Here is a 66,957-nt window from a genome sequence, read left to right as displayed (position 1 = left end):
CTATTTACTATTACGAGATATTTATCAAGCAAGGGGGGGGGAAAGCAGAATCAAGGAAGAAATAAGAAGAGGAAGGGTCACAGAAACAAACAAGCAGGAAACAAAAGCATAACAAAAGAGCTATTAAGAAGACAACACTACCAGCACTGATTACTGTACAGGAATAGCACCCCTCCCTCCCAGCACTGATGATGTTGCCTAGTTGGGTGCTGTAACCTCTGCAAGAAAACAACCAAACTCAAAGGGCTCCAAGGGGCACCACAGTCCAGCTACAAATACACGTAATCCTCAATTTACAACAGTTCGCTTACTGACCATTCAAAGTTAATTCCTCAATGTGCTCTGGCACCTTGCCTGATTTGTAACTCCGGGTTGCAGGCATTGCTGAGGAAAAGGAAGGTATTCAGACAGAACGGTCTAGGTTTCCATGACAGCTGTGATTCATTGATCTTCAGAGTGTACCTCCCCATTTCTAATCCAACAACTGGCACTTAGGGCAGATTTTTGCAAGCAAAGAAGCTTTTGGTATTTTTGTACAGGCGATCCTTGACTTACAACAGTTCATTTAGTGACAATTCAAAGTTAAAAGTGACTTGTGACTGTTTTTCACACTTAACGACCATTGCATCACGAGAGGCCGGGCAAGGCTAAGCGCCCCTCGACGTGAGTGACATTGAGTTGGCCACGCCCATGCGGTCACATGACCACCCAGCCACGCCTATCCACCTGGTCATTGGGACGGAGACCTGCTTGTTAAATTATTTGAATCCCACCACTGATTTATTTATTTAGTAAATTTATAGGCCGCCCAATCCCGAAGGACTCCGGGCGGCTTACAAAGCGAAAAGAAGAGAAATTAATAAAAAATAAAGGAAAACAATTTAAAAACATCACACATGCACCCAATCTGATTGGAGCTGGACCCCAGCAATGAGGTCAACAGCCCCAGGCCCGGCGGAACAGCCAGGTTTTAACAGCTTTCCGGAAGGCCATGAGAGTGGGCAAGGTCCGGATCTCTGGGGGTAGCTGATTCCAAAGGGTCGGAGCAGCCACAGAGAAGGCTCTCCTCCAGGGAGCCGCCAGCCGACATTGTCTGGCTGACGGCATCTGAAGCAATAATAGCAATAATAGCAATAACAGTAGACTTATATACCGCTTCATAGGGCTTTCAGCCCTCTCTAAGCGGTTTACAGAGTCAGCGTATCGCCCCCAACAACAATCCGGGTCCTCATTTTACCCACCTCGGAAGGATGGAAGGCTGAGTCAACCCTGAGCCGGTGGGATTTGAACCGCTGAACTGCTGATCTAGCAGTCAGCCTGCAGTGCTGCATTTAACCACTGCGCCACCTTGGCTCATTTGAAGGAGGCCCACCCTGTGGGATCTCACCGGCCGTTGGGAGGTATGTGGCAGTAGGCGGTCTCGCAGGTACCCTGGTCCATGTAGGGCTTTAAAGGTGATAACCAGCACCTTGAATTGCATCCGGATGATTTATTTATTTATTTATTTATTAGTCTTATATACCGCTTCATAGGGCTTTCAGCCCTCTCTAAGCGGTTTACAAATTTTTTAGCAAATTGAGTCAGCAACTTGCCCCCACAGTCCGGGTCCTCATTTTACCCACCTCGGAAGGATGGAAGGCTGAGTCGACCTTGAGCCGGTGAGATTTGAACCGCTGAACTGCAGATCACAGTCAGCTAAAGTAGCCTGCAGTACTGCACCCTAACCACTGCGCCACCTCGGCTCCTGATGAATAATTGTGCGGCTAACTTTAACTTTAGCAGAGGTTCCTTTAACAACGGTGGCAAGAAAGCACATAAAATGAGGCAGAATCCACTTAACTAATGTCTCGCTTTGCGACGAATATTTTGAGGCTGAGCTGTGGCTCTACGTAGAAACCTCCTCCTGCATTCCTTTGAAATCCAAATGCTAACCGTGCGTTCAAGTTCCATCCATGGCTAAAAAGCTTAGAAAACTAAAAGCTTTAAAAGCCCTTCCTAATTCAAGCTTTCATTCATTCCAGACATCTTTGATTGAAAAGGGTTTTTTCCCCAAGGTTTGTTCTTTTTTATTGCAAATTTTTACATATTTTATGAACAAAGTGATGTCTGGATCATTTCTTTTGCACCCTCTCATATACATAACCCATTTTACATCCTATCTCTGTTTCCAATTTCAGCCCTATTATTCTCTTTCCCTATTCTTTTAATCTTAAACTTATTTTCTTCATAGTACATAAACAATGTCACTAATCACCCTTAATTTCTAATCTCTTGCAATAACACTCGCTAAATTTGTTTCTCAAATTCCCCATCCCACCCATCTTGGTCTCTTAATTTAAATTAACTTCAAAGTTAAAACCAAATTGCCAGTTTCACATTTCATCTGTTGGTCTGTTTTGCTGTAAGCAACATACGTAGTCAAAATCAGGTTGTTGTTTTTTTACATTAAAAACATTAATTATCCACAATTAATAATATTGGCGTAATTCCCTTACGTCTTAATCAACTGTCCACCATTAATAATATTAATGTGATTCCCTTTAAACTACTAATATGTGCCTTATATCCCTTCCTCCTCCTCCCTAGCCTTTTTCTCTTCACCTACCAAAGATTCCACTTCTTATAAATTTTCTTCTTTGATCCCATTCTATTAACTTCTTCTTTTTCTTTTTTTTTTCTTTTTATAATTATTGTATCTTTTCTTCTGAATCCTTTTTTCTCACTTTTAATTTTATTGTTCCAGTAGTTTCCCCCAGGGCTTTTCCTAGTCTCTTCCCACTATTTCCCTCTTTGCTGTTTGATTGATTCTCTTTTTTTTGGGGGGGGGGGGTATTTCCTTCCCATTGAAAAGGCATGTTTGATGATGTCAAGGATGAGAGTTGTAGATCCAGGCACCTGGAGAGGTGCCAGCTTAAACCTTGCCTCTTTTTCTTCTGCACCTATCTGTAACGTTAACCATCCTCTGCTACCAAATGTGATGTTCCCGTGGTTCGTCCATGAGGCCAATGTGGAGAAAAGACAGGACACGATCTTTCTCGGGATGGAGCGACCCAGATTGGGGGTCTGGAAGCCCCTTTTATTGAGATAGGACAAAGGCAGGAGGAGCAATAGCATGTGATTAAAAACAGCCTGTAAAAGTACAATTTCTAATCTACTGCTCAGGGAAGTTCTGTCTATATATGGTCAAATCCTGGGCGTCATTGGTAGGGCACATCTCAGAATGTTATGTTATGCACTATCAGGATGTTATGGGGTTTTAGGAGTTTGTTTTCTCCTGTGTGGTTCAGCGTGGCTCTGCATGCCCCGTTATGAACTGGGCCATGGGTGACCCACACCTACACAAGGAACTATATTACAACACCTATCCAATGACTTGAGTGTGTCAGAAGAGCAGCTGGTGAGTTAAGTTGGCGTGAATGGCCCCTATAGCTGTATACTTATTTTTCCAGGCTGGTCTTTGTCTGATCATTGCTTATTTAATAGGGGCATCCGTGTTTCACCTGCCTGCTCAGGTAACACACTGCCAGAGTCCTTGCTGTTGCCATGTCTGCCTCTTTGTCCTGTTTTCCAGCGTAATTTAAAACCGAAATTGTGATCGAAAGGCATCCAGATCTCTTTGCAATACAGAATACAGGATAGAGTAACAGAAGAATAACAAGAGTTGGAAGAGACTAAAGAATAAAGAGGAATGGGTGTACTTCAAGACATGGGCCAAGGTGGCGCAGTGGTTAAATGCAGCACTGCAGGCTACTTCAGCTGACTGCAGTTCAGCAGTTCGGCTGTTCAAATCTCACCGGCTCAAGGTTGACTCAGCCTTCCATCCTTCCGAGGTGGGTGAAATGAGGACCCGGATTGTTGTTGGGGGCGATATGCTGACTCTGTAAACCGCTTAGAGAGGGCTGAAAGCCCTATGAAGCGGTATTTAAGTCTAACTGCTATACCTATTGCTATTGCTATCCTCAAGTTATAACAAGTCAAAATATGTAGTTGGTAAATGTCATTGTCCATTAATCACTAAAAGAAGATAAGCCTTATGTCATTAACTTAAATATGGAAAATTAGAATCCTGTGCAGCTGAGAATTAAAGCTTCCTGAGTGAAATATAAATGGGAGAATTCCCAAAAATGAATGGGGGATTAAATTTCTGGAAGAAAAAAAAAGGCATGAGGAAGATTTTATGGTTGGTTAGAGAAAGGAATCTAGAAAAGAAAGCAAGAGATACAGAACCCAGTTGAGACACTACACTTTCAAACTTTCAAACTTTAATGGTATTTGTATGCCGCCCACTCCCTGGGGACTCTGGGCGGCTCACAGCAAATAAAACAACAATAAAAACATTTAAAACATTTAAAATTACAAAATTAAAATCAACACAGCATCCATTACATCAAATGGGGCTGGAATACTCAACAGCCCCAGGCCTGCCGGAACAGCCAGGTCTTAATCGCTTTACAGAAGGCCGGGAGGGTGGTGAGGGTCCGGATCTCAGCAGGAAGCTCGTTCCACACGGCCGGTGCAGCTACAGAGAAGGCCCTCCCTCAGGGAGCTGCCAACCGGCATTGTCCGGTCGATGGTACCTGGAGGAGGCCCAACCTGTGTGATCTTATCGGTCGTTGGGAGGTAAATGGCAGGAGGCGGTCTCTCAGGTAGCCAGGTCCGATACCATGTAGGGCTTTAAAAGTAACGACTAGCACCTTGAAGCGAGTCCGGAGACCGATAGGAAGCAAAGTGGGGGAAGAAGGGGGAAAATAGAAAAGGAAGTATTAATCAGTGGTGGGTTTCAAAAAATGTTTGGAACCTCTTCTGTAGGTGTGGCCTGCTTTCCGGGTCCACTGGTGGAACCTCTTCTAACTGGATCGGTAGATTTGACGAACCGGTTCTATTGAACCGGTGCGAACCGGTAGGAACCCACCTCTGGTATTAATATATATGTATATGTTCAAGAATGAGATATAGCAATAGTTAGACTTATATACCGCTTCATAGGGCTTTCAGCCCTCTCTAAGCGGTTTACAGAGTCAGCATATTGCCCCCCAACAACAATCCGGGTCCTCATTTCACCCACCTCGGAAGGATGGAAGGCTGAGTCAACCCTGAGCCTGGTGGGATTTGAACAGCCGAACTGCTGAACTGCAGTCAGCTGAAGTAGCCTGCAGTGCTGCATTTAACCACTGCGCCACCTTGGCTCTTATAGAGAGGGAAAAATAGGATATGATAAATGAAGAAAAGGGAATAGGAAAGGATAAGTATAAAATTATAACAGGGTTGGCGGGAATACCATCCCGAAAATACACTAGTTCGGAGCTGAGAAGAGATAATCACAGCAACAGAAAAGGAAAGGAAGAGAGGAGGCGAGGAGGAGAGAGGAAAGGGGAGGGAAGGAAGAAAGAGGAAAGGAGAGAAAGGAGGGAAGGGATAGAAAGAGAAAGAGAGAGGGTAGGAGGGGAAGAGGAAGAGAGGAGTAGGGGAGAGGCAAAGGAAGAAGGAAAGGGCAAGGAGAGGAGGAAGGAAGGAAGTAGAGAAGGGACGGAGGGAGAAAAGAAAAGGAAAAAATAGGGTGGTGACAATATAAATTAGCTGTATGGGATGGTACGCAAAGCCACCCAGAATGTGTATTTTAACCTTTTATAAGGGAAAACAAATATGTAAAAGCAATAAAGATAAACGAGAATATTTTTTTTAAAAAAAAGGAGTGGGAAGGGACCTTGGAGGTCTTCTAGTCCAGTGGTCTCCAACGTTGGCAACTTTAAGACTTGTGGACTACAACCAGCTTTGCTGGCTGGGGAATTCTGGGAGTTGAAGTCCACAAGTCTTAAAGTTGCCAACGTTGGAGACCACTGTTCTAGTCCAACCCCTTCTCAGGCAGGAGACCCTTTGCCAGTGATGGTTGTTACCAAATGCCAAAAGCACGCACACATGCCTGACCCCCCCCAAATGCAATGCAAGCTCCCCACACACACATGCACCCCAGCCCCCCTGCATATGTGCCATGCCCCCCCCCCCCCCCGTGTCCCATTTTGGCTTCCAGGGTGGTACAGGAGGCTTTCCAGACCCAAAACAAGGCATGGGGAAGGGGCGCCTGTGCCTGAGCAGCCCTGTGCCATTTTCAAACAAATTGTTGTCCAATCTCTTCTTCAAAACCTCCAGTGATGGAGCACCTGCAACTTTTGGTGGCAAGCAGTTCCACTGGTTAATTGAACTCGCTGTTAGGAAGTTTGCTTCTCTCCTTGATTAGTTTCCATCCGTTGGTTCTTGTCCTGCCTTAAAGTACTTTGGAGAATTGATTGACAGCTCTCAAATATTGGCAAACTTCTATCATTTCGCCCTAGTCCTTTTTTTTTTAGCTAAATAGAATAACAGAGGTGGAAGGGACCTCAGAGGTCTTCTAGTCCCTCCCCCTGCTCAAGCAGATGGAAATATTGCATGCAGATGACAGAATAACAGAAGAGTTGGGAGAGACCTTGGAGGTCTTCTAGTCCAACCCCCCCAAATCTTATACCACAGGGGTCCCCAAACTTGGCAACTTCAAGACTTGTGGACTTCAACTCCCAGAATTCCCCAGCCAGCATAGCCTTAAGACTTCTGGACTTCAACTCCCAGAATTCCCCAGCCAGCATAGCTTCAAGACTTGTGGACTTCAACTCCCAGAATTCCCCAGCCACATAGCCTTAAGACTTCTGGACTTCAAATCCCAGAATTCTCCAGCATAGCTGGCTGGAGAATTCTGGGAGTTGAAGTCCACAAGTCTTAAAGTTGCCAAGTTTGAAGACCTCTGCTATACCATTTCAGTCAACATTTTAAAAGAATAAAAGCACTAAATGCTATGTCTCGTTTGTCTTTCTTTCTTTCTTTCTTTCTTTCTTTCTTTCTTTCTTTCTTTCTTTCTTTCTTTTCATTGTTGTAGTAGGTAAGCAATAAAAGCAATCAGTGAATCTTATCCTCCAAAAACATAATTAAAAAAAATAATGGACTGTGCAGTAGTGGTTAAATTAACTCCCAAACTGCAAGATAAAGAAGGAAAAGAATCCTATACAGTATGGGACAAATGGTATCAGTGGTTAGAGAATAGGAATAATAACGAATGAAAATAGAATATTGATATATGTAAATATTAGGTTACAGGAATTATAAATGTGAAGAGGAAATTGCAAATGAAAAACAAATGGAAAGTATGTAAGATGCTAAACGAAAGGGGATATACCGATGTCTTAGGAATGGGAAGAATGGATGTTGAATTTGATTCTTATGTTTCGTTTAGTAAAAAGCTTAATATTATGTATGTATAAAAATGTAATCAGTGAATCTGATTGAATTGCTCCAGAAAAATCCTATTCCTTTTTCATATCTTTTGAGGCTGCATGGAAGAAACTCATAAGTCTTTTTTTTTTTTTTTAATTGGGGGGAGAAATGAAATGAGGAATACCAGTTCTGACGCCTGGCTTAATACTGGGAATGATGGTTATCATTAAGTCAGAACTGAGTCATCTTTGAAGATGAGGTTGGGATCCACCTTGGAGGCTACTCCCTTGAGCCCCATATTCCTTGGTCCTTCCTTTATTACCTGGGCGGTCACCTAGCAACTCTGCCCTGTGGTTTCCAGGGTGACCCACACCTGCCTTCAAAATGTGGCCAGCCCCATAAGCTTCTGAGCCAGTTGGCTGGATTCAGCTGAAGAAGAGCGGATCTTTTTACTCCTAGCCAACAACAAGTAAGCGTTGCGGTCCTCCCATCTATCCATACTTAGACCCCCTTGGTCTTCTTTCGAAGAAGGAGGACTTGCTCGGCGAATTTCAGGTTTATTTGGAAGGAAGGGATGGGATTTGGAGTCTCGTGCAGACCTCAGCTGCATTAACAGGGGTAATACAGAATCCGCATCACGCAAAGCGTTAGCACCACTTCATGATGCCTTGGAAAAAAAAACACGCCTGGAATTGTTGGAAGAGAAGGACGTCCTTCTGGGTTCGGTTCCAAGTGGGGTGGGCGAAAAGACACTGGAAACACGGAGGTTGTCTTGGAAAGATGGTTTAATGGTGGGCAGGATCTCGTGGTTTGAGGTCGTGGGGGGAAAAGGGGGAATCATCAGATGCTTCCAGATGTTGGGTGGAGAAGAAAAAGAAAGAAAAACCCCAGAGTTCCTGGGTTTTTATACTCTCTGTTCGGCCCCACTTCTCTGTTTCCTGTTCCTGTGTAAGAAATGTATTCTGATTGGTGGCCAGACTCGGTGTGTGTGTGTGTGTGTGTATATCTTAGCTAACTTTGTAGGTTATGTATAAATTTATTAAACATCATAAACACATGTGACTTTTTTTTTAAAATATGTAAAAAGGTTTTTATTTTCCATTTTTTCATTTTCATACACTCCAGTGGTGGGTTTCAAAATTTTTTCAAACCTACTCTGTGGGTGTGGCCTCCTTTGTGGGAGTGGCTTGCCGGCCATGTGACCTGGTGGGAGTGGCTTGCTGGCCATGTGTTTTCTTTCTTTCTTTCTTTCTTTCTTTCTTTCTTTCTTTCTTTCTTTCTTTCTTTCTCTCTCTCTCTCTCTCTCTCTCTCTCTCTCTCTCTTCCTTTTGTCTCTCTGTCCCTTTTTCCTTTTTTTCTTTCATCTCTCTCTCACTTTTTCTTTCTTTTTTTCTTTTTTCTTTATTTATTTCTTCCTTTCTTTCTCTTTCTCTCTCTGTGTGAGTCTCTGTGTGTGGGTGGGTGGGTGTGTGTGTGTCAGTGGTGGGATTCAAAAATTTTTGGAAGCTCTTCTGTAGGTGTGGCCTGCTTTCCGGGTCCACTGGTGGAACCTCTTCTAACCGGTTCGGTAGATTTGACGAACCGGTTCTACCGAACTGGTGCGAACTGGTAGGAACCCACCTCTGATACACTCACATATATACTGTGCATAGCCGGAGCCATACAACAATTAAACAATAATCGCAGCAATTCCTCTTGTCAACAATACCCCAAAAAATAGAAACCCAATATACCTCTTCCACTCTCCGTACACCTCTTTCTTCCCCCCCTCCAACTTTCTATCTTCCCTCCATCATCCCCCTCTACCCTACTTCCCCTCCCCCTCTACCACTCCTCTCTCCCGATCCACTCCCTCCCTCCCTTCTCACCCTCCCATCCTCTCTCCCGCCCTCTCTACCCATCTTTCTTCTATCCCACTCCTGGGACTTTTTGAGTCCCAAGCTTGGTTGAATTCCCAGGTGCCATGTGGTGGGTTTCTGCAGAAGGCTAATCCTACCTTTGTTATGTAGACTAGCTCAGGCTTTTTTTAAAATGGCCCATTAACAAAGGTGGGGGGGGCTATACACACATATTCATATATTGCTTACCAACCCCACGCCCTGAAATTAGGAACCCTCCCCTTGATGGAGGCTGCCGTTCAATCAACCTCAGCCAGCAGCGTCCCCGACCCCACTTGGCTGTGGATGATGGGAGTTGCAACCCAGCCTGATCTGGGGAGAGAGAGCAGGTTAGAGGAGTCTGGATTGGCCTCTTGTGGCGGATCTCCAGAAGGTCCCTCAATCACCCCCCGGGTTCTTTTTGCCCCGCCGCAGAATGGATCTCTGCAACTTCCTTGACGATGACAATGATCTCCTGAAGGGGTTGGTCCCTTTCCGGTGGGAAGATTCGGACCTATCGCCCAACAGCCTGGAGCTGAGCCAGGAGGATTCGCAAGACGACATCCCGTCGGACAACGGGGGCCCTCTGCTCCGGTGCCTCAAGAGGATCTTCCGAAAAACCAAGAAGGAAAAAAACAGACGGCGGAAAAATCTGAGCTCTGGTAAATGGGGGGGGGGGGCAGAATGAAGGAGGGGGGCAGAGCAAGATTGGGGGGGGTTGCTGATCATCCCTCTCCTCCCTGCTGGAATTAGGAATCACAGGCAGCCCTCGACTTATGACACAACTGTTTTTCCAGTTTTGGGCAAAGACGGTTTCTTGCTGCCAGGATAATATGTATTATTAAGTAGATTAGCCCCTTGTTATATTTATCATTTATGATTCCCAAAAGAAATAGTTCTGGTTTGAATTCTATTTCCCCTTCGGTTAACTCTATCAGCCACCTTTGAATTTTCCGCCAATATTCTTTTGGTTTTTTGGCAGGGCCACCACACATGGTAGTACGTCCCTGATTCATAATCGCATTTCCAACAATTTGGCGCTAAATTTCTCAACATTTTGGCTATTCTTAGGGGTGGGAGATGGGGGGACATCACGTTCCTAATGGCAGGGCTGGCCCAAAACTTGGAAGGTCCCTTGTCCCGTTTCTTTAGCCTGTTGTGGATCTGAAGAACCTTGGAGAAGGGTTCCACCACAAATCCGCGGTAGACTAAAGCGTGCTCGACGAAAGCGCGTACGTGACGTCATCACAGTGTGACGAAAACGGCACGCTGTGAGCGGTAAATTTAAAATTAACGCGAAAACCTTACCCTAACCCCCCCAAACCTAACCCTAAACCTAACCCTAAGCCTAACCCTTAACCTAACCCTAAACCTAACCCTAAACCTAACCCTTAACCTAACACTAAACCTAACGCTAACCCTTAACCTAACCCTAAACCTAACCCTAACGCTTAACGTAACCCTAAACCTAACCCTAAACCTAACCCTTAACCTAACGCTAACCCTTAACCTAACCCTAAACCTAACCCTAACGCTTAACGTAACCCTAAACCTAACCCTAACCCTTAACCTAACCCTAACCCTTAACCTAACCTTAACCTAACCCTAACCCTAACCCTAACCCTAACCCTTAACCTAACCCTTACCTTTATGTGAATCGGCTTGCTTTAATTTTATTTTAATTTTAATTTAATTTATTTTTAATTTTATGTGTCGCGCTGTTGATGACGTCACGTACGCGCTTTGATCGGGCGCGCTTTAGTGGACAGCGGTTTTGACAGGTCACGTGGAGAAGACCTCCCCAAGTCTACAGCTCCCACTGCCGAACATCTGGAATTTTCCTTCCGGGACCCACCGTGGTTCTCCTGGTGGGGTGGGCCTTCCCTCCCATTGGTGGAAGGAATTAATTAATTGACTCTTTCTCTCCCCCCCCCCCACCTCCCCATGGTAGCGTTAGTCCCTGACCTCTCAGCCATGGCTACGATTTGGGAAGAAAATGATGACCCTCATTCTGGACAGGGACCGGAGCGCTTCCTGTCCTCCTGGAGAAGCAGCATGGACTATTTCAACAGCAAAAAAGAGGTATGGGCGTTATTCTCAGAACATAGAATAACAGAGTCGGAAGGGACCTCGGAGGTCTTCTACTCCACCCACCCCCCTGCTCGAGCAGAAGACGCTGTGTCATTTCAGACAAATGGTTGTCCATTCGAAGACTTCAGTTAGTCCAGAACGCAGCCGCGCGAGCGATAGTGGGCGTACCTAGGTACACCCACGTTACACCTATCCTCCGTGAGCTGCTCTGACTTCCCATTGATCTCCGGACACGCTTCAAGGTGCTAGTCATTACTTTTAAAGCCCTACATGGTTTAGGACCTGGCTACCTGAGAGACTGCCTCCTGCCACTTACCTCCCAACGACCAACAAGATCTCACAGATTGGGCCTCCTCCGGGTCCCATCAGCTGGTCAATGTCGGCTGGCGACTCCCCGGGGGAGGGCCTTCTCTGTAGCTGCTCCGGCCCTATGGAACTATCTCCCCGTGGAGATCCAGACCCTTACTACCCTTCCGGCCTTCCGCAAAGCGACCAAGATCTGGCTGTTTGTAACGTTCCCGTGGTTCGTCCATGAGGCCAATGTTGAGAAAAGACAGGACACGATCTTTCTCGGGATGGAGCGACCCAGATTGGGGGTCTGGAAGCCCCTTTTATTGAGATAGGACAAAGGCAGGAGGAGCAATCAGCATGTGGTTAAAAACAGCCTGTAAAAGTACAATTTCTAATGTACTGCTCAGGGAAGTTCTGTCTATATATGGTCAAATCCTGGGCGTCATTGGTAGGGCACATCTCAGGATGTTATGTTATGCACTATCAGGATGTTATGGAGTTTTAGGAGTTTGTTTTCTCCTGTGTGGTTCAGCGTGGCTCTGCATGCCCTGGTATGAACTGGGCCATGAGGGATACACACCAAGAGCCAAGGTGGCGCAGTGGTTAAATGCAGCACTGCAGGCTACTTCAGCTGACTGCAGTTCAGCAGTTCGGCTGTTCAAATCCCACCAGGCTCAAGGTTGACTCAGCCTTCCATCCTTCCGAGGTGGGTAAAATGAGGACCCGGATTGTTGTTGGGGGCGATATGCTGACTCTGTAAACCGCTTAGAGAGGGCTGAAAGCCCTATGAAGCGGTATATAAGTCTAACTATTGCTACACCTACACAAGGAACAACAGCTGTTCCAGCAGGCCTGGGGCTGTTGATTTATCCAGCCCCATCCTAAGTTATGAATGTTGTGGAATGTTGTTTTTTTATTTTTTTTGTATGTTCCCCCTTCCTTTTTATTTGTAAGCCACCCTGAGTCTCTTGAGAGTGGGCGGCATACAAACTCCATAAACAAAATAAATAAATAAAATAATAAATAAATTCTGAAGGCCTTCATTGATGGAGCACCCACAACTGGGGACACCAAAAGAAGAAAAACGGTTGCAGGAATTGGGTATGTCTAGTTTAAGTAAAAAGAAGGACCAGGGGGTGACATGATGGCAGCCTTCCAATATTTGAGGGGCTGTGACAGAGAGGAGGGGGGTGTCAAGCTATTCTCCAAAGCCCCTGAAGGCCAGATGAGGAATCATGGATGGAAACTCATCAAGGAGAGAAGCAATGTGGAACTAAGGAGGAATTTCCTGACGGTGGGAACAGTGGAAGAGAAGTTGCCTCCAGACGTTGTAGGTGCTCCAACCCTGGAGGTTTTTAAGAGGAGGCTGGACAGCCATTGGTCTGGAAGGGTGTAGATTCTTCTGCTCCAGCAGGGGGTTGGAATAGAAGACCTCTAAGGTCCCTTCCCACGCTTTTATTCTGCTCTCTTCTATCACTCTGTTCTATTTGTCATCGTCATCTTCATCACCACTATTATTATAATTCTTCTTGGGCCTGCATTTCCTATTATATGAGTTTTCCCTCAATGGCAGTGTTTCTCAACCTTGGCAACTTGAAGATGTCCGGACTACAACTCCCAGAATTCCCCAGCCAGCGAATGCTGGCTGGGGAATTCTGGGAGTTGAAGTCCGGACATCTTCAAGTTGCCAAGGTTGAGAAACACTGCTCTATGGGAAGACTTGAATGGGCAGAAAGATACACACCTCTCGCATAATTAAAAATAATAATTTTTTTCTTTTAATCAATTATTTTTTTCTCTCTCTCTCTTTATCCCCCTCTCCTCCCCAACCCCTTCTAGGATGATGTGATGAAGAAAAGCTTCTTCAAGTTCTTAGCCGTCCTCAGCAAGACAATCAACTGGGCCCACATGACCGAGTTCTTCCTCGACAATTTCACCTCCGACGTGGTGGGAGCCATCACGGTATGTCTTCGGTCTTCTTACCCCCTCTCTTCAATGATCTGCTCAGCCTTGTATCTTCAACTCTTAGCAGAACCCAAAGGACCCTCTGAGGTCTTCAACCTTTTGAGGGTTCTGCTTAGCAGAGCTGAGATGGTCTTCTGACAGGGGACGTGGGGCTGCCCTTGAAGAGTGTTCGGAGACTGCAGCTGGCCCAGAATGCAGCCGCGCGAGCGATATCGGGGGTACCTCGGTACACCCGTGTTACACCTATCCTCCGCGAGCTGCACTGGCTCCCTATTAGTCTCCGGACGCGCTACAAAGTGCTGGTGATCACCTTTAAAGCCCTACATGGCACTGGACCTGGATATCTGAGAGACCGTCTCCTGCTACACACCTCCCAACGTCCGATAAGAACTCACAGGCTAGGCCTCCTCCGGGTGCCGTCGGCCGGACAATGCCGGCTGGCGACTACTCGGGGGAGAGCCTTTTCTGTAGCTGCTCCGGCTCTGTGGAACGAGTTACCAACAGAGATCAGGACCCTTCCCACCCTCGTGGCCTTCCAAAAAGCCACCGAAACCTGGCTGTTCCGGCAGGCCTGGGGTTGCTGACTCAAACCAGGTCGGTTCCACCACAAAACCGCGTTCGACTAAAGCGCGTTCGACGAAACCGCGTAGCTGACATCATCAACAGGGTGACAACAGCGCGGAGACAGAAGCACGCTGTAAACGCTAAACCTAAAATTAACCCCTAAACCTAATCCTAAACCTAACCCTAAACCTAACACTTAACCTAACCCTAAACCTAATCCTAACCCTTAACCTAACCCTAACCCTAAACCTAACCCTAACAACCTAACCCTAAAGCTAACCCTAACCCTAACCCTAAACCTAACCCTTACCTTAAGTTGAATCGGCTTGCTTTCAAAGCGCTATTTAAAGCGCCCTTCTTTCTCCGCGCTCGCTGTTGTCGCCCTGTTGATGACGTCAGTGACGCGGTTTAATCGGGCGCGGCTTAGTCGAGCGCGGTTTTGTCGTGCCACGAACCAGGTCAACCCCCCCAATTAATCCGGAATGTATGTTGTGTTTTTAAAATGTTTGTATTGTTTTATGTTCTTCTCCTATATTTTATTATTTTATTTTATTCGTACTTGTAAGCCGCCCTGAGTCCCCCCCCGGGATTGGGCGGCATATAAACCCATTAAATTGACAAATTGAATTGATTTCCCGTTGACAGGAGATGGTGAAACAAGAACTTCCAGAGCCCAACATCATCTGTCTTCAAGCGCTGAACACCATCACGGACTTCAGGTAGATTTAGGTTTATTTCATTTATAGGTTTATTTCATTTGCTTCTCCCTCGATCGACTAGCTGGGGGTCTAGAGCAGTGTTTCCCAACCTTGGCAACTTGAAGATGTCCGGACTTCAACTCCCAGAATTCCACAGCCAGCATTCGCTGGCTGTGGAATTCTGGGAGTTGAAGTCCAGACATCTTCAAGTTGCTAAGGTTGAGAAACACTGGTCTAGAGCGTCAAGCCATCTGCCCCCCCAACATCCCACTCGCAGTCATAAAAATGTTCAGGAAAGGGTTGGAATCGTGGTAGACGGACGAAAGATGAAAACAGTTGCCGTAATCGATGTTCTGTCTGCATTGGCTTAATATAGAGAGGCAGTTTGGCCTAGTGGTTAAGGTGCTGGCTTGGAACCAGGAGACTGGGAGTTGTAGTCCCGCCATAGGCATGAAAGCCGGCTGGGTGATGTTGGGCTAATCACTAGGAGACTGTGAGTTCTAGTCCAATCTTAAGACACAAAAGCCAGCTAGGTGACTTTGGGCCAGATCCTCTGCCTCAACCCAACCCATCTGATTGTTTTGGGGGAAATAGGAGGAAGAAGGAGAATTAGGCAAGTTAGCCCCCATGAGTTATTTCTAAAAACAATAAAGGCAGGAACGGAATGGAATAGAGAATAGAATGGAATGGAATAGAGAATAGAGAATAGAATGGAATAGAGAGTAGAGAATAGAGAATAGAGAATAGAGAATAGAGAATAGAGAATAGAGAATAGAGAATAGAGAATAGAGAATAGAGAATAGAGAATAGAGAATAGAGAATAGAGAATAGAGAATAGAGAATAGAGAATAGAATGGAATAGAGAATAGAGAATAGAGAATAGAATGGAATAGAGAATAGAATGGAATAGAATCAAGAATAAGAAGAATAGAATAGAATAGAATAGAATAGAATAGAATAGGAATATGAATAGAATTAAGAATAAGAATAAGAATAGAATAGAATAGAATAGAATAGAATTAAGAATAAGAAGAATAGCATAGAATGGGATGGGATGGAATAGAATAAAGAATAAGAAGAATAGAATAGGAATAAGAATATGAATAGAATTAAGAATAAGAATAGTGTCCAGATCTTTCCAGTTCACGCCATTTCATGCCGGCCAAGGTTGCGCAGTGGTTAGGGTGCAGTACTGCAGGCCACTTCAGCTGACTGTTATCTGCAGTTCAGCGGTTCAAATCTCACCGGCTCAGGGTTGACTCAGCCTTCCATCCTTCCGAGGTGGGTGAAATGAGGACCCAGACTGTGGGGGCAAATATGCTGACTCTGTAAACCGCTTAGAGAGGGCTGAAAGCCCTATGAAGCGGTATATAAGTCGAACTGCTATTGCTATAAGTCCACACGTTTTTAAAGTGGCCAAATTTGAAGAACACCTGAGCTATCGGATGATGACACCGTCTCCACCCCTAGACCCAGGTTCTGAGCAGACCAGTTCAGACCTTAACAACCACACACTGGAGGTGTTGTGGGGTTGTGAGACTCTTCGTTCCTCAGCAGGAGTAGCCATTTTTTTTCATCCCAGCTTCTTGTAACTTTGAGAACTGGGTCAACATGGTGAAGTCTGGGGGGTGTTTTGCATTGTCCCCATCTGGTTGTCCTATTGTGTCCCAAAACAATCAAGGCTTCAAAGAGGATTAGGGGACTGGAGGCTAAAACATATGAGGAACGGTTGCAGGATCTGGGTATGTCTAGTTGAATGAAAAGAAGGACTAGGGGAGACATGATAGCAGCCTTCCAATATCTCAGGGGTTGCCCCAAAGAAGAGGGAGTCAAGCTATTCTCCAAGGCACCTGAGGGCAGGACAAGAAGCAATGGGTGGAAACTAATCAAGGAGAGAAGCAACTTAGAACTGAGGAGGAATTTCCTGAGAGTTAGAACAATTCATCAGTGGAACAAGTTGCCTCCAGAAATCATAGGCACTCCATCACTGAAGGTTTTTAAGAAGAGACTAGACAGTCACTTATCTGAAATGGTATAAGTTCTCCTGCTTGAGCAGGGGGCTGGACTAGAAGACCTCCAAGGTCCTTTCCAGTTCTGTTGTAGTCTAATTTAGTATAGTCTAACAAAGAGAAGGACCAGGGGAGACATGATAGCAGTCTTCCAATATCTCAGGGGTTGCCCCAAAGAAGAGGGAGTCAGGCTATTCTCCAAGGCACCTGAGGGCAGAACAAGAAGCAACGGATGGAAACTAATCAAGGAGAGATCCTTCCTTCTCTCCTCCCTTCCTTCTCTCCTCCCTTCTGTCCTCTCCTCCCTTCCCTCCTCTCCTTCCTTCCTTCTCTCCTTGTTTCCTCCCTCCCTCCATTTCTTCTCTGCTTCCTTCCTTCCCATCTTCCTTCCTTCCTTCCTTCTCTCCTTCCTTCCTTCCTTCTTTCCTTCCTTCCCAACTTCCTTCCTTCCCACCTTCCTTCCTTCCTTCCAGTATCTCAGGGGTTGCCACAAAGAAGAGGGAGTCAGACTATTCTCCAAGGCACCTGAGGGCAGAACAAGAAGCAATGGGTGGAAACTAATCAAGGAGAGAAGCAGCTTAGAACTGAGGAGGAATTTCCTGACAGTGAGAACAATTAATCAATGGAACAGAAGTTGCCTCCAGAAGTTGTGAATGCTCCAACACTGGAAGTCTTTGAGAAGATGTTGGATAGCCATTTGTCTGAAACAGTATAGGGTTTCCTGCCTAGGGAGGGGGTTGGACTAGAAGACCTCCAAGGTCCCTTCCATCTCTGTCATTCTATTCTTTTTGTTTCCTTCAGCAAGAAGCACATCATGAAAACCATGGGGTCCTACAAGAAGGGTATTCTACTCCGGACTTTCTTCAAGAGCGTCTTCTCGTTGTCCCCCGTGAAGGCAGGACAGGAGGAAGAAGGAGTGGATTCTTCTAATGTTCAGTACACAAAGGTGTCCTGGTTTTCCTTTCCAGATCCAAGATTTGATGACTTGCTTAACATAACACAACGAACTACAAAGAGTGGTGGGATTTAAAAAAAAAAATTAGTCCTGGTTCTCTACAAGATCTCTAAGGTCCTTCCAACCCTATAAAAGTCCACATTCTGTATTTTGGCTGGGAATTCTGGGAGTTGAAGTTCCACTCATCTTAAAGTTGCTAGGATTGATGAAGATTGTCCTACAACATCTGGAGATGATGTTGCCCTACCAGGCTTCTTGAATTGTTTTCAGGAGGCATCGTTGGCCACAAACTTTCAGCGATGACCAGTGCCGGATTTAGATGAAAAGAGGCCCTAGGCTATTCCACTTATGAGGCCCTTTCACCTCCCATTTTTAAGCTTGTAAATTACATGAGAGACAATAAAATACATCATTACTGTGATATATATCAATATATATAGCTGGCCTCCCACGGAGGGCGGCTCTGCTCTGCGGCAAAGGCAGCGAGGCCAGCCGCCAACCCCTGCTGCGCTCAGTTGCCCGGCTCGGCCCCCTTGCCCTCTCCTGCCTGGCCGCTGGTGGGCTCCGCGTCAATGGGGCGGCTACTACTGGGAGCGGCCGCGCCTCTCGCCCGACGGCCGGTGCCGGGAACGTGGGCGGGCTCCCCAACTGCCGCGGAACGATCTTAACCAATACATTTTGATGTTTGTTTATTAGTCATCTGCGTAGAATTTCTCCTTATTTTCGGTTCAGCGTTTTAGTGTTCACTGTTTTTAGAATAGTGTAATTTAAATTTTGCTAACAATTTGAATGTCGGCCCCTCTTGATCTTGAGGCCCTAGGCCTCTTGAAGCCTAGTTAGCCTATAGGGAAATCCGGCCCTGGCGATGACCAGTCTTTGGACATTCGATAAAGAATTCGGTGGTCTCTTTGGTCAGAGTTTCTTGCAGAAAAATGAAATCCAGAAATCACACACAGATAACTGATTCAGCTGGATCCCTTAACGTCTTTATATACTGTACATAATAACGGATGAGTAAATGTACAATACCAATAGTAGATTCTTTCCATGTGGTAGAAGTTACAAGCAGAGCATAACCAGGAGAGAACAGCTAGCTTCGTTTCAGAGTTCAGAGCAGACGGAAATCAGTCTTGTTTCCGTTTCAGTTCAGAGAGCAGACTAGAATAATTCTCTTGCACAGACTCAGAGCTGCATAGGCAAGCCACGCCCAGGCTCCGAGCTGTCTGTCCTGGCTCTCAGTCACCAAATAGTTCCCATTGGCTGACCCGGTTGCCATGCCTATACATTGGCTGACCTTGTTGCCATGTCCTATTCCAGCCAGCCCCCAATGGCTGCCCAGTTGCTGTGCCCTATTCCCGTTCATGAATATTCTGACATCTTCCTTTCTGGATTGCTCATAGTTTACAAAGTCTTCACTTCCTCGGTCCTAAAACTTGCTCTTTGTATCTCCTAGAATCTCTTCATTGGAACCTATCAAGCCTTCAGTGAAATGCTCCAGCAATTAATGGTGGAGAATCCCATTCCTTCAGAGCTGGAAAGGATCTTGCAAGTAGGTTATTGGGGAGGAAAATCTTGTTATTAGTGTTGAAAGAAACGTCCTTCTGGGTTCAGCTCCAAGTGGGGGAAAAAGACACTGGAGACATGGAGGCTGCTTGGAAAGATGGTTTTAATGGTGGAGAGGACCACATGGCTTGAGCCCTGGACAGAAAAGGGGATCACATGCTTCAATGTTGGTGGAGAAGAAGAGAAGGGCTGAGGGAGGGGCTTGCTAGGCTTTTTATACCCTGTTTAGTCCCACCTCTCTGTTTCCTGTTCCTGTGTAAGAAATGTATTCTGATTGGTTGTCAGACTCCCATGGGGCCATGCAGGGGGCTACTCTCTAGGCTGTTTTGAATCCAGGTATAGATGAGGTCTCAGATGCCATGTGGAGAATTGAGTAACGTTCCAATATCCCTTCCCTCTGCAGCTGCAGTGGAGAAGTCTTTATTATGTAAAGTGGGCTAGCCTGGCCTTCTCAATGGCCCATTGACAAAGAGGGGATGGGCAGGAAGCCACAGGCAGCTATTCTGTCTTTTAAAGCGTGTTTCTTTCTTTTCACATCCAGAGGAATATTCTGCCTTTTCAATATTTCCGTAGGATATTTCATTTTTTCTGGGAGAGGGCTGGATGATAACTTCCCACATTAGTTCCTCACACCTATATCAATGAAGGCTCGATGATCCAGGCCAAAGGGATTGTTGGAAGAAATGTCCTTCTTGGGTTCAGTTCCAAGTGGGGGGAAAGACACTGGAAACATGGAAGCTGGTTTGGAAAGATGGTTTAATGGTGGACGGGGTCACGTGGCTTGAGCTCCTGAACAGAAAAGGGGGATCCCAGACTTCCAGATGTTGGGTGAAGAAGAAAGGAGAGGGGAAAAAAGGGGCTTGCTGAGAGTTCCTGAGTTTTTTATACTCTCTGTTTGGCCCCGCCTCTCTGTTTCCTGTTCCTGTGTAAGAAATGCATTCTGATTGGTTTTCAGACTCCCAGAGGCCGGGGCTGGGGGGGGGGTTCTTAGCTAACTTTGTAGGTTGTGTGCCTTTTGAGTCCCAAGCTTGGTTGAGCCTGGCTTCTTCCCAGGTGCCCTGTGGTGAGATGGGTAAAGGGCTAATACTATCATGCCTTAATCCGGATCACCCTGGAGCTGAAGGGGGGAGGTCTTTGTTATGTAGAGTAGACTGGCCCAGACCTTTTAATGGCCCATTGACAAAGGTGGGGGGCTATTAAGAGTAAGTCTGCTTCCTACCTAAAAAACATGTTTCTCCATTTCTTATCCAAGGAAATATAATACTCCGCCTTTTCAATATTTGCCAGGATATTTCATTATTTTGACTGATGAAGTTGCTTGGAGGAGCAACGAAATGTCTCAGATTAACAATTTTTGGTCCAGTTGCTACGGTTTAACTTTTTTAGATACTTTTGGCCTGGATGGTTGAATCAATCAATCAATCAGAATAGAGCTGAAAGGGACCTTGGAGGTCCTCTAGTCCAGTCCCCTGCTCACGGACACTGCCTTTCTGTTTTGACCTCGGCTTCCCCAAAGAGCCCGAGGCAGAGTCCTAGTCCCGACTGAACCCCTTTTATTAAATGAACGTGAATTCCTCTCATTCACCTTCAGCAAAAGCCTGGCAAACAGTCTTTCAAAGGTGGATTTATGGCCACAGACCTTATCTATCTTGGAAAGCTGCCATGTCAATATTGTCCCAATGAGGTGCTGTGGAAGGAAAGGCCGGGCACAGAGTCTCTGGGATTCATGGACAGATCTTCACACTCCCGGAACGAATCTGACGACCGAAAGAAGGAACTGTTTCCTGCAAAAGCCCCCTCCCCTTTCGCTCCTCTCGTATTTCCTCTGGGAGGGGCCATTCACCTTCGACCTGTGACTTTACCCCCAAGTCTACCCTGATTTCTGAGTTGTTCTTTTCTTCTGGCAGCTCTGCACATGTGCACACTGGGAACAGGCTCCAGCTGTTCTTCTGCCTCCCTGATGTCTGACTCTGAAGGCAGCTGATAACTGGACATATGACCCTGGCCCCCTCTCTGCCTCCGACACAGAGCCCTCCTCAGAGCCTTCCCCAGACTCCAGGACTGGCCCAGGTTCCTCCCCAACCTCCTCACTGATCGCTGGCGGGCCACTGAGCTTCTGAGTGTCCAAGGGAGCAGGGACACCCTTATAAAGCTCTCCTTTTCTTCTTCTCCCCCTCCCCTTACTCCCACGTAGCTCATGGTTCCTTGGCTGCAGTCCCCGGAGGCTGACCTGCGCGAGAGGGCCATCTGGAGCAGCGCCTCGCTCCTCAATTTTGTCAGCAACAAATTGCAGCTGGATGTGAGTTGCCAACACCCTGTCGCCACGAGAGAAGGAAAATTATCGGTTACCCTTTTGTCATTTGTTTTATGCATTTATTATTTTTGGTTTATGGTATTAGCAGTTAGCAATCGCAGTTTAGACTTATAGACCGCTTCATAGGGCTTTCAGCCTTCTCTAAGCGGTTTACAGAGTCAGCATATCGCCCCCACAGTCTGGGTCCTCATTTCACCCAGATAGATAGATAGATAGATAGATAGATAGATAGATAGATAGATAGATAGATAGATAGATAGATAGATAGATAGATAGATAGATAGATAGATATAGAGAGAGGGAGAGATAGATATAGATAGATATAGATAGATATAGATATAGATAGAATAGATAGATAGAATAGATAGAATAGATAGAATAGATAGAATAGATAGAATAGATAGAATAGATAGAATAGATAGAATAGATAGAATAGATAGATAGATAGATAGATTGATAGATAGATGATAGACAGATAGATAGATAGATAGATGATAGATGATAGATAGATAGATAGATAGATAGATAGATAGATAGATAGATAGATAGATATAGAGAGAGGGAGAGATAGATATAGATAGATATAGATAGAATAGATAGATAGATAGATAGATAGATAGATAGATAGATAGATAGATAGATAGATAGATAGATAGATATAGATAGATATAGATAGATATAGATATAGATAGAATAGATAGAATAGATAGAATAGATAGAATAGATAGAATAGAATAGATAGATAGATAGATAGATAGATAGATAGATAGATAGATAGATGATAGATAGATAGATAGATAGATAGATAGATGATAGATAGATAGATAGATAGATAGATAGATAGATAGATAGATAGATAGATAGATAGATATAGAGAGAGGGAGAGATAGATATAGATAGATATAGATATAGATAGAATAGATAGATAGGATAGATAGATAGATAGATAGATAGATAGATAGATAGATAGATAGATAGATAGATAGATAGATAGATAGATATAGAGAGAGGGAGAGATAGATATAGATAGATATAGATATAGATAGATATAGATATAGATAGATATAGATAGAATAGATAGAGTAGATAGAATAGATAGATAGATAGATAGATAGATAGATAGATAGATAGATAGATAGATAGATAGCAATAGCAGTCAGACTTATATACCGCTTCATGGGGCTTTCAGCCCTCTCTAAGCGGTTTACAGAGTCAGCATATTGCCCCCCAACAACAATCCGGGTCCTCATTTTACCCACCTCGGAAGGATGGAAGGCTGAGTCAACCCTGAGCCAGTGAGATTTGAACCGCTGACCTGCTGATCTAGCAGTAGCCTGCAGTGCTGCATTTAACCACTGCGCCACCTCGGCTCTTATTGTTGGATGGTGTCGCTCGACCTGGCAAACATTTAGATGCATGTGGACTACTTCAAACTCCCAGAATTCCCCGGTGCTCGTGGCTTTTGCTAAGGGTTTCTGGGAGCTGAAGTCCACGCACCTCTAAGTGGCCCAACTGGAGAATCCTGAGCGTTCAAACGCTCTGCAAAGATTTGGATCTATTTTGAGTCTGCTGCTCCATTTTCGCCCTAAACATACTGCTGGGGGGAAAACGGTGGACTCCAGTCCAAGACTTATAGAATAACAGAGTTGAAAGGGAACCTGGAGGTCTTCTAGTCCAACCCAGGGGTAGGATCCAGCCGGTTCGGACCGGTTCAAGCAAACTGGATCTTAATTTTACATCTGGTTCGCCAAACCGGTAGTTGGCGAGGACTGGCTGCCCGCGCCCACCCCACCCCCTCCCAGGGTGTCTATGTGGCCCATTTTGGATGCCAGGTAAATGCACAGAGGCGCCGGAGGGTGAAAAACAGGCCTTTTGGAAGTTCCGGGAGTTCAGAAACAGGCCCGTTTCCAGCCTCCGGAAGGCCTCTAGAGCCCAGGGGAGGCTGTTTTCACCCTCCCAGAGGGTTGAGGAAAGATCCCCCCCCCGTGTGGTGCCGGAGGCTGAGTAGGCCACGCCCACTATGACCACGCCCACCCAGCAATCATGCAAAGAACCGGTTTCTAAGTATTTCTGAGTATTGCTCAAAGTTCCAATTTATTAAGAGAGCGATGTTCGCATATCTGGGAAAACCTGAATCTGAAAGCTTCCCGGTTTTCCCCACCCAGTTGAAAGTTCAAGATTCTGCCCCCCACACCCACAAGTCCATCCCATGGTCCAGTCTCCCACTGCCACACTGGCAGCTTCCACCCATCCAGTTCCGGTCGGGTGCAGAAGTGGAGAGACAAAGGATGAACCTTGGTTTTCTGGAAAGAATGTTGTTATGGCTACATAGCATCTAACTTCATACAATTCCCATTTCCCCACCATAGAAAATGCATAGTAGAAGAATAGAAAGTGTGGCAGGCTAAAGATCCAAAATAAAAGATGTCTGAAGGCCTGACAGTGGTCATTTCTCTCCCTTTAGACCAAGTCCAAGTTCTCCCATCTCGGTCATCTGGTAGCCATCCTGGGAATCTGCTGCGGTGATCCTATCAAATCGATCTGCTCGAAGGCAGCCAAGAGCGTCCACCTTCTCCTCTCCATCGTGCTGGGCCAAAAGAGTAAGAGGGTTAAGTGGGAATCGAAGGCCACAAAATCCCCAGGGGTGCAGGGTCTCCCAGAGAGCATCAAATCCATCCTCTCAGATTAGTCCAGATTAAATCCCAAAGAGATCTGGCGTCGCTTTATTCAGATCCAGTGAAGGGGACCTCCATTCCAACTTTGAGGCTCCCCAAGATCAGAGGTGTGGAACCGTGGCCCCTTTAAGACTTGTGGACTTCAACTCCCAGAATCCCTGAGCCAGCATGGAATTCTGAGCATGTCTGGCTCTGGAATTCTGGGAGTTGAAGTCCACAAGTCTTAAAGGGGCCACGGTTTCCCACCTTTGCCTTAGTCAATAAAAGCAATTTCTGTTGCTAAGCAAGGCAGTTGTTAAGTGAGTTTTGCCCCGTTTTACGGCCTATCTTGCCACAGTTGTTAAGTGAATCACTGCAGTTGTTGAGTGAGTGACACAGTTGTTAAGTGAATCTGGCTCCCCCATTGACTTTGCTTGTCAGAAGGTCTCAAAAGGGGATCATGTGACCCCGAGACCCTGCAACCGTCATAAATACGAGTTAGTTGCAAGCATCCAAATTTTGATTCCATGACCATGAGGATGTTGCAACAGACATAAATGTGAAAACAGCCATAAGTCACTATTTTTAGTTCCATCGTAATTTCGAATAGTCATTAAATGAACTGTTGTAAGTCGAGGACTACCTGCACATCTCAAGCTAGTTGGCAAACCCAAGAAATGGGTTAAGGGTGTTGGGTGAAGTCAGCCCGCCCATTTAAGAGGTCCAAGAGTTACAGAGAGGTAGTGTGCTGTCCCAACAGTATATAGCTAACGTAGGAATTAAGAACTGTCTCCTTTAAGAAACTACCTCATGGGAAATGTAGGCAGAACTGCCTTGTGGGAAATGTAGTTCCATACACATGTGACCATATCTGTGTTCCCTGATTGGGCAGCGGGGTACTCTGCCCGGGAAAAGTGATTTATTACTGATCCCTCTCTAATCGCCTTTTGTCTACCAGTAGAAAGCCGCTTGCATCGCTGCATGGGTTAGAAGAAATTAATGTGCAATGATGCACATTAATGATGCTCGGGCAGCCAATTAACTCCACGCTTAGGACATTCTTTATAGACCACGTTTATTATCAGGCATCCTTAATAGCAAAACTTACAGTTCGGTGTTAAGATTCTTCTGTTTTTCCATGATCTGTCCCATCACGTAGTGTAAAAAGATGATGATTTTATCCCCATGCTGAGTTGGGGATGTAGAACGCTGCTATTCCGGTTCACAAAAGCAATTGAACTACGTGATGGGACAGATGATGGAAAGTCGGAAGAATCTTAACACTGAACTGTAAGTTTTGCTATTAAGGATGCCTGATAATAAACTTGATCTGAAAAGAGATTCCTACACATGGAGTTAACTGTCTGCCCGAGCCTCATTGCCCGGGGAAGAACAGGTAACGTATGGTGAGTAACGCTTGATTCTGCTTTGTGCCAGTTGCGAAATTAGACCAAAAGAACGTTCACACCGAAGTCATTAAGTGGAAGCACCAGGAATTTCTGGAGACGTGGAATCCGATGGTTTTTCTGAAAAATCCTTCCAGAGTCGCTGAGGTAAATGAACGGGGGCCCACACTGTGACCAGCACGGGGAAGGGGAAGAGGAAGAGGAGGAAGGGAAAGGGAAGGAACAGAAAGAAAAGGGAAGGGAAAGGGAAGAGAGGAAAGGAAACGGAAAGGGGAAAAGTGAGAGGGAGGGTTAAATTGGAAGTGCAGGAGAAGTGAACATGTGGGAAAGGGAAAGTGGGAGTGAGCGGAAGGGAAGGGAGCGAAGGTTTAAGGCTATGTTTAGGGAAAGAAAGTGAAAATGAAAGCAAAAGTGTAAGTGAAAATGAAACCGAAAGTGAAAGTGTGGGGGGCACGAAGGCGAAAAGAAAGGAAAGGGGAAAGGTAAGGAAAGCAAAACCAAAAGTGGAAGGAATGGAAAGGAAAAGGAAGGAGAAAGGTTTAGGGCTATGGTTAGGGAAAGGGGAAGGAAAGAAAGTGAAAATGAAAGAGGAAGCATAATTGAAAATGAAAATAAAAGTGAAAGTGCGGGGGGGAAGCAAACATGAAAGGAAAGGAGAAAGGTTTAGAGTTATGGTTAGGGAAAGGGAAATAGAAATAGAAAGGAAAGAAAGCAAGTGAAACTGAAAGTGAAAGCGTAAGTGAAACTGAAAGTGAAAGCATAAGTGAAACTGAAAGGGAAAGGAAAGGAAAGGCCCTTCCTCTTGCTCTGTCTTCTCCAGGTATTCAGCGTCTACTTCAGCCCCAGAGAGAAGACAGATTTCCTCCTGACTGTCCTGGATGGACTGACAGACGCCTGCAATAATTTCTCTTTGGCAGCTACGGAGTCTCTTCTTGCCAGCATTGCCAGAACCTGCGGCCCAGATATGGAAAAGGTAAGTGAGAAACACCCCCCCCCCAAAAAAAAAGCCTGGGGAAGTGCCTGGATCCATAACTAGAGACCCCTAACTACACCTATTTTCAAGTGCTTTGCTTATTCAACTGTCTTAAAGCTTTTCAAGATCTTCAGGACGACAAATGTGAAAAGCTACCTAGTGAGTTTTCCGTTCCAAGTTCATGCAGAATTAAATCAGAGTCCAAGGCAAAACGATCCTTTTTGTTCCAATTTAATAAAACAGACATCTTAGCACATCTGTGTTAATCCCAATTCTGGAAATGACATCAGAATCCCACCCAGTTAAAAGTTCACGATCTTGTCCCCACACCCACAATCCATCACATGATCCAATCTCCTTCTTCCACGCTGGCGTCCATGCCCAGCTTCTTCCGGTCAGGTGTACTGGTGTGGAGACAAAGGATGACCTTGGCTTCTAGTAAAGAATGAAAAACAATACATTCCAAAATCCTACTCCTTCTATTCCCCCCCTCCCATTGACTATACTTAAAGAAACAGCATAATGAAATAAGAGAAAGTGTGGCAGGCCAAAATTCTAAAAGGAATATAAATGCAGGCCCGACACTTCATTCTTGAACAAAAGGAAAATCAATTAGCAGTTAGACTTATATACCGCTTCATAGGGCTTTCAGCCCTCTCTAAGCAGTTTACAGAGTCAGCATATCGCCCCCAACAACAATCCGGGTCCTCATTTCACCCACCTCGGAAGGATGGAAGGCTGAGTCAACCCTGAGCCGGTGAGATTTGAACCGCCGAACTGCAGAACTGCAGTCAGCTGAAGTAGCCTGTAGTGCTGCATTAAACCACTGCGCCATCTTGCTTCCTCCTCCTGCTCTTCCTCTCCAGGACAGTCTCACTGACCGTTACAATAGCACAGTGGTTCCCAAACTTGGCAACTTTAAGACTTGTGGACTTCAACTCCCAGAATTCTCCAGCCAGCAGCTGGCTGGAGAATTCTGGGAGTTGAAGTCCACAAGTCTTAAAGTTACCAAGTTTGGGAACCACTGCAATAGCAGAACCTTTTGGAGGAAATTGAGTTTGCGGGAATAGGTGATTTCTTGCACGAGGGTCAACGTTGCCTCTTCTTGAACCTTCCTTCCTCGTTGTCCTCCTGCCCTTTCAGGTACCCGATATTATAGAAGGCATCTGCAGCCGTTTGAACCTGATCCGCCGGCCCAGCACCAGAAGGCTGCTCATGAAGTTGGTGGGGCTGTTGGCAGGCAGGACCGAGCACTTGGATACCGTTATCTCAAGTCTTCTGGAACATTCCGCCTCAATAGACAGGTGCCAAACGCCTCCTTCCAGCCCTAGGACGGAAATTGTAGCAATGCTGTGTTTTCATGGCCACCTTCCGTTATTCCTCATTTGGGGCCTCAAGCCAGGGTTTCTCAAACATGGCGGTTTCCAGGGGGTGGAGACTTCAATTCCCAGAATCCCGCAGCCTGTAGGGCCATTGAGGAGAATTCTGGAACTTGAAGTCCACCTGGATAGTGCCATGGTTGAGAAACAATGCCTTAAGCCAGTGTTTCCCAAACTTGGCAACTTGAAGATGTCCGGACTTCAACTCACAGAATTCCCCAGCAGTGGTTAGGACAGTGTTTCTCAACCTTGGCAACTTGAAGATGTCCGGACTTCAACTCCCAGAATTCCCCAGCAGTGGTTAGGACAGTGTTTCTCAACCTTGGCAACTTGAAGATGTCTGGACTTCAACTCCCAGAATTCCCCAGCCAGCGAATGCTGGCTGGGGAATTCTGGGAGTTGAAGTCCGGACATCTTCAAGTTGCCAAGTTTGGGAAACACTGCCTTAAGCCAACCCCCAACATAAAGGTCGGCCTCCTTCAGATGTTATGGTTAACATAACTCTCATAATTCCAAGCCGATGGCATTCAGGAGTTGTGGGGTGGATGTATTTGGAGGCTTCATCAGACAGAGCAAAATCAGACTGGGATTCAATCCATTCAGAGTCTCCTTGACAAACCCAACCCACCAATTCTTCGATCAGAATAGAGCTGGAAGGGACCTTGGAGGTCTTCTATTCCAGCCCCCTGCTCAAGCAGGAGACCCAATACCTTATCAGACAAAGAAAAAGAGGGGGAGGTGAGGGAGGGAGGGGGGAAAGGAAGGAAGGAAAAAGAGAGGGAAGTTAGGGGAGAGGGGAGAGAGAGAGAAAGAGAATGTGTGTGTGTGTGAGAGAGAGAAAGATGGGCGTGAGGGAGGGGAGAGAAGAGGAGAGGATGGAAAGAGAGAGAAAGAAAGAAAGAAAGAAAGAAAGAAAGAAAGAAAGAAAGAAAGAAAAGAAAGAAAGACAGAAATAAGGGTGGGGTAGAGAGGAGAGGAGGGGGGAGAGAAAGAAAGAGAATATGTGTGTGTGAGAGAGAGAAAGATGGGCGTGAGGGAGGGGAGAGAAGAGAGGATGGAAAGAGAGAGAGAGAGAAAAAAAGAAAGAAAGAAAGAAAAGAAAGAAAGAAAGAAAGAAAGACAGACAGACAGACAGAAATAAGGGTGGGGTAGAGAGGAGAGGAGGGGGGAGAGAAAGAAAGAAATCTCGTTATACAATCTCTTCTTAAAAGCCTCCAGTGATGTACCATCCACAACTTCTGGTGGCCAGCTGTTTCACTGGTTAATTCTCATCACTGTTGGGAAGTTTCTCCTTAATTCGAGGTTGCTTCTCTCCTTGATTAGTTTCCATCCAATTCAAGAGGGAACATGTTTCATTGTGACCCTTACATGTAATTTGAGTCCCTAGTATGTTATTGCTGGATTCAGACATGATAACCGATGTTACTTGGGGGAGCAACATAGTTGAGTTTTTTTTTTTTTAATATAGGCACTTATATCAAGTACCTATATTACTAAATGTCTAGTGTCTCTGTGTATTTACCCATGTAGTATGGCTATAGTGTCATTATTTATCATTATTTCCTTTATTCCCCCTCTTATTAATATCATGGTGATCATAATTCTGCTACGTTGAATGTACACCAGAGAGAAATTCCTTTGGCCGTTTGATCATACGGCCAAATTCAATTCAATTCAATATTAGGAGCCACTTGTCCATCAAAACAATGTTGAGTTCATACAACATGCGAGTTCTCAGCCACGGTGAGACCGAATAGCTAATGCTTGTGAGAACCTGAACATTTTCTTAGCATGGTGTGTAAGTAGGATTCAGCTGGTTCGCACAGGTTCGGTAGCCAACTTTTTGCGCAGTTTGGCGAACCGGCTGAATAGCTTGCCCCCACACCTGGCTCCACCTCACCCTTCCCCCCCCTCCCAGCCAGTCCTCGCCCTGCTGGCTGGTCACTCACTCGGCTGGACGGCAGGGTTAGTAGTTGGGCATGACAAGGAGTGTCTGGGAAGGGTGAGGCATGGCCAGGCCGTGGCAAGGAGGCTGGGCGAGGAGAGGTGCCCCTCAACGTGAGTGATTTACATGAAACCGCTGGGCGAGATCATTCGGAGGCACGGGATAAAATACCACCAATATGCGGACGATACGCAACTGTATCTGTCCGCCCCGTGCCAACTCAATGAAGCGGTGGACGTGATGAACCAGGGTCTAGAGGCCGTTAGGAACTGGATGAGCGCTAACAAACTGGTACTCAACCCGGACAAGACCGAGTGGCTGTTGTGTTTCCCTCCCAACAATTTGGCTAATGTACCAACACTTAGGCTGGGGGGTCAAATTTTACACCCCTCAGATAGGGTCCGCAACTTAGGAGTCCTCCTGGACCCACAGCTGACTTTTGACCACCAGCTGTCAGCTGTGACCAGGGGGGCATTTGCCCAGGTTCGCCTGGTCCGCCAGTTGCGGCCCTACCTAGACCGGGAGGCTCTCACAACAGTCACTCGAGCCCTTGTGATCTCTAGGCTGGAATACTGCAATGGGCTCTACATGGGGTTGCCCTTGAAGTGCATCCGGCGACTACAGTTAGTCCAGAATGCAGCCGCGCGAGTGATAGTGGGCGCACCGCGGTTCGCCCACGTTACACCTGTCCTCCGCGAGCTGCACTGGCTACCTGTTGGTCTCCGGGTGCGCTTCAGGGTACTGATGACCACCTTTAAAGCACTCCATGGTAGTGGATCTGGGTACTTGAGAGACCGCCTCCTGCCGATTACCTCCCTTCGACCAATTCGATCGCACAGACTGGGCCTCCTCCGAATCCCATCTGCCAGTCAATGCCGACTGGCGACCACACGGAGGAGAGCCTTTTCTGTTGCAGCTCCGACCCTGTGGAACGATCTCCCCGTTGAGATCCGTACCCTCACCACCGTCCAGACCTTCCGCGCAGCCCTCAAGATCTGGCTCTCCCAGCAGGCCTGGGGATAGGTTCCTAATTCACCCGCCCGAGTGTTTGATTGTTGAACGAAAGTTGTGTTTTACTATTTTTTTTTTCTTTGTTCACATTTTGTTTTGTTTTTGATGTTGCACTTCCCTCCCTTGTGATTGTAAGCCGCCCTGAGTCCCCTCAGGGAAAAGGGCGGCCTATAAATTTTAATAAATTCAAATTCAAATTCAAATTCAGTGATGTTGAGTTGGCCATACCTACCCAGTCTCTCGACCACCCAGACACACCTACCCAGCCGGTCATTACGGCAGAGAACCGGGTGATAAATTATTTGAATCCCACCCGTGCCGAATAGCAATAGCAATAGCAGTTAGACTTATATACCGCTTCATAGGGCTTTCAGCCCTCTCTAAGCGGTTTACAGAGTCAGCATATCGCCCCCAACAACAATCCGGGTCCTCATTTCACCCACCTCGGAAGCATGGAAGGCTGAGTCAACCTTGAGCCGGTGAGATTTGAACAGCCGAACTGCAGATAACAGTCAGCTGAAGTAGCCTGCAGTGCTGCATTTAACCACTGCGCCACCTCGGCTCATTTACTGCAGGCTACTTCAGCTGACTGCAGTTCTGCAGTTCGGCTGTTCAAATCTCACCGGCTCAGGGTTGACTCAGCCTTCCATCCTTCCGAGGTGGGTAAAATGAGGACCCGGATTGTTGTTGTTGGGGGCGATACGCTGACTCTGTAAACCGCTTAGAGAGGGCTGAAAGCCCTACGAAGCGGTATATAAGTCTAACTGCCATTGCTATTGCTATTGCTGCATTTAACCACTGCGCCACCTCGGCCCGAAGACCAAGTTCTAACCAGCATTCAACGCTGGCCGTACCTTCAACCTTCCTCCCATTTGCAGCAGTCCATCGGAGCTGTGGCGATCCCTTTCGGCTGAAGAAGTGATTGAAGAACAACTTCTGGAGAACTTGCTCACCAGGCTGCAGAGCCAGCATAAGATGGAGCTGCAACCTCCTTCCCTATCCATCTCTGTGAGTCGGGCCTTTCTTTTCCTTCAGGGACAGCTCAGTTCTAAGCCCCCAGTTTCATTGAGAGAGTCCATCCCTTGGGCTTTTTTTTGAGCCAAATTCAGAGTCACAGAAATGGTTGGTTGACTTTCGACTTGTTCTACCCTTCTACTGATGGACAACCACTTCAATAGGAGCCAGCCGTGGGCAGCAGCTGCCAAAAAAGCCAACACAGTTCTAGGCTGCATCAACAGAGGGATAGAATCAAGATCACGTGAAGTCTTAATACCACTTTATAAGGCCACACTTGGAATACGGCATCCAGTTTTGGTCTCCATGATGTAGAAAAGATGTGGAGACTCCAGAAAGAGTGCAAGAAAGAGGATTAGGGGACTGGAGGCTAAAACATATGAAGAACGGTTGCAGGAATTGGAAATGTTTAGTTTAATAAAAAGAAGAAGTAGCAGTTTTCCAATATTTGACCGGCTGCCCCAAAGAAGAGGAGGTCAATTATTTATCCTTCTTATTATCTTCTTTACTCTTCACTTTATTTCGAATTATTTGGAATTATCATGATTATTATTACTGACAGAATACAGAGTTGGAAAGGACCCTTGAGGGCGTCTAGTCCAGCCCCCTACTCAAGCAGGAGACATACCATTTCAGATATGGGTGTCTCTTCTTAAAAACCTCCAGTGATGGAGCATCCATAACTTCCGGTAGCGAGCTGTTCCGCTGGTTAATAGTTCTAAAACTGTTTGGAAGTTTCAATTTCATTCAAGAAACTGAGCAGGGGGCTGGACTAGAAGACCTCCTAGGCCCCTGTTCTGTCCTCACTACATGTTAGTCTGTGTGCAGCTCGACATGCAGCTAAATCCATCTGTCCTCCAATAAAACAGACCATGCGCATAGATCTGGGCGCATTATTGGAAGAACAGGATAGGGTGAAGCTGGGGAAAACAGGGATATATACAATGAGAACCAAATATAAGATTGACAGAGTTGAGTTACTGCTCAACATAGCAACGAATAAATACAAGCAATTTAAATCTCATCACCGATGCTCTGTCTGTTCTTAGATGAACATGTGCTACAGATTAAGATGGATGCGTCTTTGTGCTTCTCCAAGTGCTAAAGGAAATGGAGCCTGGCTTCCCAGCATGCACTTGTTTTGAGAGTGCCAGGCTGATGGGTAAAGGGCTTGGGTCAGCTTCAAACAATATGCTTATCTCTCTGGCCACTAGATGGGGCTAGAGAGCAACAACAGTATATAAAGAGCATATGTTGGGGCATATTTGTCCTTCCGGCCACTAGATGGGGCTAGAGAGCCACAACAGTATGTAAAAGTTATATGCTGGGGCACGACACTCCCTTCCAGCTCTATTCTGATTGGCTCAGTTCTGATTGCCCCCTCGCAGACTGGATTTTGCTCTCAACGTCCCCTCCGCCCCTTTCCTTCTCCACCCCAAACCCCTATTCCCCCTACAGTTGACCCAGGCTCTCTATGAGGTGATCTCCGTTCTGGAATCGAGGGACACCATCCAAGGCCTTTTTCCGGAACTTCTGATGACCTTCCTTGTGGAGCTTCATTTCAGCAGCCAGAGAGACTCCCTGCCAGATGTGGATTTCCTCCAGCAGTGCGGACAGGTCAAAGGTCAAGTCAGGTGCAGCTTCATAGGAAAGCCTCGTTTCCCCATCCCTGTTCCCAGCCTTTCTGGCATTAAGGGGAGTCCTCGGCTTACAACAATTTGCTCAGTGGCCCTTCCGAATCAAAGCAGTACTGGAAAAAGTGATGTAGGGATGTTTTTCAAACTTGTGACAGTTGAGGCTTCACCTGTGGACACGTGGTCAAAATTCAGACCTTTGGCAACTGACTCATGTTTATGACAGTGGCAACGTCACATGATTTGGGTGCTTGGCAGCTGGTTCATATTTATGACGGTCGCAGTTTCCCCCGGGGTCACATGATCCCCTTTGGTGACCTTCTGACAAGCAAACTCAACAGGGGTCCAGACTCACTTAACAACCGGGTTACTGACTTAACAACTGCAGGGATTCACTTAACGGCGGTGGCTAGAAAGGTCATAAAAGAGCCACAACTCATTGAATAGCTCTCTCTCTCTCTTTTAGCAATGGGAATTTTGGGTACAATTGTGGACGTAAATCAAGGACTGCCTATACAGATAGTTCTCGACTTATGACCACAACTGACCCCAAAACTTATGTTGTTAAGTGAGAAATTCCTTAAGTGAATTTTGCCTTATTTTACGACCTTCCTTGCCACGTTTGTCAAGTGAATCACTGAAGCTGTTCAGTTAGTAACGTGGTCATTAAGCGAATCCAGCTTCCCCCACTGACTTTGCTTGTCAGACGGTCACAAAAGGGGATCATGTAACTCCGGGGACGCTGCAACCGCCATAAATCAGTCGCCAAGCATCTGAATACAAATCACGCATCCACGAGGCTGCTGCAACGGTCATTAGTGAAAAACGTTTTTTCCAGTGCCGTTGTGAGTTCAAACGGTCACTAAATGAAAACGGTTGTAAGTCGAGGACTTGCCTGGATAAGGAAGAGCAAGGAGCCACAGGCCTGAGTGAGTCCTTGTCTCCCCCCTTCAGTTTTGCAGTGGAGGCCATCAAGATGCTCCTCATTCGGATCGGATGCCGGTACGAGGTGACCTTCATGGAGAAGTCGCGGGGATGGTCGATGCTACAAGGCGGCCGGGAACTCCTGCAGGGAAGCGCCCTCCTGGCCAGGTGAGTTTGCCACAGACAACGCGGCCAAGGAGACGCCACTCACCTGTGGCTTAGAAGGTGGAAATCGTCCTCACCTTTTTGTCCGGGGGGCGGGCATCGTGGCTCGGCGGTTAAGAAGCTAGATTCATCAGCTGGAAAGCCGGCAGCCCAGGTTCGAGACCCGAGCACGATGTGACGGGTGAGCTCCCATCCTCAGCTCAGCTCCTGCCTCCTAGCTGTTCGAAAGCATGCAAATGCCGATCGATAAATACAGGTCAGTGTTTCTCAACCTTGGCGACTTTAAGTCCTGTGGACTTCAACTCCCAGAATCCCCCAGCCAGCAGAGCTGGCTGGGGAATTCTGGGAGTTGAAGTCCATAGGACTTAAAGTCACTAAGGTCGAGAAACACTGATACAGGTAGTCCTTGACTTACAACAGTTCATTTAGTTACAACAGCACTGAAAGAAAAGTGAGTTATTGTTCACGCTGATGACTGGTGGCAGCATCATATGATCAAAATCTGGATGCTTGGCAACTGACTCATATTTATGGTGGTTGCAGTGTCCCCCGGGTAGGTGGATGGGTGGGGTATGTGATCCCCTTTTGCAACCTTCTGACAGGCAAAGTCAATGGGGAAACCAGATTCACTGAACAACTGTGCAGTTGTTACTAACTTAACAAGTGCAGCGATTCACTTAACAACTGTGGCAAGTAAGGTCGTAAAATGGGGCAACTATCACCTAACGGTCTCACTTAGCAACAAATGTTTGGGATTCAATACCTGCAATCACCTTCAGAAACTGCTTATTTAACTATCTTAAAGAGCCGAGGTGGCGCAGTGGTTAGGGTGCAGTACTGCAGGCCACTTCAGCTGACTGTTATCTGCAGTTCAGCGGTTCTAATCTCACCGGCTCAGGGTTGACTCAGCCTTCCATCCTTCCGAGGTGGGTGAAATGAGGACCCGGATTGGTGGGGGCGATAGGCTGACTCTGTAAACCGCTTAGAGAGGGCTGAAAGCCCTGTGAAGCGGTATATAAGTCAAACTGCTATTGCTATTGCTATCTTAAGGCTTTTAGAGATCTTCGGAAAGGCAAATTTGAAAAGCTACCTGGTAAGTTTTCCTTCATTTATTGAACGAAAGGAAAATTGATTGCTTCCTCTTCCTCTCCTCCTCCTCCCTCCTCCTCTTCCTCCTCTTCCTCCTCTCCTCTTTCTCTTCCTCCTCCTCCTCTTCCTCCTCCTCCTCTTCTTCCTCTCTTCCCCATCTTCCCTCCTCTTCCTCCTCCTCCTCCCTCTCACTGACCATTACAATAGCAGAACCTTTTGGAGAAAGAGTTTGAGAGGAAAAGGTGATTTCTTGCATGAGGGTCAGCCAGAAGACTACCTGTACAGATTCAGGAGAAAATGCGCTAGAGAACAAACATAAATAAGATTTTATTTTCCCAGGGTGGCCATGATGTCCTTCTGTATTTTTTTTCCAGAGCCATGCTACATTTTTCCTGCCCAGAGATTATCAGGGTCCTGGATCTGCTATTTTCTGTCCTCAGCAAGAACAGCGAAACACACAAGCCCACAATCATTGCCGTCTTTGTCGAGGTAAGGAGCGTGTTGGAGGAAAATCAGGTGTGTGATTTATAGGTTAATTTTTCACCCAGCATAGGCATCCTCACAACCAACCCTGCTATTCGGCTCAGAACAAACACACCTATCATTTCATTCAAAGCTAGCAAAACAAGCTTGATGCTTATTCACCGAATCTCAGCAAACGTTTAAAAAGATTGCCTGTCAAGAGTTAAAATGGGCAGAGAGTTTAAGATTGAAAAATCCACATTATCCACCTTCGATTCTCAATCTTGCCGCCCCCTCCCCCCGACGTATGGACTTCAGCTCCCAGAATTCCCCAGCCAACGTGGTTGCTGAGGATTCTGGGAATTAAGATATCAGTCTTGCAACCCTGAATGTGCCTTTCCCCTCCCTGCCCTTATCCCAAGAATTAGTGACGGCCACGTCGGAGCAGTGGTGAAAGCTAAATTATTTGCCACCGGTTCTGTGGGCGTGGCTTGGTTGGGGGAGGTCATGTGACTGGGTGGGCGTGGCCATCCCCCCACTTTTTAAAGCATTTTTTTCCTGCCAGTTTGGGCGAATAGGCAGGAACAAAATACTTTAAAAAGTGTGTGTGGGGGGGAAAGGTTCCGATAATCGCCAGCTCGCAGCTGATCCGCGAGATTCTCAGAAGCTTTTGTTTTTTTACTACTGGTTCACAGAACCAACAACAATTGTCCCTACTGATAAGATTAGCAAAGGAAAGGGAATAAGAAATGATATTAAGTCATATTTGGGTTTGCGGAAATACCATCCCAAGAAAACATAGATTGAGAGACCAAAAGAGAGATCCACAGCAACAGAAAAAGAATGGAAGAGAGAAGGAGAGGAAGAGGAGGGAAGGAAGGAAGCGGTAAGGAGAGGAGGGAGAAATGGAGAGAGGGAAAGAGAAGGAGAGAGGCCAGGAAGGGGAAGAGGAAAAGAGGAGGGAGGAGGGAAGAGAAGAGGAGGGAAGGAAGGAAGAGGTAAGGAGAGGAGGGAGAAAGGGAGGGAGGGAAAGAGAAGGAGAGAGGGAGGAAGGGGAAGGGGAAAAGAGGAGGAGAGGAGGGAAGAGAAGAGGAGGGAAGGAAGAAAGACGTAAGGAGAGGAGGGAGAAAGGGAGGGAAGGAAAGAGAAGGAGAGGGCAGGAAGGGGAAGGGGAAAAGGGGAGGAGATGAGGGAAGAGGAGGGAAGGAAGGAAGAGGTAAGGAGAGGAGGGAGAAAGGGAGGGAGAGAAAGAGAAGGAGAGGGAGGAAGGAAAAGGGGAAAAGAGGAGGAGATGAGGGAAGAAAAGAGGAAGGAAGGAAGAAAGAGGTAAGGGAGAGGAGGAGGGAGGGAGGGAAGGAAAGAGAAGGAGAGAGGGAGGAAGGGGAAGGGGAAAAGAGGAGGAGTGGAGGGAAGAGAAAGAGGATGATAGGAAGAAAGAGGTAAGGGAGAGGAGGGAGAAAGGGAGGGAAAGAGAAGGAGAGAGGGCAGGAAGGGGAAAAGAGGGAAGAGAAGAGGAGGAAGGAAGAAAGAGGTAAGGAGAGGAGGGAGGAAGGGAGGGAGGGAAAGAGAAGGAGAGAGGGTAGGAAGGGGAAGAGGAACAGTAGGAGCAGGGGAGAGCAAAGGAAGAAGGAAGGGAAGGAGAGGAGGAAGGAAGGAAGTAGAGAAGGGAGGGAGGGAGAAAAGAAAGGGAAAATAAAAGGTGGTGTTAAAACAAGTGGATGGATGGTAAACGAAGCAACCCAAATTGTATATTATAACCTTTGAATGGAATAACAAAATGTGTAAGAATGACAGATGTAAAGAAGAAGAATCACTATGTGAATGTAGACCTGTAACTCTATGTAAGAGAATAAATTCTTTTCCAAAGAAACAAAACGATTGTCCCCTACTGGAGGATTTCATCCCTGCATCTGAGGCTCTTCCTCAAATTACCTTCCTGCTTTGGACTCAGATGTCTCTTATCCGAAGGTCACCTGGGCCCTCTCTCCTTTTCCTGACGGTTATTCTCGCCACCCGTTACAGAAGGAGACACCTCTGGATTGTTGATTCCTCTGTCTTCTTCCTGTGGATTTTTTTTCCCCCTGACAATTTCCTGTCACTTCCACCGCCCGTCACTCTGGACCGATGGAGAACGGTGGAGAACGTCCAACGCTCCCATTGCATCGGTGACCTTTTTTTGAGTCCAGAACAAGATCTGGAGATCTTTCCTCAGCCCTCTAGACCAGTGTTTCTCAACCTTGGCCACTTGAAGATGTCTGGACTTCAACTCCCAGAATTCCCCAGCCAGCATTCGCTGGCTGGGGCATTCTGGGAGTTGAAGTCCAGTCATCTTCAAGTGGCCAAGGTTGAGAAACACTGCTCTAGACTATGGTCTCCAAACCTGGAAAGCTGAAGACTTGTGGACTTCAGACTCCCGGAATTCTAGGACTTTGAAGTCCACAAGTCTTAAAGTTGCCAAGTTTGGAGACCATAGATCTAGTGGGATGAGATCTCCAGATCTTGTCCGTATGTGATGCTCTTCTGGCACTTTCCTCTCCTTGCTCTGATTTACCATCCCCCCTCCTCACCCAAATCCAGATGCTGTCCTTCCCTAAAGAGGGGTTTCATCCCTGAAGGCCAAAAGGACCGTTTGTTCTTCTGGTATCATGGTTTTGAGAAGATGTTCTTCCATGGGAAGCTACCAAAATGAATTCAAACCACATGAAGGCATCTCTCTTCTTCTGTTGACAATTATGAACTTGCTCCATCCTCAAGTTGCTCTTTTCCCAGAGAAACTTGGTCCTATCTATCTCTCCCCTTCTGCCCCTCCTGATGGGTCCTTCCTCTTGTTCCTCAGCTCCTGCACTACCAAGACATCGATCAGTTCCCCTCCGAACAGATCTTTGAGAGCCTTGAAGAATGGACCCAAAACCCCAGTCCAGATGTTCGGTCTCTTGCCATGAGAGCCCTGGGCATCCTGGCCATTCATCCAGACAAGGTGAGGAAGCAGAGCATGGACTGGGAAGCGACACCCAATTGTTGATCTGATGGGGTCGGATGGATGTGATCAGGTCTTTGCACAAGAGGAAGAGCCGCCCACATTCACAAGTTGGTCTTCCCTGTAGATGTAGGTGCCAGGGAGGGCTTGAGAAAGGAGGTCAAAAAAGTCAAGATGTCAGAAGTGTCAACTCATAGAGTTACGCTGGTGAAGAAGGAGGGGGGGAAGCGCATTCCACGCATACCTTCGTCTAGAGTCGGATCTCAGATTATTACAGCAGGCTTGTGATGTGTGCACCTCGTTGGTGAATGTGATTTATGACACAGACTGAGGGGAGGGAAGGAACAGGGTCTGATGGATGTGATCAGGTCTTTGCACAAGAGAAAGAGCTGCCCACGTTTGGTCTTCACTGTAGATGTAGATGCCAGGGAGGGCTTGAGAAAGGAGGTCAAAAAAGTCAAGATGTCAGAAGTGTCAACTCATAGAGTTGCCCTGGTGAAGAAGGAGGGGGAAGCGCATTCCATGCATATCTTCGGCTAGAGTCGGATCTCAGATTATTACAGCAGGCTTGTGATGTGTGCACCTCGTTGGTGAATGTGATTTATGACACAGACTGAGGGGAGGGAAGGAACGGGGGGGGCGTGCCCACATCCATAATGCAATGCACCCCGCCCTCCGTGTATGAGTGCACGAGCCCCCGCTCCCCCCGCGCATGCACATGAGTCTCCCACGGGCCCCGTTTTGGGCCTGAATCCGCGTGCCACAGGTTTGCCATCATGGTGATAGATAGATCAATAAACCAATAAGGCATGTATAGCAATAGCAGTTAGACTTATATACCGCTTCATAGGGCTTCCAGCCCTCTCTAAGCGGTTTACAGAGTCAGCATATCGCCCCCAACAACAATCCGGGTCCTCATTTTACCCACCTCGGAAGGATGGAAGGCTGAGTCAACCCTGAGCCGGTGAGATTAGAACCGCCGAACTGCAGAACTAGCAGTCAGCTGAAATAGCAGTTAGACTTATATACTGCTTCTTGGGCTTCCAGCCCTCTCTAAGCGGTTTACAGAGTCAGCATATGGCCCCCAACAACAATCCGGGTCCTCATTTTACCCACCTCGGAAGGATGGAAGGCTGAGTCAACCCTGAGCCGGTGAGATTAGAACCGCCGAACTGCAGAACTAGCAGTCAGCTGAATAGCAGTTAGACTTATATACTGCTTCTTGGGCTTCCAGCCCTCTCTAAGCGGTTTACAGAGTCAGCATATCGCCCCCAACAACAATCCGGGTCCTCATTTCACCCACCTCGGAAGGATGGAAGGCTGAGTCAACCCTGAGCCGGTGAGATTTGAACAGCCGAACTGCAGAACTGCAGTCAGCTGAAGTGGCCTGCAGTACTGCACCCTAACCACTGCGCCACCTCGGCTCCTTCCTTCCTTCCTTCCTTCCTTCCTTCCTTCCTTCCTTCCTTCCTTCCTTCCTTCCTTCCTTCCTTCCTTCCTTCCTTCCTTCCTTCCTTAGCAATAGCAATAGCAGTTAGACTTATCTACCGCTTCATAGGGCTTTCAGCCCTCTCTAAGCGGTTTACAGAGTCAGCATATTGCCCCCAACAACAATCCGGGTCCTCATTTCACCCACCTCGGAAGGATGGAAGGCTGAGTCAACCTTTGAGCCGGTGAGATTTGAACCGTCGAACTGCAGAACTAGCAGTCAGCTGAAGTAGCCTGCAGTGCTGCATTTAACCACTCTGCCACCTCGGCTCTCTATGACGGTCATCACCTCCTGTCTGCAGGTGGAGGAAGTCAAGGCCTTGATGCCCACCCTCTTGGGAAGCCTGGAAGAAACGGACATCGGCGTCATCCTGGAAACTATCACCGCCCTTCAAAACATCCTGAAGTTCATGCAGAGGAGCGACGTCGTGACCCTGGCAGAGAAACTCCTTCCGTTGTTTAGCGCAGTAAGACCCTCCACCCCGGGTGGACTTCTCAAGACCTTCTTCCGGTGCCTCTCAACCTTGACCACTTCCAAGAGGGCTGGACTTCGACTCCCTCAATCAGAATAGAGCCAGGAGGGACCTTGGAGGTCTTCTAGTCCAACCCTCTGCTCAAGCAGGAGACCTTCAACCATTTCGGACAGACAGTTGTCCAGTTCTTTAAAAAGCTCCAGTGTTGGAGCATTCACAACCTCTGGTGGCAAGCTGTTCCACTGGTTAACTGTCCTCACTGTCAGGAAGTTTCTCCTTAATTCCAGCTTTGCTGGCTGGGAGTTAAAGTCCACCCATCTTAAAATGGCCAAGCCTGAAAAACATTGACCTCTTCCCAGTTTTGTGGCTCCTTGGATAGACATCACACCTGTAACAAGCGCAACCGTTTTCCGTAAAGCAGAGGTCTCCAAACTTGGCCAGTTTAAAGATTTGTGGACTTCAACTCCCAGAATTCCTCAGCCAGCCATGTTGGCTGGAGAGTTCTGGGAGTTGAAGTCCACAAGTCTTAAATTCAGGGAGTTGAAGTCCACCCCATCTTAAAGTGGCCAAGGCTGGAAAAACACTGTTCTCTTCCCAGTTCTGTGGCTCTTTGGGTCCTCTTTCCTCGGAGGTCTTCTCCTGTGGCTGGGTCTCCTTGGTCTCCTCTCCCCCACTAGCCCTAGTAAAGGAGACATGGGTCAACAAACCACCATAAGACCCAGCTAAAGCATGGATTGAAACAATATTTAGGACCAGGGCTACAGAAATCAAAAATGCAGAGAGTTTTCCACGGGTCACCAAAATTTCCTCGCGGACCACCAGTGGTCCATGGGGCCACCAGTTGGAGACCACTGGTTACGAGGATAGGTTTCTCTGGTTGAGCGCTACAAGACCAGGTTGCGATGTGGGTTAAGGCAAACGCCACCACATTCCCGACCCTCGTCGCTGCTTGTTGTTCGCAGACAGACGCGAAGGTGCGCAACGCCGCCATTGTCCTCTTCGCCGAGCTGCCCAATTTGGTGAAGAAGAAAGAGAAGTATCTCATCCAGGAGCAGGTCAACCAAAGTCTGGTGCCCCTGTTGCTTCACCTGCAGGACGAGGAACCGGAGGTTGCGAAGGTGAGTCGAGTTCAGGAACTGAGTGGGTGAAGGTTGCAGGAGCTGGGTAGGTCTAGTTTAATGAAAAGAAGGACCAGCGGGGGGGGGGGGGACATGATAGCAGCCTTCCAATATTTGAGGGGCTGCCCCAAAGAGGAGGGGGACCATCTATTCTTCAGAGCAGGGGGTCTCCAACCTTGGCAACTTTAAGACTTGTCTGGCTGAGAAATTCTGGGAGTTGAAATCCACAAGTCTTAAAGTTGCCAAAAAAAGAAAGAAAGAAAGAAAGAAAGAAAGAAAGAAGGAAGGAAGGAATATAGCAATAGCAATAGGAGTTAGACTTATATACCGCTTCATAGGGCTTTCAGCCCTCTCTAAGCGGTTTACAGAGTCAGCAAATCGCCCCCACAGTCTGGGTCCTCATTTCACCCACCTCGGAAGGATGGAAGGCTGAGTCAACCTTGAGCCGGTGAGATTAGAACCGCTGAACTGCAGATAACAGTCAGCTGTAGTGGCCTTCAGTACTGCACCCTAACCACTGCACCACCTCGGCTCCCGAAGGAAGGAAGGAAGGAAGGAAGGAAGGAAGGAAGGAAGGAAGGAAGGAAGGAAGGAAGGAAAGTAAATATAGATGTCCCCAATAGCCATGCCCATGCTAAATTGATTGATTGATTGATTGATTTAATGCGATTTATAGGCCGCCCAATCCTGGAGGACTCTGGGCGGCTTACAACGAAGGGAAAAAAAGAAATAATAAAAGAAAGAAAGAAATAAAAATAAAACAGGTTAAAATCTACACGCATACATTCGTTACGATCGGGGCTGGACCTCAACGATGAGGTCAAGAGCCCCAGGCCACCCGGAATAGCCAGGTTTTAACAGCTTTTCTGAGGTTTTGGCCCACTTTAGGATTTTTCTTGACAGTCGTTAAGCGAATCATGCGGTCATTAAGTGAACCGTGCAGCCTTTAAGTGAAACGGGCTTCCTCCATTGACTTTGCTTGTCGGAAGATGGCCGGGGAGGTTCCATCATGGGGATCGTGTAACCCTGGGACGTTGCAACAGTCATAAAGTCCTTGCCAGTTGCCCAGCGTCAGGCGTATTGATCATGTGACCAATTGCAGCTGGCACTTTGTCCCTGTCCCCGCAGGGCTGCCAGGATGCCCTGCTCAGGTGTTTCCGGTTTCTGGGTTGGTCCCTTCCGAAGAAGATCAGCAGCAAGAAAGCCTGGCACGATCACCCCCTGATCCCAGAGAGCCTCTGCCGCCAAATCGTGAGTCCCGCTTCCTCCTTTTTAAATGATTCTCCTTATTACAGCGGTACTTTGGAACGCGATTGCTTGGAAACGCATCAAACTCATTACCCGAGGTGTTTTGACGTGAACGTTTTGTCCCGGGGTGAAATCTACTTACCTTTATTACCAGTTCGCAAATGTGAGAGCATGCACCACCTATGCGCAGGGCGCAGAACATCAAAAACAGATGTGGTGACGTCTGGACGGGTGGGTGGAGCCTGCTATAGAGTGCGCCTGTAAAGCAGGGGTGAAATCCAGCAGGTTCTGGGGAACTAGAAGTGGAAATTTTGAGTAGTTCGGTGAACCGGCAGCGGAAATTTTGAGTAGGTTGGAGAACACGTAGCGGAAATTTTGAGTAGTTCAGAGAACTGGTAGCGGAAATTTTGAGTAGATTGTTGAAGCGGTAGCGGAAATTTTGAGTAGTTCATTGAACCAGTAGCGGAAATTTTGAGTAGTTCGGTGAACCAGTAGTGGAAATTTTGAGTAGTTTGGTGAACTGGTAGCGGAAATTTTGAGTAGTTTGGAGAACTGATAGCTGAAATTTTGAGTAGTTCAGTAAACCAGTACTGGAAATTTTGAGTAGTTCATTGAACCGGTAGCAGAAATTTTGAGTAGTTCGGTGAACCAGTAGCGGAAATTTTGAGTAGTTTGGTGAACCGGCAAATGGGGTGGAAATGGAGATTTTGCAGTATCCTTCCCCTGCCACGCCCACCAAACCACACCCACAGAACCAGTACTAAAAAAATTGAATTTCACCACTGCTTGCAAAGGTAAGTAGAACAGCGAGGGGGAGGAGGAGCCAACGTCATGACGATATAGACGTGCAGTCTCAATGCTCTGAGATCGCAGCCAATAATTTTGCCGCTGGGTGGTCCAATCGGACCTAAACCATCCCGAAGAGACGGTGAACAAGAAGCATACGTCTTGCTGACCTCGGGGATATCGCAAAATCCCTGAAAGAAGCAAGAGAAGTTCTTCAAGCCAGCGACAAAAAATCCAGCCAAGGCTGACGAAGTCGGGCCGGCTCCAAAACGGAAGGATACGGAAAGAGAAAGTGTTTCCAGCTGGTGAGGAACTTTTACTCTTTTAAAAAGAGACTGCCTATAAAAACTTAAAATTAATCTAAGTTGGAGAACAGAAGAATCAAGCGGCGGAATTAAATTTGGAATGGTTTTGGACAGTGGTTATCTTACTTTTTAAATGCTCTCTTCATGGATGGAATTTATGCAAGCCTTTTAAAATGGATGGATGGATTAAGTTTTCTTCTATTTTTTTCTTTTATTGTTCTCTAACCTATGGACTAAAGTTTTCCACTTTCATTGCTGTGGATATTTTTCTAACTTATTTAAAGGTTGGACTCTTTTTTCTAACTTGGAATACAAAAGAGATACAAAAGGAAATTAGATTTTCAACAGTATAACAGCTGCTCGGAGGCTGGGAGGGTTTGTTGATTGGAGTTTTGTCTATTGAAAATGGAACACTGTGCCATGCGCTGAGCCATCCTGCTACTACCCGGGGGGAGGGCCTTCTCTGTGGCGGCTCCGGCCCTTTGGAACGAGCTCCCCGCAGAGATTCGGACCCTCACCTCTCTCCAGGCCTTCCGGAAAGCCGTTAAAACCTGGCTGTGTCGGCAGGCCTGGGGTCGATGAGTTCCCTTCCCCTCTCGAATCGTGTGGCTGTTGGTTGTTTTTACATGCCCTGTACTTTCTGTGTAGTTTTTGTGTTTCCCTTCCCCTCCTTGGGTTTCTGTGCCACCCTGAGTCCCGCCGGGAATAGGGCGGCATATAAATAAAATGAACCTTGAACCTTGAACCTTGAACCTTTCTAGCTAATATAAATTGCGCGCCACAGTTAATCGTTGGAAAAACCAGCATGCCCAAACTGGTAGCATTTTTTACCACTGCTTCAGGCGAACCGGTAGCTTTTTTAAAATAACCGCTTCGGGCGAACCGATCCGAACCGCTAGCGTTTCACCCCCCCTGATTTTGTCTTGATGCTCATTGTTTTTGGGTGTTCCAACACTGGAGGCTTTTAAGAAGAAACTGGACAGTCATTTGTCTGAAATGGGATGGGGTCGGGCTGGATGACCTCCAAGGTCCCTTCTCTGCTGGGTGAGAAAATGATTGTTTCTTCCTCCCTTTCTCCTTTGACAGTCCTGGAAGGTAAAAACCATCCCTGCCGTCCTGCTCCAATGCCTGGATCACCTTCAATGTTCCCAGGTCTCCATCCGGAGAGCAGCGACCATCTTTATCGGTGAGCCCGGGAATTCTGGGAGTTGAAGTCCACCTGTCTTGAACCATTCTGACTGGGGAATTCTAGGATAAATCACTTTTTTCGGTGCCGTTGTAGCTTTGAAGGGTCACTAAAAACTGTTATAAGGCGAGGATTACCTGTATTGTACTGCCTACATTCTCTGTCTCTGTCTCTCTGTCTCTCTCCCTGTATGTATGTATGTATGTATCTATGTAAGTGTATACACACAGACACACACAGACACAAACACACACTTGCTTTATTTAAACTGCACTCTACATGGGGCTGCCCCTGAAGAATGTTTGAAGACCGCAGTTGGTCCAGAATGCAGCGGCGCGAGCGATACTGGGTGTACCTAGATACACCCACGTTACACCTATCCTCCGCGAGCTGCACTGGCTCCCCATCGGTCTCCGGACGCGCTTCAAGGTGCTAGTCGTTACTTTTAAAGCCCTACATGGTATTGGACCTGGCTACCTGAGAGACCGCCTCCTGCCATTCACCTCCCAACGACCAATAAGATCGCACAGGTTGGGCCTCCTCCGGGTGCCGTCGACCGGACAATGCCGGCTGGTGGCTCCCCGAGGGAGGGCCTTCTCTGTAGCTGCACCGGCCTTGTGGAACGATCTACCCGTAGAGATCCGGACCTTACCACTCTCCCGGCCTTCCGTAAAGCCACTAAGACCTGGCTATTCCGGCAGGCAATAGCAATAGCAGTTAGACTTATATACCGCTTCATAGGGCTTTCAGCCCTCTCTAAGCGGTTTACAGAGTCAGCATATTGCCCCCAACAACAATCCGGGTCCTCATTTCACCCACCTCGGAAGGATGGAAGCCTGAGTCAACCTTTGAGCCGGTGAGATTTGAACAGCCGAACTGCAGAACTGCAGTCAGCTGAAGTAGCCTGCAGTGCTGCATTTAACCACTGCGCCACCTCGGCCTGGGGCTGTTGATTAATATCCAGCCCCACTTGATTGAATGGATGATATCTTATTTTTTAAATAATTGTATTTTTTAATATTTTTATGTTTTTACTTTTGTTGTGAGCCGCCCAGAGTCCCTAGGGAGTGGGCGGCATACAAATTTTATTAAAGTTTATTAAATACCTAAATACCTAAATACCTAAAGTTGCAAAGTAAACTAAATGTGTATATGGACGATTGAGGCTTGGTCTTCTCGAGGCCGTTCACTCTCTGCCCCCCCACTCCAGACTTGGCCCATCGGTGAAACATTCTTTTATTTATGCAAAAGCAGACCGCGTGATTGAGAGGCAGTCTGGCCTAGTGGTTCAGGTCCTGGCATGAGCACCAGATATGATTTCGGTCAGCGTAGCCCTGAATGGCTTGGTCTTGGAAACAGCCCGGCCAAGATCAGGTGGACTCTGCCAAAAATCTCCCAGCTGTGGCCCAAAACATCTGGGGTCCTTATCTGTCCCTTTCTCGGTTCTTTCAGGCTGTGTCGCTCAATCGGCAGACCCCGTGGCCATCACGCCAGAAAACAAGGACTTGATATTCATCTGTAAGTAACCAGGCACAGAGATCCTGGTTAAGGGAACTCTTGCAGTTGTTAACCCGGTCGTTAAGCGAGTCTGGCTTCCCCATGGACTTTGCTTGTCGGAAGGTTGCAAAGGGAGATCACACAGTGTGGATGCTATGGCCATCTAAATTTTAGCCCATTGCCAAGCGACCGAGTTGGGATCGCGTGACCACGGAGACACCGCCAACAGTCGAAAGTGTGAAAAATGGCTCTGTCACTTTTTTCCATGCCGTTGTAACTTTGAGCATGTCAGCCATCTTTTCTTTTGGATCTTTGGCCTCCGACACTTTCTATGGTTCTGCTATGCATTTTCTATGGTGGGGAAATGGGATTGTATGGAGTTAGATGATATGCAGCCATAACAACATTCTTTCTAGAAAACCAAGGTCATCCTTTGTCTTTGCACCTCTGCACCTGACCAGAACTGGATGGGTGGAAGCTGCCAGCGTGGCAGTGGATGATTGGACCATGGGGTGGACTTGGGGGTGTGGGGGGGAAAGATCTTGAACTTTCAACTGGGTGGGGGAAACCAGGAAGCTTTCAGATTCAGGTTTTCCCAGATGGGCCAACATGCCTCTCTTCTTCAATTGGAACTTTGAGTGACACTTTTGCCTTGGACTCCGTTTTAATTTTGGATGCTATTTGCAACCCTGACATTACGGTTACTAAATGAACTGTTGTAAGTTCGTGTCAGGGTTCCAAGGAACACAGACCCATAGCAAGCAAGAACCGGAGGCTGATGGTTTCCTCAAAAGGAACAGCTTTATTGCATTGATCATCTTGGCACAGATCTGGTGAAAACCGACTCTGAAGATTCCCACCGTTTTTCACCCTGTTAGAAGAGAAAGTTTCCCCTCAACCCCAAACCATCTGTCACATGGTCCAATCACAACGCCGTCTGATTGCCTGGCAACATCACTCCTCCCTCCTCAGGCTAGGTGTGAGAACCGTCCTTGGCTCCCAAGAGAAAGTGTTTTGTTTTAGCTACACAACCTCAGGTATCAGGGGTGGGTTGCTTACCAGCATGACTGCCGGTTCGGCGGCCCAAAAAAAGTTTGCCGCGTGCGCATTTGCAGCCAAAAATGTCTTGTGCCTGCGCAGAACATTTAGAAAATGAAAAATAAAATAAAGTTTTTGCAATGAAGATTGTTGTGCGCTTGCGCAGAACCAAAAATCAAGATGGTGGAGCCGACAATAGAACCGGTTCACTGGCATGGCAGGCCGAGTTACTACCTACTTGGCCGAACCGGTCCGAACCAGTATGAACCCACCTCTGCCAGCTATCTCTAATCCCCCTCCCTACCAGTGGTGGGTTTCAAAAAAATTTCGAACCTACTCTGTGGGTGTGGCCTCCTTTGTGGGAGTGGCTTGTTGGCCACGTGACCTGGTGGGAGTGGCTTGCCAGCCATGTGTTCTCGCTCTCTCTCTCTCCCTCCTTCCTTTTGTCTCTCTGTCCCTTTTTCCTGTTTTTCTTTCATCTCTCTCTCACTTTTTCTTTCTTTTTTCTTTTTTCTTTTTTCTTTATTTCTTTCTTCCTTTCTTTCTCTTTCTCTCTCTGTGTGAGTCCGTCTGTCTCTCTGTGTGTGTGTTTGTGTGTGTGTCAGTGGTGCGTTTCAAAAAAATTTGGAACCTCTTCTGTAGGTGTGGCCTGCTTTCCGGGTCCACTGGTGGAACCTCTTCTAACCAGTTCGGTAGATTTGACGAACCGGTTCTACCGAATAGGTGCAAACTGGCAGGAATCCACCTCTGAATCTATCTACTTATCATCTATCTATCCTTCTATCTACATATCTCTTTCCCTCTCTCTCTCTCTCTCTCTCTCTCTCTCCTTCCTTTTGTCTCTCTGTCCCTTTTTCCTTTTTTTCTGTCATCTCTCTCACTTTTTCTTTCTTTTTTCTTTTTTTCTTTATTTCTTTCTTCCTTTCTTTCTCTTTCTCTCTCTGTGTGAGTCTCTCTCTGTGTGTGTGTGTGTGTGTATCAGTGGTGGGTTTCAAAATTTTTTGGAACCTCTTCTGTAGGTGTGGCCTGCTTTCCGGGTCCACTGGTGGAACCTCTTCTAACCGGTTCGGTAGATTTGACGAACCGGTTCTACTGAACCGGTGCGAACCGGTAGGAACCCACCTCTACTCCCTACCCCTCAGCTCCAGTGTGGCAATACTGAAGCTCCAAGATGGCTTCAGCCCGGTCAGCTTCAGGGTTCACAAGTTCTTTCGACCTTCTCCGCCCATCGAGGCTGTTCTCTGACCAACACCCCATTTTGTGTCTTCCAGCCCTTTCCAAACTGCAGCACGACCCCGATCCTTCGGTCCGTGTATCCGCCATGGAAGCCATGCAGATGGTCCAGGAAGCCTGTGGGGGCCCCTCCATCGCGCTTCGGAGCCAGACCCACTTCAACCTGGACAGGGAAGAGCGCCTTTTCTCCCAGGGACACTGGGAGGCACCGGATCCGTCCCTGACCCATCGCTGGAATCCGTCGTCCCCCGTCTCGCATAGGATCGTGACCGGCTTCGTCAGGAGGCGACAGCCGGGGCCCGCGCGCCAAACCTGACCCACCTCCACGGGGAGGATGGCCGAGCACGCCAGCCAGCTGACTCTTCAAGGAGGGGTGGGCTGCAGCAGAAACTGATGTAGAAACCCCCGATCCGGAAGGGATCCCCCCGCGAGGAAGCCAGCAATGGACGTGATCCAGTCCCCTGGTAGTCTCCAGAAGTCCGAGGTGGCCCCGTGGCAAAGTGAATTTTGTATCGACACCGATCTGGTGAATTTCCACACTGAGCAGAAGTGACTCATTCGCACTTCTTTGTAGTATCCATTTTTCTCCTTTGAGCAACTTACAAGAGCGAGGAACCAGTTGGACAACGAGGATGGAAACTGTCCCGCAAAGAAGAATCGCAGCGGCTGATCAAAATCGGCGAAGTCCAATTCGATCCAGGTAGTCCTTGACGTACAATTTCCATGTCATGACCAATTTCCATGTCAAGAGCCAAGGTGGCGCAGTGGTTAAATGCAGCACTGCAGGCTACTGCTAGATCAGCAGTTCAGCGGTTCAAATCCCACCGGCTCAGGGTTGACTCAGCCTTCCATCCTTCCGAGGTGGGTAAAATGAGGACCCGGATTATTGTTGGGGGCAATATGCTGACTCTCTGTAAACCGCTTAGAGAGGCCTGAAAGGCCTATGAAGCAGTATATAAGTCTACTGCTATTGCTATTGCTATTGAAAGTTACAAACAGCACTGACCAAAGTGACAGGATCAGTTCTCACACATACGACCGTTGTGGCATTCCTCATGGCCACGAGGTCCAACTTCTGACACTGGGCAACTGGCATGTACTTATGACTGTTGCAGTCACATGATCACCGTTTGTAACTTCCCCAGCCATCTTCCGACAAGCAAAGTCAATGGAGGAATTCCAGATTCACTTAACGGCTGCACGATTCACTTAAGGACCACATGATTTGCTTGTCAAGAAAAAAATCCCAAACAGGGCCAAAACTCGCTTAACAGCTGCTTTGCTTAGCAACGGGAATGTTGGACTCCGTTGTGGTCATAGGCCCCATGGCTACCTGTAGTGATGGTCGTTAAGTGAGACAGCCTTGCTTTAACAATTCCCACCCCTGCTTTCTTGGCTGAGGCTGATAAACGAACATGTCGGTGGTTAATTGGAGTGGAATAGCATCCAAAATAGCAATAGCAATAGCAGTAGACTTATATACCGCTTCATAGGGCTTTCAGCCCTCTCTAAGCGGTTTACAGAGAGTCAGCATATTGCCCCCAACAATCTGGGTCCTCATTTTACCCACCTCGGAAGGATGGAAGGCTGAGTCAACCCTGAGCCGGTGAGATTTGAACCGCTGAACTGCTGATCTAGCAGTTGCCTGCAGTGCTGCATTTAACCACTGCGCCCACCTCGGCTCAAAAGTAAATCAGAATCCGAGGCAAAGGATTCTTCAAAGTTCCAATTTATGAAGAGAGCCACGTTGGCACATCTGGGGAAACCCGAATCTGAAAGCTTCCCGGTTTTCCCCACCCGGTTGAAAGTTCAAGATCCCCCCTCCCCACACCCACAAGTCCATCCCATGGTCCAATCTCCCACTGCCACGCTGGCAGCTTCCACCCATCCAGTTCCGGTCAGGTGCAGAGACAATGGATGACCTTGGTTTTCTAGAAAGAATGTTGTTATGGCTACATAGCATCTAACTCCGTACAATCCCATTTTCCCACCATAGAAAATGCACAGCAGAAGAATAGAAAGTGTGGCAGGCCAGAGATCCAAAAGGAAAGATGGCTGCAGGCCCGACACAGAGTTTTCTGTGGCACTGTGCAGGACTGATCGGATGGCCCGGTTTGGGTGATTGTAGAATCAGCTGCCATTTTTTCCAAGTGACCGGAAATCAAGGCAGCTGATCGAAATATGCCGGCCACATCTGGAATAACGCCAGGTATCTGCCCAGATTGCAGAGTGCTGCAGAAAACTCTTGGAAATCTTTTAAAAAATCAGTGCATGTCAGGGCACGATGGGTGAGGGTGTAAGAAGGTAAGTGCATGATGGGTGATGGGGGGGCTGAGGAGGAGACTTATCTGGGGTCTCCTGGGGACCCAGAGATGGAGAAGCCTCTGGGACCCCATGGGGGGCTGGGAGGAGATAGGCAGGGTAACAGCTGCAGCATCTCTGCGGTCAGTTGTAAGGGCAAATGACCACGGGGGCAATTGCAGCGGTTGTAACTTTGGAACGAGGTCATAAGTAGCACCCGGTCGTAAAGTGAGGACTACCTGGAGTCGCAATGGGAGCGAGCTGTGATCCAACTCTTTGCCTTTCTTTGCTACAGAACTGGAAATTGCAGGATGGGGGTTTATTTTTGGGAATGAAAACGATTGCTGGAATCTGTTGGGGAGCCGAGCATCCGCAGATGGTAAGTTGGCAAAAGAGCTCAGAGAAATCATGAGTCGTTGCTGCCCCCGTGTGGCCAGTCTGGGAATAGCATTTAGAATAGCTACGACACCTTTATTTCTTAATTGTTTGCTATGGAATGAATATTAATCCCTTCATTCTATTTTTCCAGCAAAAGGCCCCCAAACAAGTTACAATTATAATCTAAATTTGGCCTTAAATGAAACAGTTCAACAAATATAATATTGAATGAATATTACATAATCTCTCTCTTTCTCTTTCTCTCTCTCTCATCTCTCTCTCTCTCACCTATCATCATTATCTGTTTATCCATCTATATATCTATATATCTGTCTGTCTTTCTATATCTATCTATCTATCTATCTATCTATCTATCTATCTATCTATCTATCATCTATCTATCTATCTATCTATCATGATCTATCCATCTATATATCTGTCTCTGTCTTTCTATATCTATCTATCTTTCTATATCTATCTATCTTTCTATATCTATCTATCTTTCTATCTTTCTATCTTTCTATCTTTCTATCTTTCTATCTTTCTATCTTTCTATCTTTCTATCTTTCTATCTTTCTATCTTTCTATCTTTCTATCTGTATCTGTCTATATCTGTCATCTATCTATCTATCTATATCTATCTATCTATCTTTCTCTGTCTGTCTATATCTGTCATCTATCTATCTATCTATCATCTATCTATCTATCTATATCTATCTATTTCTATCTGTCTATATCTATCTACTATCTATCATCTATATCTATCTATCTATCTATCTATCTATCTATCTATCTATTTCTATCTGTCTATATCTATCTACTATCTATCTATCTATCTATCTATTTCTGTCTGTCTGTCTATATCTATCTACTATCTATCATCTATATCTATCTATCTATCTATCATCTATATCTATCTATCTATCTATCTATCTATCTATCTATATCTATCTATCTATCTATCATCTATATCTATCTATCTATCTATCTATCTATCTATCTATCTATCTATCTATCTATCTATTTCTGTCTGTCTATATCTATCTACTATCTATCTATCTTCTCTCTCCCTCTTTTTCCTTTTCCGTAGAAGAAGCCTCCTGAAGAACCGATCAGACCAAGACTACAAAACCCTAATAGGTGATAGAAATAATCCATTCTTACTTCAGAAGAATGCACTATAAATAAAGATTTCCAAAGCATTCACGGATTGCAGTTTCTTGCAATGGGCCTGTGGGAAATTTTGCTAGTTTTTAACCATGCTCTTTTGCAGACAGGAGTAACCGGCGGATCCTACTTCGCTCCCCTGTTCTTTTATCAAAACGTTGTTCTAAATTTTATAGTTATTCATTCATTCAATTTGGAATAAATCAATTTCACCCTCCAGGCGGCCAGCAACAGGCAACTTTTAAACTTCAAAGGGCAGAGAAGGAAAAGCATAAAGGCCATAAACCAGAGTCCAACCTTTGGAATAACGTACTTTGGGTTGGTTCCCAAGATACACAAATCAGTTGTTCTCTTCTCTTCTTGGATCCACGCATGACCTTAAAACGTGGGCAAAGTTTTAAAGCAGATAGATCTATTTATTTCCCAGGGTTTTCCAAACTGCAGGCTGTGGAAGGCAAGAACTTGATTGGGTTCTCTGAGATATTAAAGCATTTTTAAAGTTCATCTCAACACAGACCATTTTCCACCACTGACGCTTCAACCTTTGCTCAAAATGCCCGGCAATCTTATTTTTAACTAACTACACGGATTCCTCGACTGACAACAGATCGCTTAGTGACCATTCAGCGTTTCAACGTCACTGAAAAAAGTGACTTAGGACTGTTTTTCACACTTACGACCGTTGCAAATCCGAGACACTTGGCAACTGACTCATATTTATGACGGTTGCAGTGTCCTGGGGGAGTTGTCACGCAATTGCCTTTTTGCGACCGTCAGGCAAACGAAGTCGATGGGGGTAGCCAGATTCACTTAACGACCGTGTCGTTAACAATTGCAGTGAATTGGTGACTAGAAAGGTGGTAAAATGGGGCAAAACTCATTTAACAACTGTCTCGATCAGCAACAGAAATATTGAGCTCCATCGTGGTCGTAATTCAAGGACTACTGCGAATAAACTCTTCTGTGTTTTGAACCCGATAAATGCATCTGACGGAACCTCAGGCGTAATGTTGTGGCCGCCAGCTTGTAAAATGAAGCAAAACTCACTTAACGACTGTCTGGCTTAGCAACAGAAGTTTGTGGCTCCATTCTGGTCGTAAATCAAGGGCTCCCTCTATATGACGGTGGGCATAAGCGAGAGAGAGAGAGAGGGGGGAGAGGGGAGAGGGGAGAGGGGAGAGGGAGGGAGGGAGAGAGAGAGAGAGAGAGAGACATGTCTGTCCAATCTCGTTGTAGAAAAACAGCGTCTACCCAAATTTTTAAAGGTTGACTTTTCTCGCCATATAAACATCTATACATCCGAACTAGACGGTGTTGTTTCTCTGTGTCTTGTATGTGGCTATATACTTATTTATTTATTTATTTATTCATTCATTCATTCATCTTGTCATGTTTATGTAGTGTTATTTTGGAGGTGGAGACCCTTTGAGAGCTGCATGCAAGGAATTTTCATTTTTAATGTATGCCAATTAGTATACATTTAAAGTGACAATAAAGTGATTCTATTCTATTCCTAATTCATATTCTTCTATTCTATTGTACTCTATTCTATTTCTATTCTATTCCTAATTCATATTCTTCTATTCTATTCCTAAATCATATTCTTCTATTCTATTCTATTCTATTCTTAATACTATTCTATTCGATTCCTATTCCATTCCATTCCTATTCTATTCATTCCATATTCTATTCTTATTTCCTATTCTATTCTATTCCTAATTCATATTCTTCTATTCTATTCCTAAATCATATTCTTCTATTCTATTCTATTCTTAATACTATTCTATTCGATTCCTATTCCATTCCATTCCTATTCTATTGATTCCATATTCTATTCTTATTTCCTATTCTATTCTATTCCTAATTCATATTCTTCTATTCTATTCCTAAATCATATTCTTCTATTCTATTCTATTCTTAATACTATTCTATTCGATTCCTATTCCATTCCATTCCTATTCTATTCATTCCATATTCTATTCTTATTTCCTATTCTATTCTATTCCTAATTCATATTCTTCTATTCTATTCCTGATTCATATTATTCTATTCTATTCTATTCTTAATATTATTCGATTCCCATTCCATTCCTATTCTATTCATTCCATATTCTATTCTTATTTTCTATTCTATTCTATTCTATTCCTAATTCATATTCTTCTATTCTATTCTATTTCTATTCTATTCTATTCTCTCTTGTTTTCTATTCTATTATCTTCTATTCTTTTGCTCCCTTCTATATTCTCTTCTATTCCCTTCTCTATTCTCTATTTTTTCTATTTTCTATTATTTTCTATTTCTATCTTCTATCTTTTCTATCTTCTTCTATTTCCTATTTCCTATTTCCTATTATTTTTTTCTTTTCTATTCCATTCCATTCCAAACAGATCAATATAATAAATATCTCCAACCCTTCATGCCTTCCAACTGGTTTATTGGATAGGAAGAGGCAGATGGATAAAGTTAACCATTAGGAAAGTAAAAAAAAAAAAAAACACTTTACAAAACTTTATAAACTGGTCGTTTAAGGCAGGTCACGTCAGCCCCCCCCCCCCCCCGTGGCTTCTTTGCAGGCCCTGCTTTGAAAAAAACCCCAGGTTTTAATGTTTTCCCCACTCCGTGCCTCAGGACGTAGACATGCCCCAAGTCCTGAGTTCGAGACTCGGCACAGTTTTCCTTGCTGACCGAAAAGCCCGGGAGGAGCACCGAGCCTCCTCCTCGTCCCCTCCCTCTGCCTTCAAATCATGGTCACTCGGTTCTTGATGTACATGTGGTAGGGGTCGCTGGGCTTGTCCACCTCCCGGGATCGGGTGTAGCTCAGGATCAGGCTGCCCACCGTCAAGGCGAAAAGGAGCATCATGAAAACAATGTACATGTAGGCGTACGTATCTTTTCCCTCCCGGTCGGCCTTGCCCAGCTGGGCACACGGCTCGACGCAGGAGAGGGTACCGTTGAGAAGCTTCAACATCACGTCCAGCTGCGGGAACCAGTCCTTGGTGTGGTTAGAGGCCATCCTGGTATCTGGAGAATGCTGGTGGACGACCAAAACAGAAGGAGATTCAGAATGGCATCCCTCCTCCCCAGAAAACAGAACTGCCTCCCCAGTGAGAATTTGGGGAGGAAGGACCCCTCCCACTGCAGCAACCTGGAGATGGACGAGACCGTAGGCCTCCTCTAGGACAGGGGTCTCCAACCTTAGCAACTTTAAGCCTGGCGGACTTCAACTCCCAGAATTCCCCCCCAGCAACTTTTGCTGGAGGACTTCGACTCCCAGAATTCCCCAGCCAACTTTCCTGGAGGACTTCGACTCCCAGAATTCCCCCCAGCAACTTTTGCTGGAGGACTTCGACTCCCAGAATTCCCCAGCCAGCTTTGCTGGAGGACTTCGACTCCCAGAATTCCCCCCAGCCAGCTTTGCTGAAGGACTTCGACTCCCAGAATTCCCCAGCCAACTTTGCTGGAGGACTTCGACTCCCAGAATTCCCCAGCCAACTTTGCTGGAGGACTTCAACTCCCAGAATTCCCCAGCCAACTTTCCTGGAGGACTTCGACTCCCAGAATTCTCCCCCGCAACGTTTGCTGGAGGACTTCGACTCCCAGAATTCCCCAGCCAGCTTTGCTGGAGGACTTCGACTCCCAGAATTCCCCAGCCAGCTTTGCTGAAGGACTTCGACTCCCAGAATTCTCCCCAGCAACTTTTGCTGGAGGACTTCGATTCCCAGAATTCCTCAGCCAGCTGGCTGGGGAATTCTGGGAGTTGAAGTCCACCAGGCTTAAAGTTGCCAAGGTTGGAGACCCCTGCTCTAGGATGCCCCCACCCCCCCAAAAAAGTCTCCTTTGTGATTCTCAGAGGATTTTTTGTTTGTTTGTTTTTGCAAACATTAAGTTATGAAGTCTTATAAAATACCAAAGTAAATGAATGAGCAAGGAGAGGAAAAGGGAAGGGGAAAGAGAAGCAAGGAGAGGTATGGAAAAGTAAGAAAAAAAAGAAGTACTGACTTCTGACTCTCTCTCTTGCCCTCTGCCCTCAGGGGCTTTGGAGAATAGCTTGACTCCCTCTTCTTTGGGGCAACCCCTGAGATACTGGAAGGAAGGAAGGTGGGAAGGAAGGAGAGAAGGAAGGAAGGAAGGAAGTTGGGAAGGAAGGAGAGAAGGAAGGAAGGAAGCAGAGAAGAAATGGAGGGAGGGAGGAAGCAAGGAGAGAAGGAAGGAAGTAGAGGAGGGAAGGGAGGAGAGAAGGAAGGAAGCAAGGAGAGAAGGAAGGAAGGAGAGGAGGGAAGGGAGGAGAGAAGGAAGATCTCTCCTTGATTAATTTCCACCCATTGCTTCTTGTTCTGCCCTCAGGTGCTTTGGAGAATAGCTTGACTCCCTCTTCTTTGGGGCAACCCCTGAGATACTGGAAGGAAGGAAGGTGGGAAGGAAGGAAGATGGGAAGGAAGAAGAGAAGGAAGGAAGGAAGATGGGAAGGAAGGAAGGAAGATGGGAAGGAAGGAAGGAAGATGGGAAGGAAGGAAGCAGAGAAGAAATGGAGGGAGGGAGGAAGCAAGGAGAGAAGGAAGGGAGGAGAGGAGGGAAGGGAGGAGAGAAGGAAGGGAGGAGGGAAGGAAGGGAGGAGAGAAGGAAGGATCTCTCCTTGATGAGTTGCCATCCATTGCTTCTTGTTCTACCCTCAGGTGGCCTTGGAGAATAGTTTGACTCCCTCTTCTTTGGGGCAACCCCTGAGATATTGGAAGGAAGGAAGGTGGGAAGGAAGGAAGTTGGGAAGGAAGGAGAGAAGGAAGGAAGGAAGGAAGATGGGAAGGAAGGAAGCAGAGAAGGAATGGAGGGAGGGAGGAAGCAAGGAGAGAAGGAAGGAAGCAAGGAGAGAAGGAAGGAAGGAGAGGAGGGAAGGGAGGAGAGAAGGAAGGGAGGAGAGAAGGAAGGATCTTGATGAGTTCCCACCCATTGCTTCTTGTTCTGCCCTCAGGTCCCTTGGAGAATAGCTTGACTCCCTCTTCTTTGTGGCAACCCCTGAGATACTGGAAGGAAGGAAGGTGGGAAGGAAGGAAGTTGGGAAGGAAGGAAAGAAGGAAGGAAGGAAGTTGGGAAGGAAGGAAAGAAGGAAGGAAGGAAGATGGGAAGGAAGGAAGGAAGATGGGAAGGAAGAAAGCAGAGAAGAAATGGAGGGAGGGAGGAAGCAAGGAGAGAAGGAAGGAAGGAGAGGAGGGAAGGGAGGAGAGAAGGAAGGGAGGAGAGAAGGAAGGGAGGAGAGAAGGAAGGATCTCTCCTTGATTAGTTTCCACCCATTGCTTCTTGTTCTACCCTCAGGTGCCTTGGACAATAGTTTGAGTCCCTCTTCTTTGGGGCAACCCCTGAGATATTGGAAGGCTGCTATCATGTCTCCCCTGGTCCTTCTTTTCATTAAACTAGACATACCCAGTTCCTGCAACTGTTCCTCATATATTTCAGTCTCCAGTCCCCTAATCCTCTTTGTTGCTCTTCTCTGCACTCTTTCCAGAGTCTCCGCATCTTTTCTACGTCGTTGGAGACCAAAACTGGATGCCGGATTCCAGGTGTGGCCTTAGTGTAGTATATAGTAAGGTCATCCACTCCGCCCCTGTTCCAGGTAACTCTCAGCTTACAAAGCACTCAAAAGCATCTTGTATTTGATTCCAAGTCGTTCCTGCCTTCTGAGATGGCCACTCCTCTTTCTTTCTTTTCTTCCTAACCTCAAGACTTTGTCCACCAAAGTGTTTTTTGCTCCGCTGCAGATCCGGTTCCTGTTGACCTCATCGCCCTTTCGTGGTTATCATCATAGTAACCTGAGAGGAGATAAGAGCCGTACCTCGCCTCCAGGTGTGTCTCGGGAGAACCTGCCCCAGTCTGTTCCTCAAACCTGGCCCCTTTTTTGTTTTTGATTAGTTTGGTTTAGTTTAGTTTAGTTTAGTTTAGTTTAGTTTAGTTTAGTTTAGTTTAGTTTTTACTTTATGCGCTCTACATGGGGCTGCCTCTGAAAAGTGTTCGGAGACTGCAGTTGGTCCAGAATGCAGCCGCGCGAGCGATACTGGGTGTATCTAGATACACCCACGTCACACTTATCCTCCGCGAGCCGCACTGGCTACCTATTCGTCTCCAAATCCGCTTCAAGGTGCTGGTCGCTACCTATAAAGCCCTTCATGGCATCGGACCTGGGTACCTGAGAGACCGCCTCCTGCCGATTACCTCTCTCAGACCAATTAGATCTCACAGGTTGGGCCTCCTCCAGATTCCATCTGCCAGCCAATGTCGGCTGGCAACTCCCCGGGGGAGACCCTTCTCTGTTGCAGCTCCAGCCCTCTGGAACGAGCTCCCTGTCGAGATCCGGACCCTCACTACCCTCCCGGCCTTCCGCAAAGCCACCAAGTCCTGGCTGTTCCAGCAGGCTGGGGGGGGGGGGGGGGGCGAGAAGCATTTACCTCCACGGAAATTGTGAATGTTGGTTTTGTTTTTAATATGTTGTCTTTGTCTCGTTCTCCCCCTTTCCCTTGTCTTTTGTGAGCCGGGTTCACAAAAGGGTTAGGTTTAGCGTTACGTTTAGGGTTAGGTTTAGGGTTAGGTTTAGTTTTACAGCGCGCTTCTGTCGCCGCGCTGTTGTCGGCGCGATTCAGCGCTCATTTGTCGGAGCGCTTTAGAACACGCGGTTTTGTCACCGCGGTTTAGTCGGGCGCGGTTTTGTCGTTCGCCCTTTTGTCGGTGAACCCAATCGGACCAACCACTCGGTGGGCTCTCTAGGGGTCCGGGGTCTCTGGCCTGCTGACAAAACCAGGTCTTTTTGAATGAATATGGGGGGGAGGTAACCTTAGGATGATGTCCCACATATATCTTCCATTCGCCTCATCTTTAAAAAAATGTTGTGCATGACATCCTTTCTTTCTCTAACAGAGAAAAGAAGCAGCCGTATTCACTTAATGACCAGTGTTTTAAAAAAATGTTGTAAAATCGGGTCAATCCTGTGACTTGCCCATTTTTATACTTGCAACTCTTTGCCTCTCTGGAGATCCAGAGAAATTTTTCTGACTTCCGAAGGAGGCGTCATGTGCGAGAAGGAGAGAATCACTTGAATCGGGGCCAGCCGGGTGCTGCAGCAGCCAAAAAGGCCAAAGTTATCCCAGGCTGCCTTACTAGAGGGAGAGAATCAAGATCACGTGAAGTATTAGCACCCCTTTGTAAAGCCTTGGTAAGGCCACACTTGGAATACGGCACTCAGTTTTGGTCGCCACGATGTAGAAAAGATGTGGAGACTCTAGAAAGAGTGCAGAGAAGAGCAAGAAAGAGGATGAGGGGACTGGAGGCTAAAACATATGAAGAACGGTTGCAGGAACTGGATATGTCTAGTTTGATGAAAAGAAGGACTAGGGGAGACATGATAGCAGCCATCCAATATCTCAGGGGTTGCCCCAAAGAAGAGGGAGTCAAATTATTATTTCAAGCACCTGAAGGGCAGGACAAGAAGCAAGAGATGGAAACTCATCGAGAGAAGCAACTTAGAACTAAGCAGAAACTTCCTAAAAGTGAGGACAATTAACCAGTGGAACAGAAGTTGCCACCAGAAGTTGTGGGTGCTCCAACACTGGAGATTTTTTAAAGAAAAGACTGGACAGTCACTTGTCTGGAATGGCATAAGGGCTCCTGCTTGAACAGGGGGTTGGACTAGAAGACCTCCAAGGTCCCTTCCAACTCTGTTATTCTGTTATCCTATCCCCCCAAAGCACCTGAAGGTAGGTCAAGAAACAATGAACGGAAACTCACCAAAGAGAGATCCAACTAAGTAGAAACTTCCTAACAGGGAGAAGAAGGAATCAGTGGAATGGCTGGCTTTCAGAAGTTGTGGATCTTCTAGCCCTGGAGAATTTCAAGAAGAGCCTGGACGTCAAGTTGTCCGAAATGGCCTAGGGTCTCCTGCCTGAGCAAGGGGTTGGACTAGAAGTCCTCCAAGGTCCCTTCCAACTCTGCCATTCTGTTATTCTGTTAAGAAAGACAAGCACACAGGAAAATATACAGTATATATTTTTCCTCCTTTAGGAGACCAGCTTTCAAATATTATATAATTCATGCCGTTCTTGGATGAGGGCGGTTTGTTATGATCCTGTTTGGTGGGAACACTTAAGGTCCCTGCCAGCAGCGGAACAAAAGTTGATGGATCGCTGGGTGTAAATTTGCACAACTGGGCGGGGAGGGGTCACCCCCAACACAAAGTCAACCCTTCCTTCAAACCGAAGTCCCGTTGCATTCAATGGGACTTACTCTTTGCAAGCTGAAATGCACAATTCGCGAGTCTCTCTCGAACCGCAAAAATGCAATCCGCCCCACAATTTTTTTTGATTTCCCGAATAGCAAAGAGTCTAGATTAGGCTCTTATTATTTTTTTTAAACACCCCCAACTCCCCAAAAAACCAGTCCAACCAGTTTCAGATCTTAAGTTTCACTTCTCTTGGCCGCTTCCTGATGGGTTGCGAGAATCAAGGGCTCTTTTGTGCAATTCAGCCAAACGTACACACACACACACACACACACACACACACACACAAAAACACACACCGCTGCTCATTTTCCATCTTCCCTCAACAACCGCGGGGATTTGCTGAACCAATAACAATTTTTTTAAAAAAGGATCCCGAAATCAGCACGACTCACTGAGCAACCGCCTCGCTTAGCAGCGGAAATTCCGGTCCCAAACTGGGGTCGTATGTCGAGGACTCTCTCTGCTGCCCCAGCCCCCCAGCCCAGCGAAGGACGGGTGCACCAATTGTCTCTCGGGCAGGCGAAGCTGCTTTGCATCCCTGCCCAAAATGAAAAGCCGAGAGCCTCGAGGGAGCCTTTTTATCCTCCAGACGGACCGAGATCCGCCCTCTTTTCGTTGAGGGCCCTGGGAGACCAGATCAGGGGATCGCCCAACGCCTTCTCCTGGCAGGCTTCTGCCAGGTTCTGCCAGGCCCCGCCTGATCCCTGGCTTGTTTTGGCTAAACACGGCTCTCCTTCTGCAAAAAGCAGCAATTCTGGAGCGTCTCAGAACCACAGAGAGCCGGAAGGGGCCTCGGAGGTCTTCTAGTCCAACCCCTTGCTCAAGCAAGAGAGAGCCGTGATGGCGAACCCATGGCACGCATCAGTGGTGGGACTCACTTACCTCGGCTACCAGTTTGCAAATGTGAGCACGCTCACAAGAGCGCTCGCTTTGCTCGTCAGCTTATGAGCCGAGGTGGCGCAGTGGTTAAATGCAGCACTGCAGGCTACTTCAGCTGACTGCAGTTCTACAGTTCAGCGGTTCTAATCTCACCGGCTCAGGGTTGACTCAGCCTTCCATCCTTCCGAGGTGGGTGAAATGAGGACCCGGATTGTTGGGGGCGATATGCTGACTCTGTAAACCGCTTAGAGAGGGCCGAAAGCCCTATGAAGCGGTATATAAGTCTAACTGCTATTGCTATTCCTTCCTTCTCCCTCTATCCCTCCCTCCATCCTTTTCCTTCCTTCCTTCCTTCCTTCCTTCCTTCCCTCCTTCCTTCCTTCTCCCCTATCCCTCCCTCCATCCTTTTCCTTCCTTCCTTCCTTCCTTCCTTCCTTCCTTCCTTCCTTCCTTCCTTCCTTCCTTCCTTCCTTCCTTCCTTCCTTCCTTCCAGGTTGACTCAGCCTTCCATCCTTCCGAGGTGGGTGAAATGAGGACCCAGACTGTGAGGGCGATATGCTGACTCTGTAAACCGCTTAGAGAGGGCTGAAAGCCCTATGAAGCGGTAGATAAGTCTAACTGCTATTGCTATTGCGCATGCGTACCGCCGCAGAAGGTTGCGCATTATGTCAGGTCAGGCGGGCAGAGCCTCCTGCAGCCACCACGACTGGTTTGCCCAGACCGGTAAGAACCAGGCGCATGCCACCTCTGGTACATATGGGGGCCACAGGTGGCACACAGAGCCCTCTCTGCAGCCATGCCTGCCATCAGCCCAACCCTACTCCATTGTGCATTCATGCACACCAGTGGTGGGTTCCGGATCCCATCGCAACCGGTACACAGTTCATGGGGCCGGGTGTCCTAGTTGTGCTCGTGCGCTGCGAGCGCATGCATATAACACCCAGCTGCTTGGCGGAGGCCGCGCAGGCACCACACCCTGTGAGCATGTGCACAATTAGCCGGTCACATTATAAACATCTATGGAACACGGACGGGTGGGTGGGACAAATGAGCCACCGTACCAGTACGGTGGTCGCTGCTCCTGGCTACTACCGGTACGGTCGTACTGGTTCGCACTGCCCGAAACCCACCACTGGCGCACACTTCCCACTGGCCGGTTAGTCTTTGGGTCTCTGCCATGCCTGCCGGGAGGGGGAGGCATGGGGCATACGGGGGATGCATGCGCTCATTCGTGGGAGAGGCGCAAGCACGGGGTGGTAGTGGTGCTCGCAATGCATTGCAGAGCCGAGGTGGCGCAGTGGTTAGAGTGCAGTACTGCAGGCCACTTCAGCTGACTGTTATCTGCAGTTCAGCGGTTCTAATCTCACCGGCTCAAGGTTGACTCAGCCTTCCATCCTTCCGAGGTGGGTGAAATGAGGACCTGGATTGTTGTTGGGGGCGATATGCTGACTCTGTAAACCGCTTAGAGAGGGCTGAAAGCCCTAGGAAGCGGTATATAAGTCTAACTGCTATTGCTATCTATCTATCTATCTATCTATCTATCTATCTATCATCTATCTATCTATCTATCTATCTGATTGTTGGGGGCGATATGCTGACTCTGTAAACCGCTTAGAGAGGGCTGAAAGCCCTATGAATCGGTATATAAGTCGAACTGCTATTGCTATCTATTTATCTATCATCTATCTATCTATCTATCTATCTGATTGTTGGGGGCGATATGCTGACTCTGTAAACCGCTTAGAGGGGGCTGAAAGCCCTATGAAGCAGTATATAAGTCTAACTGCTATTGCTATATAGGGATTCATAAGAAGTTTCTTTCACAGCCTTAATAAAAGCTATAAATTAATTATATAATTATAAATATTGTAAGATTATTTTTAAAAAGAGAGAGAGAGAGAGAGAGAGAGAGAGAGAGAGAGAGAGAGAGAGAGACTTCCGAGGTGGCGCAGTGGTTAAAGTGCAGCACTGCAGGCCACTTCAGCTGACTGCTAGTCTGCAATTCGGCGGTTCAAATCTCACCAGCTCAGGGTTGACTCAGCCTTCCATCCTTCCGAGGTGGGTAAAATGAGGACCCAGACTGTGGGGGCGATATGCTGACTCTGTAAACCACTTAGAGGGGGCTGAAAGCCCTATGAAGCGGTATATAAGTCTAACTGCTATTGCTATATAGGGATTCATAAGAAGTTTCTTTCACAGCCTTAATAAAAGCTATAAATTAATTATATAATTATAAATATTGTAAGATTATTTTTTAAGAGAGAGAGAGAGAGAGAGAGAGAGAGAGAGAGAGAGAGAGAGAGAGAGAGAGAGAGAGAGAGAGAGAGAGAGAGAGAGAGAGAGAGAGACTGACTTCCGAGGTGGCGCAGTGGTTAAAGTGCAGCACTGCAGGCCACTTCAGCTGACTGCTAGTCTGCAATTCGGCGGTTCAAATCTCACCAGCTCAGGGTCGACTCAGCCTTCCATCCTTCCGAGGTGGGTGAAATGAGGACCCGGATTGTTGTTGGGGGCAATATGCTGACTCTGTAAACCGCTTAGAGAGGGCTGGAAGCCCTATGAAGCGGTATATAAGTCTAACTGCTATTGCTATTGCTATTTTGGCTTCCAGGTTGGTGCAAGAGTCCTTGCAGGCCTAAAACAGGGCACCGGGGGGGGGCGGGCTTAGCAACTTAGGGTGTGTGTGTCTGTGTGTGTACTTACCGACTTAGCTAAGTGAATCACTGCATTAGTCAAGTGGGTCACACAGTTGTTAAGTGAATCCGGGCCTCCCCATTGACTTTGCTTGTCAGAAGGCCACCAAAGGGGACTTTCACGTCAGCCCCAGGACTCTATGACCGTCATAAATATGAGTCGGTTGCCAAGGGTCTGAATTTTGATCACAAGACCATGGGGATGCTGTCTTGGGAAGCAACAGGAAAGTCCATTTGCCTCCTGAAAAAAGCACCTTTGGGACAACCATGATCTGGATGACGGAGAATCTCTACAGACTTTGAGCTACACAATTTGGGGTGAAGACCCTTGGAATGGGGTGGGAGAAGGAATGGATTTCCAGAGAGAGAGAAATTGCAGACTACAGGAACCATTTGCACCACTCCGGGGACCCTGAGGACACAGATAAAACCTCCAAGGGGCCTCAAGGACCCTCTCAAAGGATGCAAGTGACCAGCTGTCTGCAAGGAGCATCAATCCTTCCATCCTCCACCCTCCAGTCAGAGCTGAAGAAGCTTCTTGGAGGAGAAGAAAAATGTCTTCAAAAGAAAAACCAAGAAAGTCCAGTTTTCTCCTGAAAAAAGGACCTTTGGGACAATCATGAACCTGGATGATGGAGAATCTCTACAGATCCTGATAACAAGCTTTGTTTTCTCCAAAATCATTGAAATTCAATGGCACAATGGCACTCAATAAGGGCGATATCCTCTCCTAATCGTGACAAGCCCGTATTTTTCACTTCCAACCAGCCATTTCGATTTCGTTATTTTTTCTATCAACATACTAATGTTTTTACTGACACCGGTTTGTTTCCAAACATTTGATGGTCCATCTATGGGGCAATGAATCAAATGTCTTATTTTCCATTGTTTCAGCTCACATGCTGTTCCATTTTGGAAGACTCAAAGCAAGATTACCTGGAGACAAGGTGTTCTTGATAACATTGAGAACAAAATACACACGCACAGATACACACAATGCACTGTCACTTGGGAGTAGCCACATATCCATGGGTGGGAGGGGCTTGGGGGGCAGAAGGACCAGTGAAATCATAAGCATGACACAAATTGAGACGGAATTCATAGATAACAGAGTTGGAAGGGACCTTGGAGGTCTTCTAGTCCAACCCCCTGCTCAGGTAAGAGACCCTATACCATTTCAAGCAAGTCTCTTCTTAAAAACCTCCACAACTTCTGGTTGCAAGTTGTTCCACTGGTTAATTAACCTTGTTGTTAATTAAAGAGCGGAACTATTATTAATACCCACAGTTATGAAAGTTGGACCTTAAAAAAGCAGGACAGGAAGAAAATTCCATAGTGGGAAAAGTCAGGTTCTACATTTAGGCAGGAAAAAACGAAATGCACAGGTACAGTATAGGTGGTACCTTGCTCAGTAGTAGTAACTGTGAGAGGGATCTTGGAGTCCTAGTGGACAACCATTTAAATAGGAGCCAGCTGTGTGCAGCAGCTGCCAAAAAAGCCAACACAGTTCTAGGCTGCATCAACAGAGGGATAGAATCAAGATCACGTGAAGGGTTAATACCACTTTATAAGGCTTTGGGAAGGCCACACTTGGAATTCGGCATCCAGTTTTGGCCACCACGATGTAGAAAAGATGTGGAGACTCTAGAAAGAGTGCAGAGAAGAGCAACAAAGAGGATTAAGAGATTGGAGACTAAGACATATGAAGAAT

The 66,957-nt window shown here is 46.8% G+C and overlaps 2 protein-coding genes across 5 annotated transcripts in view; one reads left to right on the top strand and one right to left on the bottom strand.

Annotated features, from left to right (window-relative positions):
- Positions 1-9,552: 9,552 nt before the first annotated feature.
- LOC148044247 (maestro heat-like repeat-containing protein family member 7) lies at positions 9,553-49,887 on the top strand. Its single transcript, XM_087722015.1, has 22 exons — positions 9,553-9,778; positions 11,074-11,198; positions 13,338-13,460; positions 14,673-14,746; positions 17,536-17,680; positions 19,143-19,238; positions 21,447-21,551; positions 24,031-24,166; positions 25,658-25,773; positions 26,447-26,599; positions 27,743-27,903; positions 31,813-31,942; positions 33,407-33,582; positions 34,537-34,674; positions 36,135-36,249; positions 39,059-39,199; positions 40,990-41,154; positions 42,123-42,278; positions 43,407-43,529; positions 45,704-45,803; positions 47,256-47,321; positions 49,610-49,887. The coding sequence occupies exons 1-22, from the start codon at positions 9,553-9,555 to the stop codon at positions 49,885-49,887; spliced, it is 3,048 nt and encodes a 1,015-aa protein (XP_087578141.1).
- Positions 49,888-55,834: 5,947 nt separating this feature from the next.
- Positions 55,835-66,957, bottom strand: part of KCNE3 (potassium voltage-gated channel subfamily E regulatory subunit 3) — a 13,829-nt gene continuing 2,706 nt past the window's right edge. Inside the window, exons 1-3 of one of the 4 annotated variants that reach the window (XM_087720944.1) lie at positions 62,070-62,206; positions 61,185-61,277; positions 55,835-56,448 (exon numbers count right to left, since the gene is read on the bottom strand). In XM_087720944.1, the coding sequence (XP_087577070.1) occupies positions 56,155-56,430 (276 nt within the window). In that variant the 5' untranslated portion in view covers positions 56,431-56,448; positions 61,185-61,277; positions 62,070-62,206 and the 3' untranslated portion in view covers positions 55,835-56,154. Of the gene's footprint in view, positions 56,449-61,184; positions 61,401-62,069; positions 62,313-66,957 lie in introns of those variants that run through there. The other 3 variants (XM_087720943.1, XM_087720942.1, XM_087720945.1) reach the window with 3 other exon arrangements.

The sequence above is a fragment of the Thamnophis sirtalis genome, unplaced genomic scaffold, assembly GCF_051295495.1.
Source record: "Thamnophis sirtalis isolate CommonGarterSnake01/CBP01778 unplaced genomic scaffold, rThaSir2_p1.2 scaffold_8, whole genome shotgun sequence".
Classification (NCBI taxonomy): domain Eukaryota; kingdom Metazoa; phylum Chordata; class Lepidosauria; order Squamata; family Natricidae; genus Thamnophis; species Thamnophis sirtalis.
This window is presented reverse-complemented; position numbering and strand designations above follow the sequence as displayed.

Coding starts and splice junctions, on each gene's coding strand:
- LOC148044247 (XM_087722015.1), top strand. CDS start 9,553: ATGGATCTCTGCAACTTCCTTGACGATGACAATGATCTCCTGAAGGGG. Junction 19,239..21,446: donor AGCTGGAAAGGATCTTGCAA/GTAGGTTATTGG, acceptor ACTCCCACGTAG/CTCATGGTTCCTTGGCTGCA. Junction 36,250..39,058: donor TCATTGCCGTCTTTGTCGAG/GTAAGGAGCGTG, acceptor CTTGTTCCTCAG/CTCCTGCACTACCAAGACAT.